Source organism: Citrus sinensis, chromosome 8 (assembly GCF_022201045.2).
Source record: "Citrus sinensis cultivar Valencia sweet orange chromosome 8, DVS_A1.0, whole genome shotgun sequence".
Classification (NCBI taxonomy): domain Eukaryota; kingdom Viridiplantae; phylum Streptophyta; class Magnoliopsida; order Sapindales; family Rutaceae; genus Citrus; species Citrus sinensis.
Window position 1 is genome coordinate 17636335 of NC_068563.1, and position 72089 is coordinate 17708423.

The 72089-nt window shown below is 33.2% G+C and overlaps 2 protein-coding genes, 1 long non-coding RNA gene and 1 other non-coding gene across 9 annotated transcripts; 3 read left to right on the forward strand and 1 right to left on the reverse strand.

Moving 5' to 3' along the window:
• Positions 1 to 15877: 15877 nt before the first annotated feature.
• LOC127899575 (small nucleolar RNA R71) lies at positions 15878 to 15981 on the forward strand. Its single transcript, XR_008051453.1, has one exon. It is a non-coding gene; the product is annotated as a small nucleolar RNA R71 (small nucleolar RNA).
• Positions 15982 to 25844: 9863 nt separating this feature from the next.
• On the forward strand, positions 25845 to 29305 carry LOC102614018 (uncharacterized). The gene is made up of 4 exons (XR_008051184.1): positions 25845 to 26330; positions 27033 to 27105; positions 27551 to 27608; positions 28964 to 29305. It is a non-coding gene; the product is annotated as an uncharacterized LOC102614018 (long non-coding RNA).
• Positions 29306 to 40174: 10869 nt separating this feature from the next.
• LOC102623201 (obtusifoliol 14-alpha demethylase) lies at positions 40175 to 42827 on the forward strand. The gene is made up of 3 exons (XM_006487500.4): positions 40175 to 40331; positions 40515 to 40982; positions 41604 to 42827. Exons 2-3 carry the CDS (start codon positions 40521 to 40523, stop codon positions 42600 to 42602), a joined length of 1461 nt encoding a protein of 486 aa, XP_006487563.2. The 5' UTR covers positions 40175 to 40331; positions 40515 to 40520; the 3' UTR covers positions 42603 to 42827.
• Positions 42828 to 51362: 8535 nt separating this feature from the next.
• LOC102622490 (peptidyl-prolyl cis-trans isomerase FKBP19, chloroplastic) lies at positions 51363 to 56061 on the reverse strand. Of its 6 annotated transcripts, none has more exons than XR_008051151.1 (11): positions 55807 to 56061; positions 55580 to 55714; positions 55133 to 55218; positions 54981 to 55031; positions 54390 to 54470; positions 54260 to 54304; positions 53846 to 53901; positions 53261 to 53336; positions 53037 to 53180; positions 52890 to 52914; positions 51363 to 52384 (listed from the first exon to the last, which is right to left on the reverse strand). XR_008051151.1 is itself a non-coding variant. In XM_006487498.4 (10 exons), the coding sequence occupies exons 1-9, from the start codon at positions 55982 to 55984 to the stop codon at positions 53085 to 53087; spliced, it is 804 nt and encodes a 267-aa protein (XP_006487561.2). In that variant the 5' UTR covers positions 55985 to 56060; the 3' UTR covers positions 52665 to 52914; positions 53037 to 53084. The 6 variants fall into 6 exon arrangements, 2 of the variants coding, with proteins under 2 accessions (XP_006487561.2, XP_024958084.2); XR_371640.4 differs by lacking the exon at positions 51363 to 52384 and adding an exon at positions 52665 to 52767 and having other exon boundaries at positions 55807 to 56060; XM_006487498.4 differs by lacking the exon at positions 51363 to 52384 and having other exon boundaries at positions 52665 to 52914; positions 55807 to 56060.
• Between the last annotated feature and the right edge of the window lie 16028 nt (positions 56062 to 72089).

Consider the following 72089-nt stretch of genomic DNA (forward strand, 5'->3'; position numbering starts at 1 on the left):
AAAACGCAACTTGCTTAGCATTAGTCAATTATGCGATAAATGATATATAGTTATCCTTAATAAATCAAAAAGTGTTAATGAATCAAAAGGTTTTGTTTGTAGGAAATAGATGTGTTAATGTCTATACCATTAATATACATTGTGCATCTACAAATGATAAATGTTTCTCTACATTGCTTGATGATGGTTGGTTATGGCATAGAAGATTAGGTCATGCAAGTATGGATTTGATCTCAAAAATCTCAAAAAATGATTTGGTTAAAGGTCTTCCAAAAATCAGTTTTCAAAAAGATAAAATTTGTAAAGCTTGCTAATTTGGAAAACAAATCAATACTTCTTTTAAAAAAAAATCATATCTCTATTTTAAAATCACTTCAAATTCTTCACATAGATTTATTTGGACCTTCTAGATATGCTAGTTTAAGTGACAAATATTATGCATTTGTGATTGTGGATGATTACTCTAGATACACATGGGTATTGTTCTTAGCTAATAAGGATGATGCCTTTGATGCATTCAAAATTTTCTGTAAAAAGGTTCAAAATGAAAAAAATGTTATTCTATTACTTGTATTAGAAGTGACCGTGGTGGAGAATTTGAAAATCATGCATTTGAGAATTTTTGTAATGATTTTGGCATTGAGCATCAATATTCATCACCTAGGACTCCACAGCAAAATGGAGTTGTTAAAAGAAAGAATAGGTCTATTCAAGAAATGGCTAGGATCACGTTGAGAATGAAAATGCTTGAGCAAAATATTTTTAGGCCGAAGCCATCAACACCGTATGTTATGTTTTAAATTGGGTGTTGATTAGACCTCATCTCAATAAAACTCCCTATGAGCTTTGTTTTGGATACAAAAGATAATCTAGGTAAATTTGATCCAAAATCCTATGTTGGTATTTTTCTTGGTTATTCAAACACAAGCAAGGCTAATAGAGTGTATAATAAAAGAACATTGGTTGTGGAAGAATCTATGCATGTTACATTTGATGAGTCTAACCCTTCCTCTGCGGAGAAAGGAGTTGTTAATGATGATGCAGATGAAGAGTTACAAGAAGAACCATCAAAAGATAAACAAAAGAATGCTCCACAAGAAAATCAAGAGGATGGACAAGAAGAGCAAACAAATATGGAACAACAAGAAGATATTTCTCAAACACGCCCAAAGGAGTGGAGGTATGTTTTTTCTCATCCTAAAGATGTAATTTTAGGAGATCCCTCACGACGTGTTACAACTAGATCATCTCTTAGGAACCCATGTGAGCATGCTGCATTTATTTCTCAAATTGAACCACAATCCTTTGCGGATGTGGAAAATGATGAATCTTGGATTATGGCAATGCAAGAGGAATTGAATCAATTTGAGAGAAACAATGTATGTGAATTAGTTCTTAATCCAGAATATTAATCCATCATAGGCACTAAATGGGTATTTAGAAACAAAATGGATGAATCCGGTGTGGTTCTAAAAAATAAAGCTAGACTAGTGGCTCAAGGTTACAACCAATAAGAGGGAATTGATTTTAATGAAACATTTGCACTTGTAGCTAGACTAAAATCCATTAGAATGCTCTTAGTTTTTTGCATGTCATAAAGATTTTATTTTATATCAAATGGATGTCAAGAGTTCTTTCTTAAACGATTATATTATGGACGAAGTGTATGTAAAACAACCCCCTGGTTTTGAAAATGAATATTTTCCAGATCATGTGTATACGTTATCTAAGGCATTGTATGGACTAAAAAGAGCACCTAGAGCATGGTATGATAGGCTTAAAAATTTCTTGTTAGATAACGATTTTTCGATGGGAAAAGCGAACACAACTCTCTTTGTTAAGCATAAGAACCAAGATATACTTAGTGTTCAAATCTATGTTAATGACATTATCTTTGGTTCTACTAATGGTTGTTAATGATGATGCAGATGGAGAGTTACAAGAAGAATCATCAAAAGATAAATAAGAGAATGCTCCACAAGAAAATCAAGAGGATGGACAAGAAGAGCAAACACATGTGAGCATGCTGCATTTATTTCTCAAATTGAACCAAAATCCTTTGCGGATGCAGAAAATGATGAATCTTGGATTATGGCAATGCAAGAGGAATTGAATCAATTTGAGAGAAACAATGTATGTGAATTAGTTTCTAATCCAGAACATCAATCCATCATAGGCACTAAATGGGTATTTAGAAACAAAATGGATGAATCCAGTGTGGTTGTAAGAAATAAAGCTAGACTAGTGGCTCAATGTTACAACCAAGAAGAGGGAATTAATTTTGATGAAACATTTGCACCTGTTGCTAGACTAGAATTCATTATGCTCTTAGCTTTTTACATGTCATAATGATTTTATTTTATATCAAATGGATGTCAAGAGTTCTTTCTTAAACGGTTGTATTATGGATGAAGTGTATGTGAAACAACCCCCTGATTTTTAAAATGAAAATTTTCCAGATCATGTGTATAAGTTATCTAAGGCATTGTATGGACTAAAAAAAGCACCTAGAGCATGGTATGATAGGCTTAAAAACTTCTTGTTAGATAACAATTTTTTGATAGGAAAAGCGGACACAACTCTCTTTGTTAAGCATAAGAACCAAGATATACTTATTATTCAAATCTATGTTAATGACATTATCTTTGGTTCTACTAATGAATTGTTGTGTAAAGAATTTTCATCTTGTATGAGCAAAGAATTTGAGATGAGTATGATGAGAGAGTTAAAGTACTTCCTTGGACTCCAAATCAAACAAAACGAGGAAGGAATCTTCATAAATCAAGCCAAGTATGTGAGAGATCTACTAAAATGATTTGGCTATGATAATAGAACAGCAAAAAGCACTCCAATGAATACTACCATCAAGCTGGACAAAGATGAGAAAGATAAGGAAATTGATATCAAAACATATCGAGGTATGATCGGATCTTTACTCTACTTGATTGCTAGTAGGCCTGATATTATGTTTAGTGTATGCTTGTGTGCTAGATTTCAATCTTGTCCTAAAGAGTCACACTTGCTTGCCGTTAAACGAATTTTTTGATATTTGATTGGCACTATCAATCTTGGCCTTTGGTATCCTGAGGGAACTTATATTGACTTAAGTTGTTATTCGGATGCCGATTTTTTCAAATATAAGGTTAATAGAAAAAGTACTAGTGGGACGTGTCACTTCTTAGGTCATTCACTTGTCGTTTGGTTTAGAAGAAGCAAAACTCGGTTGCTCTTTCAACCACCGAGGTTGAATATATAGTTGCTGGTAGTTGTTGTGCACAAATCCTTTAGATGAAACAAACTCTTAGAGACTATGGTATTAATCTTGATCAAATACTTATCTTGTGCGACAACACTAGTACTATTAATCTATCCAAGAATCCCATTCAACATTTTAGAACTAAGCATATAGCAATTAGGCATCACTTCCTTAGAGATCATGTTCAAAAAGGAGATGTTGTAATTAAATTTGTTTCTACTGAAAATCAACTTACGGATATCTTTACAAAACCTCTTAGTGAAGAGCATTTTATAAAGATAAGACATGAGCTTAAAATGATGAATGTTGCATCTTGAATTATGATTTGTTGATTAAGTTAATATGTTTGTTCTTGTATGCATTTACGTTTCATTTAATTTTAAATGGCTTATTGAAAAGTTTTAAATCAAAAAATGATTTAAAATTGATCGCTTTTTAAGCCAAAAATAAAATGGTGTATAATACAAGTATAAGAGCTTGCCAAAATTCAATAAGAGGTAAAAAGATTTCCAAGTTTAAACCGGTATACCGCTTCCTCTCAACCGGAAAATCATTTTCTCATTGATTACTCTCAGGTCAAATTTCGAATAATCGGATTTATCAAACCGGAAAGCCAGATGTGTTTTGGAGCTTACTGGACAAAAACCGGTCATCCGGTTATGCAATTCGGAAAGTCAGATTTGCAAAGCTCATTTTCTGCCTCAAAATCGGATAGCCGGTTCTTCAAATCGGTAAGCTGGTTGCCGTTTGGAAACTCTCTAAAAATAATTCGGCCAACCAATTAGCGAAACCGGTAAGCCGGAGGCGTTTTTGTGCTCACTGTCCACTAACCGGCTAACTAGTTAGCCGGATTCACTTTATTCATCTTCTTTCTCTTCTTTGACAAACCGGTTGTTCTCTCTCTCTAAAAATCATTTATTCCTCTCCCTTTCTCCCTCGAAAATCCATCATCTTTCTTCTTTTCCCATCAAATTGAGTTATCAAACTCTTTCTCCATGACTTTGTATGCTTAAAATCATCCTTAAAATTCATTTTCTTCGCTTAACTCTCTAGATCCAAAATCCACCCTAGGTTTTCAAACAAATTTTCCCTCTCTAGATTTATTCATCTTAAGTCGTTTTTGAACCAAATTGCTATGAAAAATCCCTTTCAATCCTCATCATCTTCCTTCTCATTACTTCATTCAACCTCAAATCAAACAAAATCACCATGTCAAGCTCACGGCTGGTTCGTGGAAAATATTTAAATATTTTGGGTCATTCTATAATTTCACATAGTTTGGGTGATATCATAATTTCAGAAAATTTTGGGATTAACAAAGTATTACTTAGAAATTCTGAAATTGGACTTATCTGAAAAGATTCATAACGTTTTGGGCCATAATACAGTTATATAAAGTTTTAGGGCCAAACTATAATTTTAGAAAAATAGTTCACTGTAGCAGTTACTGTAACAAACGGCTAACCGGATTTTGGACAGTAAGCTTGTGGAACATAAATGGCTATCCGGATTTCATAAGCGGCATACCGGATGTTCTAAAATTCAAATTTTTACTGTAACGATAACATAAAAGCGACTAACTGGATTCCATAAACGGTAAGCCGGTTATCAATAAAATGTGCATAACAACTAGGTTTTGAGCTCAAACTATATAAACTCAAATCCAATTCATTTTCAATCTCGTTAGCAAGCAAAATCAAATAGCACACAACATATATTGAGCTCTCATATTCGCAAATCAAAAACATTGAATCATCTTTTGTTCTTCAATTTGTATATCTACTCTTTAAGAGAGTTTTTATTGTAATTTTCATTTCCTCATAAAATTTATGAGTGTTTAAGTGTGAGAGACACTTGAATGAAGAGATTATGAGATAATCTCTTTGTTGTAAAGGTTCATTGACACCTTGGAAGTCAATTGTAAGCTTTTGAAGCCTTGGAAGACTTGGATAGTGAAAACCTCAAGCTTGGATCACTTGGAGGCATGGACGTAGGTTGTGATTGCCGAACCACGTAAAATTTTGTGTGTTTTTTTTTCTATTCCCTTACTCATTTATTATTGTGCTTTTATCAAAATTATTACTTTCGAATTTACTAAGGCATTAAATTGGATAGTTGTGTGGTTTTATTAGGATAAGTTTCAAAATACCAATTCACCCCCCCTCTTGGGTTGCACAACTTATATTTCAAGTATAACTTTGAACAGTGCTCAAATGAATTACACTACAACTGAGAAAGAACTACTTGCTGTAATATTTGCATTGGATAAAGTTTGTTTGTATTTAATTGGTTCATCCACTATTGTTTATTTTGATCATGCTGTTGTGAGATATTTAATGCCAAAACAGGATGTCAGACCAAGGTTGATACGATGGATTTTGCTACTTCAAGAATTTAACTTGACAATCAAGGACAAAAAGGGCGCTAAAAATGTTGTTGCAGGATCATCTTTCAAGACTTACGAATGAGTCCTCAATTGAAACAACACCCATCAATGATTCTTTCCCTGATGAATTGTTATTTTTTATAAACAAAATACCTTGGTATGCTAATATTTTTAATTATCTTGCAACATGTGAAATGTCATGTGACTGGAGTTCCCAGGACAAGAAGAAATTCTTAACAGAAGTGAGAAGTTTTTACTGGGATGATCCATACCTATTCAAGTATTGCTCTGATCAAATTTTTCGAAGATGCATACCAGACGACGAGGTAAGTGTTTTGCAAATTTTAATGTACTCACAAGCGCACGAATCTATTGTAGTATAGACTAATGGTGACGAGTGTCGATCCCACGAGGAGGTGGATTTTAATTATGTGTAGAATTAGTTTTGTAAATGGGTGGTTGGATTTGTGGTGGAAATGATTTGGAATATGCTAAAACTTAAATTAAAATGGCGAGAATAAATTATAAAATTGGAATTGAAATGACAAGAATAAATTGAAGAGAATTCTATTCAGATGACGTACTTGGGTATCTGGATTCGTATCAACATGCATCATTGGCTAAATAATCCGTATTAATGCTAATTAAATCATGAGGGAGGAATCCACACCTCATGAACCACACTCTAATCAATATGGTGCTAAGGACATATCGTGCCAAATAATAATAACCATGTACTAGAGGGCCGGTGAAACCAAGGCGGTACTAGACAAGATTAGTATTATTTATCGACGAGAAGTCAAAACATCCACAAAAACTAAAGGGAAAGAGAAAATAAATTTACCAAATTAAGCCCATGACACATGTTGAGACTTCACCTTCAACCCAAGCTTGAAAGAAAATTAGCCACTCATAATTGAACTAGGGGCAAAATAGAAATTTATTAAAATACGAAGAAAATACAATATGGAGAAGGAATTACAGAAAATGAATCCCAAAAATGGATTCAGAGATATCAAATTAGAGGGGAGAGGCCCCCTTTTTATAGATACATGGAGTAAATCATGGCCATCGAATTAAAAACAGTTTGGACGCTCAGGATTGCGCCACGTTATCAGTCAACAGTACATAAGAATTTCAAACCAACAGGATCGTGACACCTCATCAGTCAATGCCACATCATCGGTCAATGTCACGTAACATCGTTCGTCTATGTGAACAATGTCGTGAACAGTAACGTATACAGTACCGTACACGTGAATAGTACCGTACATGTGAACAGTGCCATTTTTCCTTTTATGCTCCTCTTAAGGTTTTCGACCGTTCTGAGTTTAAAAGTGATGTCCGTTTTGCCATCTGATCTCTCGTTTATTGTGAAATGACTATGATGCCCCTAAAATACATAAAATACTTAATTAAAATAAAACAAACGGAATTAAATCAAAAGAAGGTTAAATTCATAAAAGTAAAGGTGTTAGTAAGACTTGAAATGTAAAATGACGGTTTTCTCCTTTATAAATATGCATTTTCTAACACTCAACACACCCCCCAACCAGCTTATTGTTAGTCCCTAGCAAATGAAGCGAAAATAAAATTTAAATTCAAAATGATTTTTTTTTTTAAATTTAGAAACACTCTTGTTTATTCAATCAGATTAATGATAGTAATCAAATAAAAGTATAAGCATTATCTCTAGTCTAAAGCAACATCACACTCACATCAACCATCCACATGAATTAGCCCAGTAGACTTTATTATATTTACTTTCAAGAATGACATGTCAAACCCCAAAATCTCACTGGAAGTAGTGACACTCTCACAAATAAATTAAACCCACTAAAAATAGTCACTCCAATGAATGGTAATTAAGAGAGAAAATAATAAAGAAGTGATATCACATGCTCTCACCAAGATGAAATAAATATGCCCTCAGTTTAGAAATAATACGATCTCAAGTCAAACAAAAATGCTAGTCAACCCACTTTATTTATCTTTTTTTTTATTATGCATCACTACATCTTTTTAGCCCATATAACTAGCTTCTACTTCAAACTATAGTTCCCTAAAATCAAGGACTTTTATTAGGACGTAACGTAGGCTAGGGACATGGCTAACAAAGAAGAGAAATAAGAAAAACAAAGTGTATGTTTGAGAAAAATACAGAGAATTTTTTTTTTTGGAAGTTGCAAGGTGGATTTCACTTATTATTTTTATTTTTATTCTTTTGAAACAACAACTTTTGTTTTTTTTTCTCTTTTTTTTTGGCATAACTTCACTAAAAAAAATAATTATTTACATTTTTCTCAAACATAAATAGGTGATGGAACTTATAAGACATCGGGTAATACTCCAAATCGGAGTGGGTCAAGATGATAAGTTGACAAAGAAAAGATTTTTTTTTTTAAAGGCTCAAAAGGGTTAACTATGGATATTTAATAAAAGGGATGGCTAGAAAGGTTCAAACGGATCAAAGATGGCCTTTCCATCGTCTTTTAGGGCTCTAAATAATCATCCATATCTCCTAGTTAGATGGGCCTCCCAATGTAACAACACACATTTTTTTATTTTCATTTTTTTTTATTTTACAATTTTTTTAAGGGTTAACTCAAAAGCAATTTAGAGATTGTGTGTAAAATAATAAACTGCTAAGCTGTATAAAGAGTGGGCAAATGAGTTATTCTCTAAGAAAAATAATAGGCTCAAAAACTCACTTGGTACTTATTATGACATGTTCATTCCTTCAAGCAACTCACATTTGTCTCCGACATCAACATGTAGAGTAGCAAACATAACGTAACATCACTTAAGACCAAAGATAATACAAATACTAAAATTTAAAATTAATCATGTCATCCAATGTTAAAACAAATCACACAATTTTTTTTTTCAAACAACATTCTACCCCCAACCTATTCTAAGCATGAAAGGAAAATATGCATACAGAAATGTGAAAATGATGCATAAAAACTAATTAGAAAAGTTACACGTAAAATGATAGAAAACGAAAATGGTTTTTTTTTTTTTAAGAAGATGCGTTTCTAGAGGCACTACACTCTATATTCAGCCATCTTCGACTCAAAAGTTGGAAAATGTATATTTATAAGGAGAAATTAAAAAGAAGAAGAAAAATGAACATCAAAACATAATAAAGAAAAAGAAAATGTCTGAATTTTTTTCTTAATTTTTTTTTTAACGATGAAGATGCGTTTCTAGAGTTACTACACTCTATATTCAGCCATCTTCAATACAAAGAGTTAGCAACAGTTAGTTTCTACAACAAAAAATTAGTAAAAACTTAACCAAGATTTCACAATTGTCGACTATTCCCTCCCCCCAACCAGAACGAAACATTGTCCTCAATGTTTGAAAGGAAAGAAGTAGAGTTTAGAAGACATCACCTGGGTAGTGCAACACAAAAAATAATATTTACAAGCGGAGAGTTAAATCTAATTTGTACTTCTTACTGCGACTACTATTACCATCATTATTTGGATGCTCCAACACAAAGGTCCAAGGGTCTGGCTCCGGTTTATAAGCTTGTAACATATCAAGTAGCTCATTAGCAGTGTGAGCACAAATAAAGAGTTTTTTCTCATTAGAGGGAATAAAATAGTTTTTTATTGCATGGTTAAGAAATGTGATAAAGCCATCATAAAAGTTATTGACATTTAACAAACCGATCGGTTTCTGGTGGATGTGCAGATGGGCCCAAGATGCTAGTGTGATAAGTGCCTCTAGTGATGCAAGATCTCCTAGAAGGAAAATAAAAGCATCAGCATGATTAAGCATTTCAGTTATTCTTTTTTATATACCTGAGACGACTAACTCTTCTCCAGTTGATGAGTCAGACGAACTGCCCAATGGTTTTAAGACTCTTGGAATGATGCCTAACACTTGACTTCCTCTGACAAAAGCTACTTCAGAGACCATTTTTGATAACCCTCGGTTACCTCCTCCATACACCAAGTGTAATTTTCTCTCTGCTATACTTCGATCAAGATCGATAGCTGCCTCAACGAACTCTTTATGTTTGCCATAGGTAAATCCAGAAAGCACACAAATGTTCTTGAATTGTCTATTTGGAGTAGCTGCCATTGTGATACTTCTCAAAAAATAATTTGTGAGCGCTTGACAAAAAAAATCACATTTAAGAGTCTTGGTGACAGTGGGACACAGTTGTATATGAGGTAACATGTCAGTGTCAAATAACGCGTAAAGCACGTGGCTCGCGAGTCAAAAAGAAAATAGTAAAAAGGAAAAAGCAAACAGTAATAAAATTATTAAAGACAATAATGCACACAATAAAACAATAGTGAAATAAAATAAAAGTAAAGTGAAAGGATATTTACAGGTAGTTGCGACTGTGGCTCACATCTTTCTCTAGTTTTACATCCAGAAACGGCTTGAACGCCCTCTATGGGTCGAGGATAGGCTTCCCATCCAGTTTTCTTATAAACTGGCAAACAGGGTCGTTTATAGTCAGATTCCCGAGACTATATCGTGCATGCTCTTTCTGAAATAATGGCTATAACTGGAGAATCGCTCCTTGCACATATCCACTGGGATGCGTTTCAAGAGACAAAAGGATATCATCCAATGACTCCTTATTCAAGCCATCCCTACTGAATTGAATCTTATCTTCCCTGTTATCAGACACCATTCCTAAAGAACATGGGTTTTTATTGCAACTCATTCTGGCACACTTATGACAAGCAACCGAAATTCTTCGAGCTCGTCGTTTTCTTGCATAATTTCCTTTACCACAACCAGGCATGTATGCAATAAATTTTGGAGGTAACTCACTTGCCGATCGTACTTTCGCCTCAATTAACCAATGAATATCAGCTGGTATGTTATTCCTCATGAGCAATCGCATGCGTTCGGACCGAGCTTTATAGATCGTAAAGAGGGCATTCTGAGGAAGTGAAGGGAATCGCTTGTGAAGCTTCGCTAGAATCTCGTTTCTGTCCATACTTTCGCCTCAGAATATCAGTTATTATGAGAAACTGAAGTAACCGACTTGATTGTCACGGAGTACCGTTATCCGCCACTTCACCGGGGTAACAAACTAAAGTACACAAACAGAAAAACAAATTAAAACACACAAAGAAAATTAAAATCGTCCTCTTATTGAATTTACCTCAAGCTCCAACTGGATGTCGTAAACACTTCTCTCAATATCTCTGAGTTGGCTTTCTAGACCCTCAACATAGGATACTAACTCTGGTGGTTGTAGAGCCCAAATGCGATGTGTTTTACAAAATTGAATCTGCCTTTTGAGATGAGTTTTGACACGTTGAAGTGGTTTAAGAATGTTTAGGAGGAACGGTCTAAGTAAGGTACTCATGATTAAAAATGATAAGAGAAAACTTAATAGTTAAACAAACACACTTATGCAAAAATAATTTCAATTAGCAAAAGAATAATATAAAGAAAGAAAAAAAAATCAAATCACCGAAAAGAAAAAAATCAATTCAAATTTGGTGGGTCACTCAAATTTATTTCGATGTCTTCTCCATGTGGTTGGTATTCTAGATATGGCTTTAATCTTTGACCATTAACTTTAAACGTGACACCATTCTTTGGGTCCTTAATTTCAATTGCCCTATATGGAAAAACAGTATGAACAATAAATGGGCCAGACCAACGAGAGCGTAACTTACCTGGGAATAGGTGCAAGCGAGAATTGAATAAAAGCACTTTCTGACCTGGAGTGAACGATTTTCTCATAATTTGCTTATCATGGAAGACTTTCATTCGTTGCTTGTAAATCTTGGCATTTTCGTATACATCATTGCGAATTTCTTCAAGTTCTGCCAGTTGTAATCTTCTTTCTGAGCTGGCTTGCTACATGTCAAAGTTGAATTTCTTGATGGCCCAATACGCACGATGCTCGAGTTCCACAAATAGGTGGCAAGCTTTTCCATACACTAGCCTATAGGGTGACATCCCAATTGGGGTCTTGAAAGCCGTTCTGTATGCCCATAATGCATCATCAAGTCTTAATGACCAATCTTTCTTGTCTGGCCTCAACGTTTTTTCTAATATGTGCTTTATTTCTCGATTGGATATCTCAACTTGGCCACTGGTTTGTGGATGATACGAAGTCGCCACTTTGTGTGTGATTGAATACTTTGTCAAAAGAGCTTTGAATGCTTTGTTACAAAAGTGGGCACCACCATCACTGATTATTGCTCGAGGGAATCCAAAGCGTGAAACAATGTTGCTTTTCAAAAATCCTATCACCACCTTGTGATCATTGGTTCTACATGAAATTGCTTTTACCCATTTCAATACATAGTCAACAGCAACCAATATGTATTGATGGCCAAAAGAAGGGGGAAAGGGTCCCATGAAGTCGATACCCCATACATCAAAAATCTCAACCACTAAAATTGGATTTAGTGGCATCATGTTCCTTCGTGTAATGCTCCCCATTCGTTGACACCTATCACATGAAGAACAAAAAGTGTAAGCATCTCAAAATATAGTTGGCTAATAAAAACCACATTGTAAAACTTTAGTTGCTGTTTTCTTAGCACTGAAATGGCCTCCACAAGCTTGTTCATGGCAGAATGAAATAATATTCTGAATTTCATTTTCTAGGACACATCGTCTAACAATTTGATCAGCACAATACTTGAACAAATATGGGTCATTCCAAAAGAAATTCTTTATCTCTGCAAAGAATTTAGCCTTGTCTTGCTTGGTCCAATGCTCTGGAAGTTGACCTGTAACAAGATAATTAACTATATCAGCATACCATGGTAATACTTCCAGTCTCATTAATTGTTCATCTGGAAATGACTCATTCAATATTAATGGCTCTATAATTGTGTCAAAATGGAGACGAGAGAGGTGGTCCGCCACAACATTTTCTGTTCCTTTCTTATCTTTGAATTCCAAGTCAAATTCCTGCAAAAGTAACACCCAATGAATTAGTCTAGCTTTTGCATCTTTCTTTGTGAGAAGATATTTAAGAGCAGTATGATCTGTGAATATAATTATTTTACAACCAATGAGATAAGATCGAAATTTCTTAATGCAAACACTACTACCAACATTTCTTTTTCAGTAGTTGAATAATTCAATTGTGCATCATTCAATGTCATACTAGCATAGTAAATAACGTGGGGAATTCGATCAACTCTTTGTCCTAATACTGCTCCTACTGCATAATCAGATGCATCACACATGAGCTCAAATGGTAAGCTCCAGTTTGGGGGCTGAATGATGGGTGATGATGTCAACAACTGCTTTAGTTTTTCAAATGCCACAAGACATGAATCATCAAAGATAAAAGGTACATCCTTAGCAAGTAAATTGCATAAGGGTCTAGAAACTTTGCTAAAATCTTTAATGAAACGTCTATAAAAACCAGCATGCCCAAGGAAAGATCTTACTTCTCTGACTATTTTGGGTGGAGGAAAATTAGAAATAAGATCCACCTTGGCTTTGTCAACCTCAATACCTTTGCTCGAAATGATGTAACCGAGAACAATACCTTGTTTTACCATGAAATGGCATTTCTCCCAATTTAAGACCAAGTTCTTCTCGATACATCTCTGCAGAACTAGTGTTAGATGATGTAAACATTGATCAAACGAGTCACCAAAGACAGAAAAAAGATCCATAAAGACTTCAAGAAATTGTTCCACCATATCAGAAAAAATGCTCAACATGCATCGTTGAAATGTAGCAGGTGCATTACATAATCTAAATGGCATTCTCCTATATGCAAATGTACCAAAAGGGCAAGTGAAAGTAGTTTTCTCTTGATCTTTTGGTGCTATAGGAATCTGATTATATCCTGAGTAGCCATCTAGAAAGTAATAAAATTCATGGCCTGCTAATCTATCAAGCATTTGATCAATAAATGGTAAAGGAAAATGGTCTTTACGTGTGACAGAATTCAATTTCCTATAATCAATGCATACACGCCATCCTGTAGTCACTCTAGTGGGTATCAATTCATTATCGGCATTGGTAACTACAGTGACTCCTGACTTTTTGGGGACAACTTGCACAGGACTGACCCATGAATTATCAGAAATGGAGTAAATGATACATGTGTCTAATAGCTTAAGGACTTCTGTTCTAACAACTTCTTTCATGTTAGGATTTAACCAACGTTGCATCTCCCTAGTAGTTTTAGCATTTTCATCAAGGTGAATGTAATGCATGCAGTCTACTGGGTTTATACCTTTAATGTTTGCTATGGTTCATCCTAATGCCCCTTTGTGCTCTTTCAAAACATCCAACAACTTACCTTTTTGTTCGTCATTGAGGGATGCTGAGATGATTACCGGTAGAGTCTTTCTTCTCCCAAAAATGCATATTCCAATGTGTTAGGTAATGGTTTGAGCTCGAGTTTCGGTGGTGATTCTAATGATGTGATGAGTTTCTTCTCTGATGGTGCTAGTTGTTCAACTCTTGACTTCCATTTATTAGTATCCATGGATGGTGCTGAGTCAAGCAGGGCGTTGACCTCATCAACCGATCTGTCAATATCAAAATCCAAACCAAAGTGAGTTAAACATGTTTGTAAAGGATCATCACTAAGGTTTGAAAGAAAAGTGTTATCAACTATTATTTCTATTAAATCCACATCAACAATTCCATCATCTGCATTGTGAGGTTGTTTGGCAATGTTGAAGATGTTCAGCTCAATAGTCATGTTGCCGAAGGACAACTGCATATTTTCGGTCCTGCATTGAATGTGAGCATCCGCAGTTGCCAAGAAAGGTCGGCCTAGAATAATGGGGATGTGCTTCCTCGAAACCTGTATTGGTTGAGTGTCAATTACAATGAAATCAACAGGAAAATCAAACTTGTCTACCTGGATAAGCACGTCCTCCACAATACCACGAGGTATTTTCGTGGACCGATCTGCAAGCTGTAACACCACTGGAGTTGGGTGTAATTCTCTCAATCCAAGTTTCACAAATACTGAATAAGGCAACAAATTTACACTAGCTCCTAAATCCAACAAAGCATTCTCAATTGTGTGGTTCCCTATACTACATGAGATAGTGGGGGAACCTAGGTCTTTGCATTTTAAAGGAATTTTATGTTGGAGTATAGAACTAACGTTTTCTGTTAAAAATGCCTTATTTTGAATATGCATATTTCTCTTTTTAGTACAAAGGTCTTTAAGAAACTTGGCATAAGATGGAACTTGTTTAATAGCATCAAGCAAAGGAATGTTAATACTTACTTGTTTGAAGATTTCAAGAATCTCACCTGTGGATTTTCCCTTCTTTCCTTTAGCTAACCTTTGGGGAAATGGAGCTTTGGGAACATATTCTTGTGGGTTGGTTTCTTCTTTCTCCTCCGGTGATGAGTCCTCAACACTCATAGGTACAGATTGATTTTCTTTTGTCACCGGCATCTCCACTTTGTTGTCGACTTCTTTTCTTTTTCGCAAGGTCATGACGGCTTTGACTTCTCCATACTGCTGTGGTGAACTGGTACTTGCTTCATGCACTCCTTTAGGGTTAGGCACTGGTTGACTTGGAAATTTACCTTTCTCAACGGTCATTGCCAAGGTCTGAACTGAAGAAGCAAGTTGTCCCACCATCTTCTCGAGGCTTGAAACTGATTGGGCTTGTGAATTGAAGCCTGCTCTCAACTCATTTCGTAGTCCATCAATTGTGCGGTTCTGTTGCTCAATCGTGGAGTAAGTAACATTCTTGAAATTCTGGAATGCATCCTCCCATGGTCTGGGCTGAGAGGCTTGAGGAATTTGAGAAATTGGTTGCATTGGTGGAGCTGGAGCTGCTAGTCCATTCTGTTGGAGTCCTTGAGACCATTAAAAATTGGGGTGGTCTCTCCATCCAGGGTTATATGTGTTGGAGTATGGGTTGTAATTTGATGGCTTTCTCATTACACCTATGGCATTGGCTTGATCTGAGTATGAGTCATGGTCATGTGGTTCTGTTGATTTAGCAGTCGATAACGATGCTATTTGTCGAGCAAGACCTTCAACCATCTCTTTGACTTCTTTGATTCCCGAAGTTGACTTGCCAATGTGAACCTCATTCACTCCTTTAATTCTTCTAGTATTCCTGAGTGATCGACTCCGTTGTTGGGAATTATCCGCTTGTCACTGGAAGAATTCCCAAATCTCTGATGCACTTTTTGACATTAGCTCTCCTCCACTTGTTGCCATTAGCCATTCTTGCACATTCGGCAGTAATCTCTCTAAAAAGTATTGGCATTGGTGCCATTTCTCATACCCATGATGTGGACACTTCAAGAGTAGCCCATTGAATCGCTCCCATGTTTCGAAAAACTACTCGTCTTCTCTCTGAGTAAACTCTAAGATTTCCCTGCGAATAACATTGATTTTATGCACTGGGAAATATTTATTCAAAAATTTTGTTACAATTTGTTCCCATGATGAAATGCTATTAGCAGGTAAAGTATTTAACCATGAACGAGCTCTATCTTTTAAAGATTGACAAATGGCATGAAAATCATTCAGATGATTATATGGATCCTCATTTTCTAGGCCATAGAATGTTGGGAGACAATTTAGCACACTAGGTTTTAGGTCAAAACTCCTAGTAGCTAGATTTGGGTATCTTATGCATGATGTGCTCAAATTGGCTAAAGGACTGAAATAATCCTTAAATGGCCTCTCCTGTGGTGCTTGTAAATCCATTCCAAATTTATTTTTAATGTGCCTGTGTGTTGAAGTGTTTTTTTCTAATTCAAGGTCTATAGGTTCAAGATTAGGTAATAATGACCTACGACCATGCATGCAAAACAAATAAAATTAAATTAAAGATGGGAACAAAACAAATAAAAATAAAGAAGAGGGAGAAATTACGATACTAACCTTATTGCTCTATTAAAACCTTTCTATAAAAATACACAAAAACAAATACGTGAAATTAAATTAACTAAAAATAAATTAATAAGATAAACAAAAAAAATCAATTGAAAATTAAATTACAGAATTTTTAAGAAGAGAAAAAGAAAAGAAATACTAACCTTTAAATGTAGATTCACTTTTTTTTTCTTTTTTTTCTTTTTTTTTAATAAAAAAATACAAGAAAACAAATAAAAGAAATTATTCACAAAAATTAATTCTATGAATTAAAATTACTTACCTCCCCGGCAACGGCGCCAAAAACTTGTTGTGCAAATTTTAATGTACTCGCAAGCGCACGAATCAATTGTAGTATAGATTAATGGTGACGAGTGTCGATCCCACGAGGAGGTGGATTTTAATTATGTGTAGAATTAGTTTTATAAATGGGTGGTTGGATTTGTGGTGGAAATGATTTGGAATATGCTAAAACTTAAATTAAAATGGCGAGAATAAATTCTAAAATTGAAATTGAAATGACAAGAATAAATTGAAGAGAATTCTATTGAGATGACGTACTTGGGTATCTGGATCCGTATCAAGATGCATCATGGGCTAAATAATCTGTATTAATGCCAATTAAATCATGAGGGAGGAATCTACACCTCATGAACCACGCTCTAATCAATATGGTGCTAAGGGCTTATCGTGCCAAATAATAATAACCTTGTACTAGAGGGCCGGTGAAACCAAGGCGGTACTAAACAAGATTAGTATTATTTGTCGACGAGAAGTCAAAATATCCACAAAAACTAGAGGGGAAGAGAAAATAAATTTACCAAATTAAGCCCATGACACATGTTGAGACTTCAACTTCAACCCAAGCTTGAAAGAGAATTAGCCACTCATAATTGAACTAGGAGCAAAATAAGAATTTATTAAAATACGAAGAAAATATAATATGGAGAAGGAATTACAAAAAATGAATCCCAAAAATGGATTCAGAGATATCAAATTAGGGGGGAGAGGCCCCCTTTTTATAAATACATGGAGTAAATCATGGCTATCGGATTAAAAACAGTTTGGACGCTCAGGATTGCGCCACGTCATCAGTCAACAGTACATAAGAATTTTAGCCCAACAGGATCGTGACACCTCATCAGTCAATGCCACATCATCGGTCAATGCCACGTCATCGTCCGTCTATGTGAACAATGTCGTGAACAGTAACGTATACAGTACCGTGCACGTGAATAGTACCGTACATGTGAACAGTACCATTTTTCCTTTTATGCCACGTCATTTTTCCTTAGTTCAAAAGTGATGTCCGTTTTGCCATCTGATCTCTCGTTTATTGTGAAATGACTATGATGCCCCTAAAATACATAAAATACTTAATTAAAATAAAACAAACGGAATTAAATCAAAAGAAGGTTAAATTCATAAAAGTAAAGGTGTTAGTAAGACTTGAAATGTAAAATGACGGTTTTCTCCTTTATAAATATACATTTTCTAACACTCAACAGTAAGTAGGGTTATTCAATTTTGTCATTCTGAAGCATGAAGTGGCCATTTTTCTTAAAAAAAGACAGCTGCAAAAATATTGCAGTGTGAATCTTATTGGCCTACATTATTTAAAGATTCATATGCATTCTGTAAAGTATGTAAGAATTGTCAAATGGTAGGGTCTATTTCAAAGCGAAACATGATACCTTTAAACCCCATCCTTGTCATTGAAATATTTGATTGTTGGGGAATTGATTTTATGGGCCCTTTTCCATCATCATTTGGATTTGTATACATTTTGGTTGCTGTTGATTATGTTTCAAAATGGATCGAGGCGATTCCTTGTCGGCACAATGATCACAAGATTGTGATCTGCTTTTTAAAAGAAAATCTTTTGAGCAGATTTGGAATACCTCGAGCCATTATCAGTGATGGAGGTAAGTATTTTTGTAATAAGTCATTTGAGTCCTTAATGAAGAAATATGGAATTACACATAAAGTTGTTACCCCTTATCACCCTCAAACAAGTAGTCAAGTTGAATTAGCAAATAGGGAGATAAAACAAATTTTAGAAAAGACAGTTAATCCAAATCGTAAAAATTTGTCTCTTCGACTTACTGATGCACTTTGGGCATATCGTACTGCTTTTAAAACATCTTTAGAAATGTCGCCCTATCGGCTTGTTTATGGAAAATCTTGCCACTTACCAGTTGAACTTGAAAATAAATCGTTTTGGGCCATTAAAGCTTTTAATTCAAATATTGATGATGTTGGCAATGTGCGTAAATTATAATTAAATGAACTTGAGGAATTAAGGAATGATGCATATGAGAATTCCAGAATTATTAAGGCAAGAACCAAATTTTTTCATTACAAAAGAATTTTTCGGAAAACATTTGAAATTCGTCAAAAAGTGTTGCTTTATAATTCTCGTCTTCATTTATTTCTAGGGAAGTTAAAGTCAAAGTGGAATAGTCCATTTTTTGTAAAAAATGTGTATCTATATGGAGCCGTAGAAATTGAGAATCCAAAGGATGGTGTCATGTTTAAAGTTAATGGTCAAAGATTGAAACCATATCTGAAATACCAACCACTTGAAGCAGATATCGAAATCAATTTGAGTGACCCACCAAATTTTAATTAAGCCTTTTCATTTTAACTTTTTGTGAATTTGATTTACTGTTATTTTATCGTTTGAATTGTTTGATTATTTTTTCCTTTTCCCTATGTCTTTAATGGAGTGCATTGTATTGTTTTTAATTGTGAGTTGTTTGACAATTGTTCTTTAGCTCACCAAATTTTTATACTTGTCATGAGTACCTCCATGAGAAGTATCATTTTCGAACATCTTAAAGAACTTTTACATGTAAAATTTCACTTGAGGAAATTGCTCAGATTTTGTAAATCACATCCCATTTGGGATCTACAACCACCAGAGTTAGTATTCCATGTGAAAGATCTAGAAAGACAACTCAAGGAAATAGAGGATGGTATTTATAATCTGCAATTGAAACTTGAGGTAAATTCAATAAAAGGACTAAGCTGAGTTATATTCCTTGTGTGTTTTTATTTTATTTTGTTCTTCTTCTTCACTTTTGGATTTGATTTTGCAGATTTGATTCGTTTTGTTTTGATTCACTCTCCTGTATAAATGGCAGATAACGATACTCTGTAACTTTTTAAGTCGGTATTCTCAGTTTCCCACCATAGCTTAAACATCAATGTCAAGCATGGAAAAAATACAACGAAAATTGCCTCAATGTTTTCCTTCTCTCCCTCAAAATGCTCTTAAGAAGATTTACAAAGCTCGTTGTAAACGACTGTGTTTGTTAATGATCAATGGGATTCCTGCTGACATTCGCTGGTTAATTGAAGCAAAGGTCCGACTGGCAGGTGAGTTATCTGATCCATTCATTTCCTACATGCTTGGTTTTGGTAAAAGTACATTTGTTAAGAAAAGAAAAGCTAAGCGACTTGGCTCTAAATGCCCTAACTGTGTAAGACTTGTTTGTAGAAAACCACGTTGTAAAACTTTAGGAATGGTTTCTGTAAATCGTGAAGATAAAATCAAATTTGTTAAGGATGGCATGAGTAAAGAATCGTTGGATGATATCTTACGATCTCTTGAGACGCATCCGAGCGGATATGTTCAATGTAAAATTCAAATTTTGTGGAACCTGTTACAAAAGGAAAGTGCACAGTTTAGTCTTGAGAATCTGACTCTAAAAGACCATGTTTGCCAGTTTATAAGAAATTGGATGGGAAGCCTATCCTCGACCCATAAAGGGCGTTCAAGCCATTACTGGACATAAAAGGAAGATGTGAGCCACAATCACAACTACCAGTAAATATCCTTTTATTTTACTGTTCTTTTATCTTTTGCATTATTATTATTATTGTGTGTTTTTTTTATGTCTAATTACTATTCGCTTTTTCTTTTCACTGTTTGCCTTTAAATTATTAAGGTAAAAGCTTCATGCGTCATTTGACAAACACATCACCCCATTTACAGATGTATATCATTATGTCTATCACTAAGATCCTTAAATAGGAGCTCATTTTCAAGCATTCACAAATTGTTTCTTTTTAGAATTGTTCTAATGGCAAGCATAAACTTCAAGTAAACCACTAAAGAACATTTGTGTGTTTTCTAGATTTCGCTATGGAAAGTATAAGGAGTTCGTTCAGGCAGCCATAGATCTTGGTCGTACTATAACAGAGAGGAAACTACATCTTGTATATGAAGGAGGTGACTGAGGGCTATCAAAGCTTGTCTCTAAAGCTGCTTTCGTTCGAGGAAGCCAAGTGCTAGGCATCATTCCAAAAGCCTTAAAACCTTTAGGATGTCTACCAGACCCATAAACTGGAGAAGAGTTAGTTGTCTCAGGTATGCAAGAAAGAATATCTAAAATGTTAAATCATGCTGACGTTTTTATTTTCTTGCCTGGAGATCTTCAACTTTAGAGGCGCTAATTACATTTGCTTTTTGGGCCCATTTGAATATCCATAAAAAACTCATCGATTTGTTAAATGCAGTAACTCTCATAAAAAGTGTAAATTAGATTTAACTCTCCGTTTGTAAATATTTTCTACAGTGGTCAGGTGATATATTCTAAACTCTACTCCTTTCTGTAGACATTGAGGACAATGTCTCCTTCAGGTTGGGGGGAGGGAATAGTTGATAATTATGGAATGTCTCAATCCTGTTAATGTTTTTACTAATTTTTATTGTAAAGACTAACTTTGGATAAAAATTTGAGTCGAAGATGGCAGAATATAGAATATAGTGTCTCTAGAAACGCATCTTGTTAATTTTAGTGTTTTGTTCTTAAAAAAAATTGTTTTCTAACTTTTTATTTTTTGTCTTTTTCTCTTAATCATCTCCTTTAAGTTTCTGCAATCAGTCCCAATTTTTAATATTTCTTTAAAAAAAAAAGAGTTTTCTTTTTCGGTGTGATCTTTTAACATTGGATAACATAATGATTTTCAAATTTTGGTATTTGAATTATCTTTGGCCTTGAGTTATGTTACACTATGCTTTCCCTTTTGCATGTTGAAACGTAAATTGAGAAATTTGATGAGTAAAATTGATTAAGTCATTTGGAGGAATGTACATGATTTGAAAAGTCCAAGTGAGTTTTTGAGCCTATTATCCTTGGAGAGTAACCTTGTTTGCCTATACAGCTTTACAATTTATTGTACAAGATCTCAAATTTTCTTTAAAAAAAGAAAAAAAAAGTTTGCGCAGCCGCATCTAAAAATCTATTGAACTAGTGGATATGAAATATTATTTAGAGCCCTAAAAGATGACAGAAGGTCATCTTTGATCCGTTTGAACCTTTCTAGCAAACCCTATTATAAAGAATCCATAGTTAACCCCTTTGAGCCTTTGAAAAAAAAAAAACTTTTCCTTTGATAACCTATTATCTTATCCCACTCCAATGTGGATTATCACCTTATATTTTATGTTTTCCACCACCCAATTATGTTTGAAAATAGGGATGATTATGTATTCCTAATAATGGTGTTATGAAAAAAAGAAAAGGATATGTATATAAAAAAAAAAGAGAAAACAATTCCAAGAAAAAAAAGCACCTTGTAATCTCTAAAAAGTCTCCTATTTTTCAAACATATATTTTTGTTTTCCATATTACCTTTTTTATTAGTCGTGACCCTAACCTACGTTACGTCCTAATAAAAGTCCTTTTTATTTTTGGGAACTATAGTCTAAAGTAAAAGCTGGTAATATGGACTAAAATATGTGGTGATGCATAAAAATAAAAATAAATTTTGCCAGTAATTCCTTGGACTTGAGATCATTTTATTTATAAGCTGTGGGCATTATTTTTTTTTTATCTTGGTGAGAATGTGTAATATTGTTTTATTATTCTCTCAAATCTACTATTTTTAGAGTGACAATTTGATTTGGGGTATATTTTCTTTTGAGAGAGTCACTCTTAATCGTGAGGTTTTGAGGTTTGATGTGTCATTTTTAAAAGTGACTTGATTAATGTAGCTCTGATAATTGATCATTTTACATGATTTTACATAATTGTTTTGTGCGGGTGTGATTTTCTTTAGGCTGAAAATAATGTTTATACTTTTATTTGATTGTTATCATTAATGTGATGAAAGAAGTAAACACAATTTTTCAAAAAAAAAAAAAAGATTTTCAATTTGAGTTTGAAATTTTACTAAACTTTTATCGCTTAAATTGCTAGGGCCTAGTAATAAGCTCGTTGGGAGGTGTGATTGACACAAAAAAGTGTATATTTAATAAGGTTAAAATTATTAATTTTTCACTTATTGTGTCGATTAATGTGCTCATTATTTCTAAATTATTTTAATACTCCACAAATATATTTTATGTTAAATTAATTCCTATTATGTTAATTTTTAACTTGTAAATATTTTTCAGGAATAAAGATGGAATTGGAGTTGAAAGCGAGAACAAAGAAGAACAACTGGAGCAATTTAGAATTCATCAATCAAGGAGATGTTATTAAAAAAAGAAAAAAAGAAAAACAAAGATTGGCAAGCATGTTGGTGACGCCTCCTGACCATCACACATTTCAATTAATATATATATAATATAAAAATAAAATAAAATATTAATATTAATATTAATAAAAGAAAAAAAAGAAGATGCTTCCCTTGCCTATAAAAGGCAAGAGGATGCAAGTCATTGAGGAGGGAGCCAAGTTCTGAGAGAGAGTGATAGCCAAGGGTGTAGCTGAAGAATTTCTTTCTTTGTTTATTTCTTTTCTTTTCTTGTTTCCGTCTGTATCAATTTTCTTTGTAACATATTTCAAAAGTTTATCAAATAAAAAAAGTGTTGTGTTTTCTTTCAATATGAGTAGCTAATTTTATTAAGCTGAAGTGAAGGGTGAAGCTCAATGTTTCAAACTATTAAATTTATTATTTTCTCAAACGAGTTTTTAAGTTTATTATTATTTTCTAGTTATTTTTATGTCATGTTAATTTATAAATTTCTTTGGATCTGTATGGTATTTTGACATAATATCGACACATTAATATAGTATGGCACATTAGGTATTTTATTCTATATTTATCCACACACATAGAATTAAATGATATAATAATTAACTGGTAAAAGTGAGGCAAAATATAAATGAGAGTATTAAAATTATAGTTTAAATACTGAGAGTAGATCCCGTAACCTTAGCATATTTTTAAATTGTTTTGAAATAATTTATTTTCTCCATAATTAATTTTCTTTGTTTAACAAATTACCAACTAGATTTTAAAATTCCTTGTGGTTCGACCCCAGACTCACCGAGTTATATTATAACTAGACACTCTTATACTTGGGAGTAATACACTTTTGAGTTGTGTCAATGCATCAAGTGAAGTAACAAAATCTCTAAGTTGTAAAGAGTGAAAAATAGGAGTTGTAGTTGGTGAAGAGTGTTGTTGAAGAAATAAAATAGTGTGTTTTTTAAGTGTTTAATTTGTTAATTCTCCAACACAATGAGGTCCTAATTCTTTCCTTAACAACTGCTGCACCTGAAGTGCGTTAACTAGAGTCTCTCCAGTGCAATTATATAATTACTCATTACCTTTTTGTTCTTGATTTTCTAGTTCATTTTTTCTTAGCTAACTGGCTTATGTTATTCTAATATTTACTTAGTAATTTGGTAAAAGGAATTGAAAGGCACATCATCCTTGCCTACAACTTCTTTGATGGAGTAAAGGGGAAGAAGAATTTCAGAACCATCACTGTCCATGGCAAATGTATTAGAAAAGTAGTTTATTAAGAATAATGGAGCTTTCCAATACTCAGAAGGCTTTTTACTCGATTTTACTTTTTCTTTATTTTCTAGCTTTTATCTACACTAGGGATCGAAATTCGTACTATCCTTCTTATTAATGTCATGTCAAATTTAAGTAAATACAGATGCGATCCATTTATTAATCATGCTAACCAACTTAACACATTTAATAAAAAATAAAAAATTAGTTTAAAATAACAAGTCATATCAATCTATTTATTAATCATGCAATTTATACCAAAACGAATTTAAAAAATTGTGCCCTATCCATGTCGTATTATCGTGTTATGATCTATATTGCTACCTCTACTCTAGTTCTATTTGAATACTATTGCAGTGATGTTGGATTTAATTCGTGAGTTTAAGGAACTTTGGTACTTTACCACTTGGTTGGTGTCCAATAAGCTTTAAAATTTTCCCTCAACTGCTGCTGCACTTGAAGTGCATTAATTGGATTCCTTTAATGCAATTATGTAATTATTCATTACTTTTTTATTCTTGATTTTCTGTTCATTTTTTCTTGGCTGGCTGGCTTATTTTATTCTAATATTTACTATGATTTAGCAAAAGGAATCATCCTTGCCTAAAACTTCTTTGATGGAGTAAAGGCGAGGAGGAATTTCAGAACCATCACTGTCATTGGCAAATGTGTTGGAAAAGTACTCTCTTAAGAATATCGAAGCCTTCAAATACTCAGGGTTTTTTTTTTTTTACTGGACTTTACATTTTTATCTATTTTCTAGTTTTTATCTACACTAGAATTCGTAATTCTTAGTATCCTTCTTGTTAATGTCATGTTAAATTTAAGCAAATATGAATACGATCTATTTATTAATCGTGTTAATCCATTTATCATATTTAATAAAAAATTTAAAATTAATCTAAAATATAACAAGTCATATCAATCCAATAATGCAATTTATATCAACAAATATTTAAAAAGATTGTGTCATATCTATGTTGTGTAATCCCGTCATGATCTACATTACCACCTCTAATCTATTTGAATACTGTTGGCATCTCTGTTTTTAATATTTTTTGCAGTGACGTGGATTTAATTCGTGATTTTAAGAAACTTTGGTACTTTACGACTTGGTTGGTGTCCAATGAGGTTATAAATTTTTCCTCAACTGCTACTGCGCCTGAAATTGGAGTCCTCTAGTGCAATTACATAATTATTCATTACTTTTTTGTTCTTGATTTTCTAGTTCATTTTTTCTTGTTAGTTTGTTTATTTTCACTATTAGAAAGATAGCTTTTACTGATACATGTCTTGTGACACTTTTTTAAAAAGTATCAATAATTACATATGTTTGGGCCATTTTCCGTGTTTAACAACCAAGTGTCACTAATTACTGATTATGTGGTGTTTGTAGATTAAACATCAGAGATCGTCGACACTAAGGTATCAGAAACAACAAAAGAAAATCTATTTTTGTTTTAGTTGCGACTCAAACCTAGGACCCAAAACTAAAGTGTTTTATGTTCAACCAACAAACCACCAGGCCAAATTCATAAATTAGTTTGTGTTGAACATGTTGAAATTATCAAATTAAATTAATATAGAAAACAACAATATAAAAGCAAAAGCAAAACACCCGAAATCAACATAAACATAAAATTTCCTAACTCCTAAATCCATGGCCAGCCGCCTCATCTCTCTGGCGATATCCTTCTTCTTCTTCATACCTCTAAAAATTCTCTTCTTCGAGCCCTAAAATTCAAGGGTCCATGCCATAAGAAATCCTAACACCACTGCTCATATTCTAAGACCCATACCATACGAAACCCTAACGATCTACATTATGTAAAACATCCACCATGCCGCTATGCCACAAGCTCACAAGACCCACTTTAGATCTCCACATTTTGTTCACCCTACTCGAGTGCACACCGCCCCTCTCGCTTCGACTTCTCGGGATTTCTTGTTAGATGAAGTTTTGTTTTCTTCCGCTAATTCAATCTTCGACTGCCGTAAATTCACCAAATAAAAGAGATTATGGTTAGATCAGTTCGTGTGAACTCCATCACGATGGACAAATCATGTGCGAGGTCCAGATGCTATCGTTAAAGGTCAAATCGCTATTTTAGCCTCAACTGAGATTTTAATTTTGTTTTTTGAATTGGAAAATTAATGCTTTGAATTGTATTGTGTTAATCTCCTTGGATTCGCTTAACTGAATTATTACGTAAACTAAATGAAAGGTCAGATCATCATTTCTTAGTAAAATCTGTAGTTTTATTTATTAAGTTTTGGGTGGTAGTCTGTCGATGTGTTAACTTTATACTTGGATGAAGGTAAACAGAGTTACAGTGGCTAGGACTCACAGCACATGTAATGAATCATTGTAAATTGATTCTTAAGTTTCCTAAAGGCACTAACAATGGGTAAAGGTTTTTCATGTTTAGATAATTTCGTTCTAATTGGATTAACATACCTTAGCGTAGCTAATTCCTATGTGACTTATTGACACAAATGGACACTTTTAATTTGAAGTGAACTAATTAAGCAAGCTTTTCTTTTTCATTTAGGTTAATACGATCAAGTTGAGGTTATCATCTATTTATGAATATCATTTCTTCCAGATGATTATTTCCTTATTCCTCTAAAATGTTCAGTTGGTTACTACTTCTTTCACAATGAATTATAAAAGATTGCTTTGAAAGCGAAGACTCTGGTAGTGTGATTGTTGTCAATATTAGGAAAATCGATTATGCCTTTGTGAAACTTGTGGAGCTTTGATTACAGCTTCTGTTGTTTCTCTTGTCTTGTAGGAACTATGATCATGCAATCTCATCTTTACAAACTCTTTCCATTTGCTATTGTACCATTGAGGCTTATATAAAGGTATAGAAGCCACTTGACACAGCTTAAAAACTTTTAAAATAGTGGAGAAGATCAACTTTTTGTTTTATAATAACATAATTTTTCATTTGCTCTCATCAGAGGTGAGAAACGTTGCAGATGATGCTTCAATGGCTCCAAGTTTCATTATGACATTATTTCATTTCAGTTATTTATTTTCTTTACATTATGTCATTGCAAGCTGCTGGTCTAATAAATAAAAAATGAGAAATTCCCTTCTTTCTTCAATGCCTTCCCAGCTTTACTACTTTGGCAATGGTACTTTCCATTAGTTTTCTATGAAGCTTGAGTATAGCCTAATACAAAATATTTATTTTTGCTTGGAGTTAATTTTTTACTGGGTTTTTAATTTAATGGATAGACACATTGTGTGTTGTGATGATATTTAATTTTGTTCTTTTTTTATTTTTTCTTTTTAAATTTTCAGGAAACGATGGAGTTCAGATGCCATATTTGGCCAATTCCATGCAAGCTGATAGCCCAGTGTATGCTTTCTTTCTATCCTTCAAACATTAATACACCATTTTAAGTACTTAAAATGAATACAAGATATTTAAAGATGCTGCAGAGTGCAGGGAAATGGCAAAAGCAAATTTTTTTTTTTTTTTAGTGATTATGGACTATGGTGTTTGCTGGAATAATCAAAAGCTTTTTTTTTTTTCAAAGATTAGAGAAGTACTTGCTCGTTTGATCAAATTCAACCAGCCATTTATCAACATCAACACTTAAAAAGAAGGAAAAAAAAATTATCGTGCCCTCTACTTTTGTCTTGGCTTTTTATCAAACATCACAGCATGTCTTGTTTGCGGTGGTCTTGGCTTGCATTTTATGTTCTTTTCTAACTTTATTGGTTGTCTCTTATGGACACGTGTGTAGTAGTGTGTGTGTGTGTGAGTGAGTGAGTGAGTGTATATATGATCATCAATTTCAATAAAACATGCATGATATATGATAATTTTTCAGCTTATTGAATAATTATTTCTTAGTCTTGACTTCCTTTCCCTATTTTTTGTTCCTTTTTCTTCTCAAGAAAACATACACATTATCGTAGATTCCTCTGCCATGTGAAAACTAAGACAGCCCAACATGAGGTTAAAGCGTTAACTTGTGATTTTTATTTATGAATATAGTGATTTTTTGGTAAAAAGGTATTAAGATTAATGATATAAAGCCTTTGTTTGTAAAGTCTTGGTTTGTGAATTCAAAGGGGGTGGAACTATATGAATTAAAGATTGCCTTAGAAACATAGAGAATATGCATAGCTTTAAGAGGTACATCTCTTAATTGCCTTGAACTCTATATTTATTATGAATATTCTGGACTAGTAGCTCCATCAATACAATGGCTGAAATGTTTCATTATTCTAGTAGAGTAATTTGGAATGAGTTGACACTAATTGCATTATGTTGTATTAGATATTAAATTTTATTATGAATTTTTTTAGCTGGAAAATCATTGTCTTTTATATAATGAGAAATAAACACACTTTCTTGATACTAGATGTTATACTGAAAACTTGAATGCTATAATTTGCTATCTCACTCTCTCTTATTCATATATATATAAGAGAATGAATTCATCATCACTTTTTTAAAAAAATTTATATCAATAGTTAAATATATTCTACCTTATTTCTAATCAAATGAGTTACAACATTCTTATTCTCTAATTTTCCTTTAAGATAATTGAGTTGATCTATTCACAGCTTATGAATTTTTTTTTTCGACCAAAATATGTTTATTTCTATTAAATTTTGTCTTTGTATTGCTTGTTAATTTATTTTGCAACTGTTGGAATTTGGCAACCAATTTCTTTTCCTTTTTCTTTTATTTGTTTGCAGATATGATTAATATGTTTAAAGTGTTTCTTCTTCAACTTATATCCCTAACCCATCAAATTCATTGAATGAAGAAGCTGTCCGTGATAATGCATGATCGTAGTACTTATGTTCATGGAGTGAAAAATAATAATCCTTCTAAATTTGGTAAATTTAGCTCTTAAATTCAGCTACGAGTAGAAGGAATTTGATTGGATAATAGCAGTTAAGATTATTCAATTATAAGAATAAAATATCTTGTAATAAGACGTCTTTGTGTATTGAAGTATTTGGATTGTGTAATATATATTGATAATATTTAAATGTTATGAAAGGTTTTGATATATAAATTGATTTTTGTTCTTATTTCTCACAGCCTTTTAATTCTATCAACAAATCAATGGGCAACATGTCATTTTATATAATTATTTTTTTAAATAATAAATAAAGTAGTGATACTATAGTAATAGTAATAACAAATACTAATATAGTATTGTAATATTTTGATACCATGGTGTTATGATTTTAGTGATACTATAGTAATAGTAATCACTGACACCACTTACAAGTGTCACTATTTTTCTTACTCCCAGATTACTGACACAATTAACAAGTGTCAGTGAAAGTAATTTCTGACACTATTCTAAAGTCAATAAAGACCATTTTTCTAGTAATGTTTATTGTAATGTTTACTTATGATTTAGTAAAAGGAATTAATAGGTATATTATCCTTGCCTACAAACTTCTTTGATGGAGTAAAGGGGAGGAGGAATTTCAGAACCATCGCCGTCCATGGCAAATGTATTAGGAAAAGTATCAAATTGTTGCATAAAAGGAAATAAGTTTGCCATTTTATGAGCAAATTAGATGTTATACCATTACACTGGGTTAGTCTTATATTCTTCTTCATTTTTTTTTTTAGCTCCTAAATGTAACTTTTAACTTTGTATTTTTTCTTCTCTTACAAAAATAGAAGGAAAAAAATGTGAGGATTGGCTGGGCTGATGCAGTGATGATCTTTTGAAGCTTTATTGTTGTAATATCCCATATCGCTAGCGAGTGAATTTTAAAACTAGTTCATAAACCTTAAGTTATCCTAACTAACACATTTTGCTTGCAAAATCCAAAAACAAATCTACGATGAGCTGTGTTCCCTAAACAAACAATGTCTATTTTGTTGTTGGTCCCAAACTTTTACAATTAGTATAAGAGCCAACTAGTGACCCAATGTGTGGATGGATATATTATGTTATTGATCGCTATACACTTAGCTGAGCTTTGTTGATTGCTTCTTCAATAGAACCGGCAGAGGTGAAAAAAAATTAATGAAATAAGATTTAAGCACCATCTCAATCTCATCAAGGTCTTCTACCCAATGGTTGTTATCATTTAAAATGCCATTTATAAAATTTCTTCCTTGTTGTGGCTTAGGCATGGAAAAATTTGTGCTTTTATCCGTAATTCTTAGCTGACTTTAGACCTCTAATGCCAATATTTTTTCAAAAAATATTTGTATAACAGCTGCTTCACCTGCTTCATCTCACAAGGATTGATGTTTTCGATAGGGCCTCTTTTGAGATCTTCCAATTTGCCTAGAAGTCTTTTAATTTCTTTCTTCGGTTACCAAAACAATTACAACTCCAGGCTTTCAAATTCACTTGGACGCCAGAATTTTTGACAAGAATGTAGAAGCTGGATCAGTGGAGATGTAAGCATTGTTAGCACTCATATGTCTTGGATTATGTTCCTGCACTCATCGTATTGACTCTAAAACTCTTCATAGTGAAATCTTATTGACCTATGCATACTTCTCCTTCCCGAATGATGCTTTATTCTATAGTTCACATTAATTATTATTGGGCAGTGATCAGATCCTATTGTGTTTATGTGAGTGACAAAAGAGCCTTTGAAGAGATTATTCAATTGGTAAGTGTATACAAGTTGTTCCAGCCTTTCTTCCATCAGGGCCATAAAGTCCATTACAGTCTGCATCAATCAGCACACAATCCTCTATAGTTCCCTTAAAATCATTAACTGCTTCTGCACTCTAGACAATCCTTCTCTTTTTTCCTGTGACTTTAAAATTTCATTAAAATCACCACCATATCACCAAGGGATGAAAAACTAGAATAGAGGCTTCTTCTAAATTGCCATATAAACAAACAAAAAAAATTCCATGTTAAACCATCATCGTTCACAAAAAATGTGTCAATATGGTGTATACTAAAAGGTGAAGCTTGTCTTTCAACAACAAAATAATTGGAAAATTATGACTTCACTTGAACTTTCTATATTTGTTGCTTTATCATTTTAGTTTCACATAAGAAAATTATTTCTGGCTTCTGTGAATGGAGAACATTATACAAAGCATTGAATGTTCGAGTATTCCCCAGGCTCTAGATGTTCCAACAAAGCGGCTTCATTTTTCTCAGTGACACGCTGTCGTTGAGACAAGTTTGTGAGATTCCTCAACAAAGGAGCCATAAAAAAAATCTAAACAAGAAAAAGTATTACCAACGAAACATTCTACTATTGAAGTTTCAGAGAATGGGTCCGTGAGTTTACACATTTTTTAACTGAACTGATCTGCTTTTATTGTGTTTATAAGACGTTTGCGGCTTGCAGCATTATGTAAAGAACAAACATTTGAAAGCCCTTAAATTCTCGCCATTTTTTCCGCCTTTTTTTACTGCAAGCTGCTGTGTCTAAATTAGGCTAGTAATTTAGCAGGGGCTCTCCTGGCTAAGTTGGTTGATCTGATAGCCTATGTGAAAAGGAGATATTCTCTATAGTAGATGGCCGGGCTGCTCCCCTCCCGATGAGTAAACAAGCGTCCACCAGAAAGCAATAAGAAAGACACCAATAAGGCCCACAAATCGCTTAGAACGGGTTATGAAGGCGCAATAATGTTTGCATTTGAAATGATGACATCTGGTGCTGCCAACTCAATGAAGAGCGAGGCTACGTTTGTTATTCTCGTGGATTGCCCTATTTCTTTACCCCAATTAATACTAATGGTTTTTACTTTGTTTCCGCCGTTCCTTCACCTTTGCTTTCAAGCTATTTATTTACCCCAATTTGTCGCTGTCCTTCATTAAATGTAGTCTCTGAAATACCTCTCACTTGCGTTGCTTGTTGTGCATCAATCGGCATGTTATCATCATTTCTTCCAGAGACATCTTCCATATTTCTAGAACAAAATTTTTCATCAGTTGAGGATTTTTAAGTGTTGCCTTTTGCTCAAAAGTTGGAATAAAGATAGGCCTTGAATTTTTCTTTTTGCTTCTTACTTGTTTTAATTTTTTCGCTGGTGTGATGATCCTCAACCATGGCCCGTATTTATCATTATGTGTTGGATGGGGGATATTTTGAGTAACAAGGACAAACGCATTCTCTCTACACATGACCAATTCTGCCACTGAGAAAACAGAAAATTAGTACTCTTTCAAAAGATAGTAGTATTTGGATACTTTATCATGATCTTCTAATCACACTTTTAGGCCTCTTTTTAAAGGCTTAATAATGTCTAATTTCACCCAGTTGCGCATGAACCTCTTCAAACATAAGTCTGACATTCCCATATTTATTTCTTCAACATCACCTCATCATTTGCCCTAGAAATAACCACATCTTTATTTATACAGTACACAAGCTAATTATGGATCTCAACCCAGATGGATGCATGCGTGAAATCCTGCTGAGTTAAATACGCAATACCTAATGGTTCTATTAAAATAATGAGAGAATGATCAAAGCTCTAGGGGCCAGTACAATACACCTTTCTACAATCAACCTCTGATGAAAATTCAAAAATGAACTTATTACTGCCCAAACTCTCAACTCTACGACTACCGATTGGTGTCAACTCACCTGTAGTATAGAGTGAAGTGCTTCTTTATATACCGTCTTAGTAGATAAGACTTTTCTAAGCAAGCATTTTTCTACTTCTCTCTTTCATTTCTCTTTGAGATCTCCACTGATGGTTATAATCTCACCATCTTCGTTTGTTAGAGTGTGGGAGAACAGAGTTTTGTAATTTCATCTTTTGCCATTATATTATTGTGTGGTGAAAGATAATGTAACACTTGAAATTTTGTTTAATTTTTGTTTTTGAAAAAAAAATTATGAGAGGAGAAGAATTCTTGCGTGTAGACACTTTCTTTCCTTATTAATAAGGATTGTTACACTTAATTAGGGCTCATGAGATCATTTTGGAAAATATTTAATTTTTTTCCAAAGTTAATATGTTTCTTATGGCTCCCTATAAATTCATACTTATTGTTACCTCTTTTATAATCTTAAACTTACAGCGGCATTTTTTTTCTCTCAACTGCTCATCACTCTTTTGTCATACCCTAAAATTTGAACTCTTTATGAGGAGAGAGTCTTAACGGTTGGTAAGTCTTACGTTTCCTATACTCTACTAGATTACCTATAGTTGTGTTCTACTAAGAGTCTTATCTTGTATGATTTTAGATTGTTATAGACAAAGCATGATTTAGGATGTGTTTAAGTTGTGTTTAGTGTGTTAATTTATTGTTGAGTCATGTTAGTTAATCTTTAATGCAATAAACACACTGAACAATTTTGGACAGTATGAACATCTCAAAATAAAACATAATTGTATGAATGATCCTTTGGAAGAACCGTATCTTTTTGCAAACTAGACATATAGACTTATCAAATGAATTTTATTTAGTAAGATTTGACATTGTTTTCGATTTTATATGGATTTTTGAAACCGACACTATTGCATTGGAAAACTGTGATTTTGGCAAATCAACCAAATTTACAAAATTATTTGTAGTGCTAAACAAACTCAAAAAATTCTGAAACTTTAAATAGAGACTAATATATGTGTCTAGTATTTCCAGTTTTAGTTTCATAATTTTTTATTAATATATAATTTTATAAAAATATTGGAACCCAAACTATTTTGTTAAGGCACTGTGAGACAATTTTTAACTTGTTAAGAAACAAATAATTTTGAAAATATGCTTGGTTTCATATGGGAGATACCCATGGATGTTCAGAATAGTTCTGTATAATATTATGTCGTTCTAATTATTATATTAAGAGTTAAAAGTCAGATAATCAGACTTGTACAGGCATGAATTAGAAAATCAGATTCTTGGAATAAATTTTTAATAGTTATATCTTGCATTTGTTTAAAGTATTTGAGGTGCTTGAGCCTGTTAGAAGTTTAGAGATATGTTAAAATCATTGCTTTTATCGAGGTAAGTAACTTCATTCCTAATATACTAGATATATTTGATTATTTTGATATTATTATAAGTACGTGCGTTATTATAGTTCTTAAAAAATTAATTGATTTTCATAACAAAATTAGTTTATGTAAATGTTTTCAAATCTAAATTTTTTTTGTGATTTTAAAAAATATTATAAATGCCTTTAAATGTATAATTTATTTTAATAAATGATTATCTGTTATGAAATTATCCATAAAATGCTTGCAAACCTAAATACTTGTTATGATCTTTTACGAATCCGATATGAATATTTTGTTCACATATTCGATTAAGATTATCTACGAAAATTTATATGGGGGCCACCTCTTGAGGTTGTATGAGGGCCACCTCTCGAAGGCTAAAGTGACACGAAGTGCCACATGAAATTTGCTACACATGAAAAATGAATTTAAATATTTTGACTCATTGTCCGTAATCATTCTGATTTTGATTCTAATCGTATTATACAACACATATGTTCTGTACCAGTACTGAGTTTTTGTTCTAAGTGTGCACATGATATTATGATTATGATTCTACTTATGGCCTTGTCATTGGGAGTATAAGTGACATTATGTGACATGAGCCAACTTTGCTTTTTGTATATATGCTATATTATTTGCTCCCATGATTAATTATGCTTTTGATATTCTGCATTACTATGAATTTATGTCATCTTGTTGTAATATGTCATTTTATGAAATTTATAATATCCAATAAACCTAGTGTGTTGTAAATGGTTTTACTTACCGAGTTGATAGATTGCCCTAAGTTATTACTTTTTGTAAATTGAGTAGCTTCTTGAGAATTGTTCTTATCTTTGAAGTTAGATATTCATTTACTTTTACTAGTTGAATAAGAGAATGATGAACTTATGTTTCCCTTAAGTTTGTCTTTTTATGACTTTATATTTAGAGAGTTTGAGACTTTGGTTATATTTCTATCTTTAGGAGAAAATATTTAGTATTAGGTTTGTAGATTTGTCAATTTGATTATTAAAATCTGAGGTATTTCAGTTTGAGGTTTTTGGTGTAAGAATTACAATTTATAAGTATGTGCTTCGCACGTTAGATTTAGGGTGTTACAGATAAGGAGAGAGATACTTTAATGAGTAGATGTGAGAAAGAAGACTAAGTTAACGAAATTGTTGGCAAGTGACGGTGAAAAGAGAAAATCCAACTATGAAAGGAAGAACCTAAAAGAGGACAAGAGAGAACCCAAGCGGTGGTTGGATATTGCTTCTACGAGAGAAGAGTTCAATTTTTTAGCTCATATTAACCATTAATAAAATGAAAAAAAAGTATCCTTTTGCACCAAACCCATCCCAAAAAATAATAATAATAAATAAACACTAACTTTTAACTTCTCGTTGCTCTTTACATTATTAATTGATTTTGTCCTTAATTCTTGGATAAAATTTTTATTTGATGAATGTGGGTTGAGTGATACTTGAATAATAGTTTTGTTAGATGAATGCGAGATGGGAGAAATGCAAAATGTTTTGTTGGAGTGTGAAGTTGTGGTTTGGCCATTGCTTCTAGTTTTGAGTTTCATTTGTTCTAAATTTTGGAGACATTATGGTACAAAAAAAAATTGTAAATAGTTGATATTATAAAAGAAAGAAAAGTGAAGTCTTTCTTTGAAGTAAAAGTTAGAAAGTGATTTAGATGGCTAAAATTCCCTAAACTTTTTGGATGTGCCACTACTTGTACGTATCTCAAATAGGGAATCTCAAACAATAGGGCAGTCGTATTTTGTCGGGCTATTTTTAGGGACCTCCTTTAAGATTTAGAGTATTGACAATCTGATAGAAAATATTCACATAATTACAAGGACCTCCTCTGATGTTAATACAAAAATATGTATGAGGTTAATATAAGGGGCAAACACGTAAAAGTAAATTTAAAATTTAACAAAAGTAAAATTCAAACAAAACTTGCTTGGATGTACGAGAATTAGAGACATAAACTCACTATTCCACTATTACCCAATTACTATCGTTACCCAACAGACAAATGAAAATGAATTTTTTCAAAAAATGCACTCGACTTCGAAAACACAGCTTACACAACAAAACCCAATTTCATTTTCATTGTTGGAGAAGAAGCAATCACTCATCTATTTTCATCTAATGCATGAGATGACATCATGTGTTGGTCCAAAGCTTCCACAAAGTGAGTATCACCGACGGCCAGTGTCTGTCGCAATTAGAATTAGATCACAAAAGAGGTTAGTCTTCGAAATACAGCTTGCTTCCTTGAATCAGTGGCTTACGACTTTTGTTGATTAAAAATAACAATGGGTATGTTTCAATTAATGAATATATTGCTGGATGTTGTTTTTATTTGGGGTTGTTGGTGTTGAGTTGAAAAAATAGTTGGGTAATGACTGATAATAGCTATTGCGTAATGACCTAAGAGCTTCGTAAGTAGTACAGAAGTGTATAAATAATGAGTTTTGACTTCCTTTGTAATGTGATTGCTCAGTTTGGGGCCAACTGCAGCTTCTTTTGAGGCTCAAGTCTTGTTTCCTTTTCAAACACGAGTTCCAATGATCTGATTTGTTCATCACTAAACCTCTTCTTGTTCTTGCACTTTTTCTTTCTTGTTGTCGTTGTTGTTGGTGTTGAGTTGAAAAAATAGTTGGGTAATGACTGATAATAGCTATTGCGTAATGACCTAAGAGCTTCATAAGTAGTACAGAAGTGTATAAATGATGAGTTTTGGCTTCCTTTGTAATGTGATTGCTCAGTTTGGGGCCAACTGCAGCTTCTTTTGAGGCTCAAGTCTTGTTTCGTTTTCAAACATGAGTTCCAATGATCTGATCTGTTCATCACTAAACCTCTTCTTGTTCTTGCACTTTTTCTTTCTTGTTGTCGTTGTTGTTGTGATCTCGTTCATGTAGTTGTATGGCTCAGCGGTCGGAGAATATTTACCCCTATCTAACATCTTTAGTTGGAATTTGGGCTGGTGACTAGATAATTTTGTATATTCTAATTTCAAAACAAATTCATTCAAATAGGGGGTTGTGTTCTGGGGGATGTTTAAGCTGTGTCAAGTGCTCTGTGTCATGTATTAATTTTATTTGCTTATTGTCTGCACAAGTGCACATCACGGTTTTGTTTCCAAGACTGACATGGGTTGGGTTTATCACTTCTCCATTTATATCCAACCTGGCCCATTCTTCACAATTTTTTTATTAATTAATTATGCATATAATTTTTTTATCCATTGAGTATTTTGGTGTGAATTCTATTATCCATCAATTTATCATGTAAATAAAAATATATTTTAGTGGTAAGGGTATTTTTAAAATTTCAATAGTCAAATAACGATTCACTTAACAGAATATTAACATCGGGAAAGGTCTTTATAATTACGTGAATATTTTCTATCAAACTGTTAATAATCTAAACTTTAAGGGAGGTCCCTAAAAATTATCCTCTTTTTTTTTGTCCTTCTGTGTTAGGCTGCTACTTGCGGGCCCAATTTACCACGTGCGCAAGGTGCTTCCTCAATCCGAATGCCACGTGACCAACAAAAACCACGCCCACACCGCAGCAGACAAGCATACCCACTGTTTTTTTTCCATTCCAGATCATCAAACCAGCAAATTCTCGACTTTTGCTCATTAAAAAAAAAAAAAAAAACCAATTTTATGGAGTAAATACGAATAGGTCCTTAAACCCTTGTACAATTTAATGAGTGCCTTATTTTTCTATTTATATAAATAAGTCCTTAGTTAATCTCTTAATAAAATAATTCAGTATCATTATTCATGTGTTTGATTAGCTAAAAAGAGGGACTTCAAGTCACTAGGATTTCAGTTTACTCTTAAATCATGTAATGTTTATTGTTATTCTTTAATTAAAATATCTTTAAATAGATGTGATTCGATTGTATATTTAGTTTGAATGTTTTTTAAAATCTCGTATACTTTTTTATTTTTTTGAAAAAATATTTAATTAGCTATTTTCTTTACATAAAACTTAATAAAAGCATTAACCTAATAGTCCTTCTATATACCCATGCTTTCTCTGTACTCAAATTTTGAAATTTTTATTTTATATACTTATTTATAAACAATGAAAAGTAGATGAATTGAATAAGACTAGATAAAGTCTTCAGATAAAATTTTATGAACCGTTAATTAAAAATATGAAGCAAATAAAACTAAAGCCTAAAAATCAAAATTTATCAGCCTGCTAAAGCTTAATCAACAAAGATATATTTGGCCATTCTAGCTTAGGGAGAGTTTGGTATAAATAAATAAGTTAGAGACTCTGAAGTTTTTCAGAAAATACAAGAACCTATATGATAATTTAGAAACGACAGTCAAATCACACTCGCATGGCTGCAAATCTCAAAACGACAACGACAGACATGCACATGTCACATGTATACACCTTAGTTAATTTCTTAAGGGAAACCATCCCTTATCCCCCTGGTATTTGCTCTATTACCCATTTTACCACCATATTTTTCAAAAAAGTATTATTACCCCTACCATGCTATTGTTACAACTATTCCGTTAAAAGTTATTATTTTCTATTCTTTCTTCCTTTAAAAACCAAAAAAAAATTATCGGTTAACTGTTTTCAGTTTATTCTCTTATGAAAAATACTATAAAAATTTTTAATTTATTGAATTTCTCACCATAAATTTGTAATTTATATCAATTGTCCATCAAAAGATTATCTACGGTTCATAATTGATGATGTCCTAAGAATAATATTTAACATGCTAAATATTAAGAAATTATCAATTGTCTACCTTAAGTTTTACCCTATTATAAAAAATATTACAAAATTTAAATTTCTTCAATTTTCCTTTCTAAATTTGCAATTTGTATTAACCGCTCACCGAAATGTTAATTGCCATTTATAATTGATGACATCACAAGGGTAGTTTAGACGTTTAATATACTAAAAAATAAAATAATAATTTGAAATAAAAAATTATTTTTATAACCAATATTCAATTAAATATACTTAATTCTCTAAGTTCTTTCTTTATTAAAAATCTAATTTATCTTCCCAAATTTACATAATCAAACTAAATCTAAAAAGTACCTAAAAACCTAATTCGTTACCACCCAATCAATCCAATTCTTAATTTCAATTCCATAAACACCCAATCAAACCTAATTTCAATGTTATAACCACCATTGTCATTGATCATCGCTACCACTACTATTTCTACCAACTTCAGGCATAGTTGCAATCACAACAAGACTCCTTAATGGCTGGTCTTCTTAACCCTATTCATATTTTTGTTAAATATTGCATATGATTGAAGGATTTAGTAATGAAGTATGTTGATGAAGAAGGATTTGATACAAATTCTGTGTTGATTTTATGAATACTAAAAATTTATAGAGAGAGAAGATAAGGAAGAAGATAGTGAGATGTATTTTATTTTATTTTTTGGTTTTATAAGATTGATGGAAGATTTCATACAAATTGTGGTTATGGATAAAAATCATTGGTGGATTTTATTTTAAAAAAAAAAGAGTTGTTGGGTTATGATATTTTATTTTTAATTTTATTTTATTATTTATAGTGCCAAGTCAAAAATGCCCTTACGAGGATAAAATGATCATTTCACTTAAAATCTAAACATTCTAACTATGTCAATGTTTTGGTGGATGATTGATATAAATTGTAAACTTAAGATGGAAAATTGAATAAATTTAAAATTTTGTAATACTTTTTAAGAGGATAATCTTAAGATGGATAAATGATCGTACTCCTTGAATTTAGGGATAAAATAGTCATTTTACTTAAATTTTATTAAATATTTTAACAATGTTAATGTTTTGATAGATGGTTGATACAAATTACAAACTTAAAATAAAAATTAAATTAAAATTGTTATAATATTTTTTAATTAATAGATAAACTTAAGGTGAATAACTGATAATTTTCCAAAACAAAAGATTGGCATCCTAACCCATCACATATAACGGCAGGGGGTATGGAGACATTTCTAACAAATTAATTGGTAGCCTGTGTAATATCCTAAATATTAGGGGTAAAATGAAGCTTTCTCTTACTTCTATATAACACTGACGACACTCCTACTTGAACCGTGTGTGTCCTCGCAATCTCGGCCATCATTCTCGCATTCACAATCGCTAATCAGGTATTAACCGAAAATCTATTCCTTTAACTTTCAATTACTCGACTTAATCTCTTTAATTTATCCAATTCTCTTATTCATCAGCTTTAAAATTTCTGAGACTCTTTTGATCTGAACTAAACTGTTATAATATAAAATTTGAGTAACGGGTTTTGTGTTTTTTCTGATTTGGATTTTGTTTTTCAGTTGAATATGGATGCAACCAACAAATTTTACAATCTGGGTTTGCTCATTGTGGCCACAATTGTGGTGGCCAAGCTTATTTCTTCCCTTGTAATGCCTAGATCTAGTAAGCGTTTGCCTCCAATTGTTAAGGGTTACCCTCTGATTGGTGGCCTTGTCAAGTTCTTGAAAGGACCGATTGTGATGATCCGTGAGGAGTATTCAAAACTCGGGAGTGTCTTCACTGTCAACTTGTGTAATCGAAAGATTACTTTCTTGATTGGTCCTGAGGTGTCAGCACACTTCTTTAAGGCCCCTGAGTCTGACTTGAGTCAGCAGGAAGTGTATCAGTTCAATGTGCCCACTTTTGGGCCTGGAGTCGTGTTTGATGTTGATTACTCGATTAGGCAGGAGCAGTTCCGGTTCTTCACTGAGGCACTTCGTGTGACCAAGTTGAAGGGATATGTGGATCAGATGGTTGTGGAAGCCGAGGTAAGCAGTTTCAACAAAGTTGTTGACTTATTGGACTTTTGATGGAATTATTTTCTTGACATACATTTTGGTTGATTTATATGTATATGTATGTCAACTTAAAAGATTCTACTTTCTGAGTGTAAATGTTCTGCCATATATTTTCTCAAAATAATTATTAAGTTTAGAGAAATGGAAGTTTCAACTAACATGTTAAATTGCTGAATGTTGAACACCACTTTAATAAGCAGTATTATAGTTTGATCGATCCAGGGAAGTAAAGGATAATATTGTATGGAAATACTGAAGTTGATAAGTTGTGTGGACTTGATTTAGTTGCGGTAATTTTCTTGTTCATCAAAATAAAATACCTTTCTGTTTCCCTCTCATCAAAATAATAATAATCTTAATTTTACTTTTATCTACTCTCTGAGATCAGGCCTGGCTAAAAGGCTGACTTTGGCCTTAAGTCAGCCTTTTGCACTTGATTGGTATCTTTGCGCTGATTTTTCTTGTTTGATATGATGCATGCTATTATTTAGATTTGAGATAATTTGGATAATGAAGTTCTTTATTGCCTAACTATCTATATCCTAGTTTAATAGCTCCTAATATTTGTATATTCATCTTGGAACTTGGCAGGATTACTTCTCAAAATGGGGAGACAGTGGCGAGGTGGATCTGAAGTTTGAGCTGGAACATCTGATCATTTTGACTGCCAGTAGATGTCTCCTTGGTCGGGAAGTTCGTGATAAGCTTTTTGATGACGTGTCTTCCCTGTTCCATGACCTTGACAATGGGATGCTCCCTATCAGTGTTCTTTTCCCATACCTGCCCATCCCAGCTCACAGCCGTCGTGACCAGGCTCGCAAGAAGCTTGCAGACATCTTTGCTAACATCATCACTTCCCGTAAATGTGCTGCAAAGTCAGAGAATGACATGTTGCAGTCCTTCATTGACTCAAAGTACAAAGATGGCCGGCCCACAACTGAGTCTGAGGTCACTGGTTTACTCATTGCCGCTCTTTTTGCTGGGCAGCACACCAGCTCAATCACCTCCACTTGGACTGGGGCCTATCTCCTCAAATACAAGGAGTGTCTATCTGCTGTGCAGGAGGAACAAAAAAGCCTGATGAAAAAACACGGGAAAAGGGTTGATCATGATATCTTAGCTGAGATGGATGTCCTCTATCGATGCATTAAGGAAGCCCTGAGACTACACCCTCCACTGATCATGCTTTTGCGAAGCTCACACAGTGATTTTACTGTGCAGACCCGTGAAGGTAAAGAATACGACATACCAAAGGGACACATAGTTGGAACATCACCAGCATTTGCAAACCGGCTTCCTCATATTTACAAGAATCCAGACAGTTACGATCCTGATAGGTTTGCTCCTGGAAGAGAAGAAGATAAGGCTGCTGGGGCATTCTCATATATTTCGTTTGGTGGGGGTAGGCATGGATGTCTTGGTGAGCCTTTTGCATATCTGCAGATAAAGGCAATATGGAGCCATTTGTTAAGAAATTTTGAATTTGAGCTGATATCTCCTTTCCCTGAGATTGATTGGAATGCAATGGTTGTTGGTGTCAAAGGAAAGGTGATGGTGCGTTACAAGCGCAGGGAACTTTCTGTTGACTAGATGGAACTACTTAGAGCAAGTATGTTGTCTGGGATGTTATAGACTAAGTTTTGTTTGAACTGCTGCTGCCATAGTCTTATTATGTGTTATCGGAGAGGTTCTTGGCTTTTTTCTTCTCTCTCTCTCTCTCTCTTTTTTTTTTTAAATTTATTTAACGGCGTTGTAACCTTTGCTTTCCTGATTCCCGTACTTGTGACAAATTATGTAGATTAGCTTTTGCGTCAAGCGTAAATTTCTTTGGCATCATGAAACAATTGAAACCGGATTACATTGTTAGTGCGAATTTTTGGTCATTTTCAAACTAGTGACATTATAATTGCCAAAAGTACACATATAATGCGACCTCTCGGCTTTCATATTGTGTTTATCCTGGAATGGGAATCAAAATGAAGGGATTAGAATGAATAAATTATTTATATGTTAAATTCAAGATGGGAATGGAATGAGTTGCGTGGGATCTATACAAATTTTGTGTTTATTAAATTGGAATGGGAAACAGAATGAATAAATTGTTTACATGTTAAATTGAAGTTGGCAATGGGAATGAGTTGCATGGGATCTATACAAATTTTGAATTGATTATGGGGTTTGTGATTTTGGGAGGGGGGTTGGGAATCAAAACCCTATTTTTCGGAACGACAAAATTGTCCCTACTATATTTTCAATATTCCCAAAACACACTCTTTGCAATTAAAAAAATGTAAATGAAAAAACAAAAGAAAAATGAAAACCAGTCGATCTCTGTCTCCATTTGCAATAGCTGATCTCTCTCTAGAGAACCAAAGGAAAATGATTGGCTTGAGCAGCTTGCCACTGATCATCTTTGTCGGTTGTCACGCTGCAGCCCATCATCGTTGTTGTTGTCTTTCTCGCGCTTGTTGTCAGCTGCCTCCCATCGTCGTCAATTGCCTTGTGTCTTCAGTTGACTCTGTCACGCAACACTCCTTGAGAACTCGCATCTTAATAATTTTGAGGGTGCGTTTGGAATTGAGATTGAGCAGCTACACACTAAAATATTTTGTAAATAATAATTAATATAAGTTGAAAGTTATGTTGGTATGATTTTTCACTTATATGGTAGAAAATTTATTATATCTTTAATAATTTTATCAAAATTATTATTTAAAATTTATATTTACTACATATTATTAACTTTTATTTCATAACTATAGCTTTTTTTTCGCAGTAGCTGTAACTTAAAAACTACAGAACCTCCATCTCAAACAAGACCCGATTCCGATTTGCACCTCTGATTTTGATTTATTATTTATTGATGCATTTATTTTATTATTATTATTATTATTAAAATTTTCTAATGTTATTATTATTTTCCTTCTTCTTTATTGTTACTATTTTTGTTATTTATCGTCATTATTAATATTAATATTAATATTATTATTTATTTATTTATTCATAATGTTATTTTTAAATTTATCATTATTATTATTGTTGTTGTTGTTATTAGTTATTGATATCACTATTATCATTAATTGTCACAATTATTTATTTATTTATAATGTTATCACTAATTTTTTTAATTATTATTATTATTAATACCAAAGGACAATAATTAATTAAGGGCATTTGAGTAAATAACAATAGTTTGTTCCGATTCTTAATCTTACATCTCAAGTAAATAATTTATTCTGATTTATATTCTTGATTCTGATTCCAATTCATTCCAATTTTAGCATATTCTAATTACTGATCAGTAAAGACACCATAAAATAAAACCAATCGTGACAACTAATAATTTTCTTTTTAATTGTTACAGTCTACATATATATATATATATATATATATAATTGTCGCTAGATTCTAGTAATTTTTAGATTAGTTATAATTGTCAGTTGTCACTACTACTTAAAGCATGACTATCAATACAGATTTGAAAATGAAGATAAAAGTTAAGGCAATTATATATGTGTATATAAAACTATTGAGACTTTCTCAGTAGCCTACTCTTGTTAATAAGATTGGGGAGTCTATTCCACAATTTTTTTTCATCCCGAACAGAAAGCATGCCTTTCAATAGATAAATTTGAAAACAAATGCAAATGTCTATTGGAACTTCATCCAACTATATAACAATTTCCATCATTTGCAGTGCAAACTTAGCTATTGAGTGAGCTATGCCATTGTATAATCTAGGAGTATGCTGAGCTTTGAAGTTATAAAAATTCTTCTTGTTTTCCAAAATTTTAGAGATCACCCAGAAAATTTCATACATACTATTTTTCCTATTGTTAACTAAGCTTACTACCTCCTAGGAATCGGATTCTAAGACCATAGAAGTTCCACCAACTTTTAAAGCAACTTGCAAAACCCATTCCACGGCTACAGCTTTAGCCATTGCCACATTGCCAAAGTACTTTGTTGTTTTAACAATAGTAGCTAAGCAATTTCTATCAACATCTCTAACCACAACCCCCAAACCTACCACTTGCTTTTCGGCACTCACAGTAGCATCCATATTAACTTTTAGTCGGGGGGGGGGGGCACAATTGTTTTAGTTTCCCAACTATTCTGCTTGCAGTGTATAGCCATTTGCATTCCAAATTACCCATAGTAAAGCTGTAATTTACCCCCCCATCAATATTTTTTTGCTGTTGAGGTAAGAATTGCAGCAACCTGGCTATGTCTTGAATGCGCTCCCTTTGGAACACATCTGCTAGCTGAGAATTTTCCAAGACTTTCCTTGCAATTTTGTAACTTAACAAAGCATGAGAAATGGATTCCAACTTACAGCAACAAGTTTGGCATATTGGCTCTTGCAGTATTCTTTTCTTCTATAAGTTTTATGTAGTGGGAAAAAGTCATGAGAAGCTCTCCATAAAACAAATTTCATCTTATCGGGTAATGCAAGCTTTTAAATAAAACTCCATTGATTTGGATTCTGAGTGGACCAACTTGGATAATAAGGAAGCTTTTTCTTCATAGCCACCTGATATCCACTCTTCACTGAGTATTGCCCTCTTTTGTCGTAGTGCCATATCAACTGATCCTCTTTTGGTCTTCTTAGGAGTGGAATTTGTGTGATAACTTCTACATCTTCTAATCTAAAGCGGTCATGAATCAATGCTTCCTTCTAGTGTTGCTCATCATTAATTAATTCTACAACTGCACGGTCAATCCTCATTGTTGGAGTTAAAATTGGCTTATAGGTTGAAGGCCTAGGCATCCAATTGCTCTTATACACTTGCATATTTTACCCATTCCCAATCCTCCACCTAGACTTTTTTTGGATCACTTGCCTTCCCTATAAAAGTACTTCTCCAAAAAAAAGAAGGTTTTGATCCCATACCTACATCCATAAACCTAAGTGTTTCAAATATCTAGCTTTCGTAACTCTAGCTACCAGAAGTTTGGAAAATGTATGATTCGCCATTTTTTGCAACCAGAGCTTGATTGAAGCTTGAGGAATCTCTTAATCCAATTCCACCTCTAACTTTGGCTTCACTCGTCGTTTTCCTATCCCACCCAATGAATACTCTTTTTCTCTTGTTTTGTTCCCCACCAAAACCTAGCCATTACTTTTGAATATCCTTACACAATCCAATAAGAATTTTAAACACACTCATTGCGTATGCTTGGATAGCTTGTGCTATTGCTTTAATAAGCACCTCTTTACCCTCACTTGAAAAAAACTTATATTGCTAGCTTGAGATTTTATTCAAAGCTTTGAGCTTTACTCCATTAAAAAAACTATTAATATTTTTTCTTCCTATCATTGATGACAAGCCTAGGTATTTTTCAAGTCAAGAAATCACCTTTCACTGATGGATATCTTTTATAGTTATAACTTGATCATTTTTTGTACTGCCATTAAAGAACATGGATGATTTTTTGAAGTTGAAAATCTGCCCAGATGTTGTACCATAACATTCAAATTGGCCTTTAAGTGTTTATAGTCCTCCATTACTACGCTGGTGAAGAGTAGGCTGTCATCTGTAAATAGCATAAGGGAAACAATTGCATCTTTACTAAAATGAAGCCCATAAATGAGCCTTTAATGCTTTTCCTGTAAAAGAAGATTGGAAAAAGCCTCTACGCATATTACAAAGAGGTAAGAAGATAACAGACAACGCCTATAATTATTCCATTGATAACAACAGAAAATGAAGTTGTGGTAATACAATTCATAACTAAGTCCACCCATTTGCTAGAAAAGCCTAGTTTTAACATTGTGTGCTTCAAAACATTTCTACTCCAATCTATCATAAACTTTACTGATGTTTAATTTTAGTGTCACTAGTGCTTTTTCCCCTTGCTATGTTTAATTTTATGCAAAAATTCATAACTAACAATGAGACCGTTACTAATCAATCTAATAGGGATTAGTGCACTTTGAATTGAGGACATAACTTAGTGAAGAATATGTTCTAACCTATTTACAATTATTTTGGTTACAATCCTATAAATGACATTACACACGCTTATTGGTTTAAAATCTATCAACTTCTGTGGTTTATGAATTTTTTGGATCAAAATAACGCGAGTGTAATTGAGTGGACCAATTGTACCTCTGTCATTCAGGATATGGACGCAAGTAGAAATGACACCAGGCTTTATTGAGTCCCAGTACTTTTAGAGAAAAGCTGCTGGTAGTCCATTAGGTCTAGGGGCTTTGGTTGGGCACATTTGGGAAAGGGATGTTGATATTTCCTCTTCAATGAAAGGCATGTCTAGTTGGCCATTCATCTCTAAATTCACCTTTGGCACCAAACTTGCAAGTGCTGTCCCAATTTGCACATCTTTGGGGCTGGATTTGCAAAAACATTTTCAAAGTATTCATAAAACTCCATTTAAATCTCCTCTTTATCTTCAGTCCAATCATCCTGCTGGTTCATGACTCTCCATATCTAATCCTTTCGTTTCCTTGAAGAGGCTTTTAAATGAAAAAAAATGGTATTCTCATCCCCTTTGCTTAGCAAATCAGCTCGAGATCTTTGCTTCCAGTACACTTCCTTATCTAACAACAATCTTTCAATCTAGTTTTCAGTGCTTTTAATTTCATTTATTTCTTCGTGTTGCTGGAAATTGTACTTTATATTAGAGAAATTATTCTTTAAAAGTCTCAACTTTCTTTTTCGTGGTCAAAATCTTTCTTACTCCACATCTGCAGTTATGCCACTAAGGTTTTAGCTGCCTTTTTAAAGGTTTTAACAAGATCCTCCTAGTCCAATTACCACATTTCATCCATTCCTTCTTTATTATGGATCTACAACAACATAAGGGTTCCAAATATCCTTATAGTGAATTCTTGGGCAAGATTTCCTTTTTATCTCACACCAATTTTTTCCTGTCTTGCATTTCTAACATAATAGGGACATCATGTATTCAAATTTGAAACAATTACTCATAAGGGCTATTCTTCCAATCTTTAATCCCTAGGAATCTATCAAATCTTTCTTCAACAAAATGAAGTCAAAATCTTTTATTAGAACAGGTAAAAAGGATAATCTTTACATCCTAAGTCCACTAGATTATAGTAATTTTCAATCTCTCTAAATTCAGTCACCACACTTAGATTTCTATCTTTGCCACCTAGTTTTTCATTCAATTTCAGAATTTCATTGAAAATCTCCAAAACACAGTCATGGAAGAGAAAACAGACTTGCAAGTTTCCTTAGCAGCATCCAAGTATGCCATTTTTGCATAACTTCTAAACGACCATATATTCTGGTAAATCTCCAATTCTTCATATTCGTTCCTTGAATCACGACATCTATATTATGATTACTGTAAGAAACAATATTTACATCTACTTTACTATTCTATAACATTGCTAACCACCCCCATACTATTTCTGTTTATGTTAAAGCAATTATCAAATCCTATATTTTTACTTATATTTGTCATCTACACAGACTTCATCTTTATTTCACAAACAAAAAGAATCTAAGGCTTGTGTTCTTAGAGAATATCTTTTAAAGTTAGGGACATTTGGGTATTCTCCAAACCTAAGACTCTCCAACTTATGATTTTCATTGCTGCTCCACAGATGTCTCATTCACTGCTAAATTTGTCACCTTTGCTACCTCCATAACTATTATATCTCAGCTTAATTTGAACTTAGTTACGAGGGAATTACATACTACTAAATTTGGTACACATTAGCCATCTTTGGTTTCTTGCTTTTTGGACTTGGCTGTTTTTGTGTCACAACTGGCTCGCTTAGAAGTATTTGGTATCACTTTTGTGCTTGCCATTTTGATTAAGTTTCGGGCTTGATTCTTCTATCTCTTCCATTTATCTACCACTTCTTCATCAGAGCTCATTTGGACTATATTGGGCTAGTCTAATCCGTGGCCTATTGAAAACATTCTTCCCTCCACATTTTCACTTTCATTCATGATTATCGCCATTTGACTTAAGTTTTTAGATGCCTCTTCATTTTCAGTTACACAAAGTAGGTTTTTGCTATCAACTTAATCCCATATCGATTCTTTCCCTTGGATCCTTAATGTTTCCTCCATTGCCTCCTCTACATGTCTTAACACCATTTGTGGACTGCTTGCTTCTTCTTGGTATTGGGTTGACCCTAACTCATTTTCTATAATTGGGTTTGATGGTTTTTTATTGGGGAACTTTGTACTCATTGAATTTGTTGACTTTCTTTGTTCCCTATTTTCTCTTTCCTTGCTCTTTTGAAATTTCATACGATCAACTAGAGGTATTGCCTTTAACCATGCCTTACATGCCAAATCTTTTGTGATTTGGCCTTTATATTTTGCACATTCCCTGTATTGATGCCTAATATATCCACAACAAAAGCAATAATCTAACATCATTTTATAGACCATATCCACTGGAATTTCTTTCTTGTCTTTTTGTTGTATTCTTAATATCTTCTTCAAACGCTTGTAATGTCTATTAAGATTCTGACTCGCACATATTTTCCAAAACAATCCTTTGCTGCGTTCGTAGCTACATCTTTCATTTTTCTAATCTTGGATCCCAATTCACGAATTGTACTTATATCCATACATTTCAAAGGCACATTATGCAATTGTACCCAAAATGGGACATGTGAAAATAGTTACTCTGCGACTTTGCCTATACCACTTGGTTCTTGTAGTACTATAAAGGCTCGATCAAAGTGCCAGGGTCCTCTGGTTAACATTCTTCACTTATCTTCTTCTGAAGAGAAATTGAACATGAAAACTTTATTTCGCAGGTTTTTTACTTTTACTACCCCCACTGGACGCCATGCTTATTGTAGAGTTGTTCTAACATCCTCATGACTAATGCCTCTCACAGTAAGAATTTTATCTACCTGTCTCAACCTTTGCTCTTTTTTCCTTTATACTCTCCCCAAACATTACTTTGTCTTCTTTCTCTTCTTTTAGCATTATAGCATCGTACTTTCTTATTAATTTATCTGCTTCCGCGGTGTTAACAAGACACTATTTTCCTTAATTAGCCTTAAAACACTTACCAACCTCACCACTATTCTGTGTTTTAAGTTTCCCCTCTGTTTACACTTTCTTTCACCTTTTCTTTTTAATACGCACACCTACCCTTTAGACCCAACTTAAAGACTGAAATCTTTTTAATAAATTGAAAAATAAAGAGAAAAAGAACTGGAAGAAAATACACTCAACTAGTGAGCATCACTCTGGATCATAAAGATCCAATTTAGCTTCCATTCAATATTCCTTCAGAGACGAAACACTCTTGAAGGAGGAAAAAACCCTGCCAAATTATTCCTCTTTGAATATATAAAGAGTGGCTCAAATAGTTATTCCACAATTTTTTTAAAAAATCAGGAAAAAGTATTCTATGGGATTTGAACTAATATCCTCAATATTGTTAAGAGCACTAACTAGTATGAAAAGTAATTAAATTTAAAATAAGATTTCTTAATATTAGTGTTGAGAACACCTGCATAAAAAATGATTGAACTTAAAATGAAAAGTTTTAAATCTAAATATTTTGTGTTAGGTAGCAGTAGTTATTAAGAAAAGCCATTAACAAAAAAACTCAATTGAATTTGAAATGCAAATTTTTTAACATTGGATCAAGATTCTTTGAGGAGAACTTAGATGAGAGGAGAACTCTAATCCTTTAATACTGGTATCGAGAGCACGCGTGAAAAGTCTATGATATTGAAATGAAGAGTTTTAATATTAAGACCTTACTAAGTTACAATTAATGTAATTTACCACTTACTTTAAACATACATAAATGAATAACACGATAATAAAAATAACCTATTTTTATATTATTTTAAATGAACTATAAGTTATATTAATTATAAGATAGTAAGACCCTATTAATATTATTAATGGGAGCAACAGCCCTTGCGAAAAGGCATTGAATTTAAAATGAGAAGTTGATATTAGCAGTGAGAGCATAGTGGAAATTCATTGAAGTTTGTAATATTAGTGTCGATAGTACAACCAGCGTGGAAAGTAATTTAATTTCAAATGGGAAATTTTTAATATTAATGTTAAGAGCACCAGGAGGCCCGGAAAGTCATTAAATTTTGGAATGGGAAGTTTCAAAATATTAGGACCCATATAAATGTGATGCAAAGTCGGAGAAAGCCGAGGCAATTTTTTCTGTGGTTTTGTAAGGAAAATGTTACATCACTTACACAAAATTTGACTTGGGATCATATTTTCTAAATTTATGCTGTCAATTTGTTATTGGGCAGCGGCAAAATTAAGATATAAGTAACTTACATCAACTTCTAAATAGTTTTTAATGATCTCTTAGAATAATTGACTATTAAGAAAATTACGGATGGATTGATATTGCAGTGTTAACTTCATCATGTATCTCAATCATTCTTGGTTCTCTAACTGTTGATCAAACAGTAATAACTTATTTTGTATGGTCATTTTTACACATGATTGCTATTTCATCTTAATGATGCAGTTGATGCCTTACCCACCCACAGCCATCATAACCTGCCATGGACACGGCTTCTCTGCTCAAGTTCTTGAATGGCAGATGCGATCATGCCCTTTTGTTTTACATCAGACTCAGAATCGCTGAACAACTAAATCGAAACTTTCTCCTTTATACTATGTGCCTTCATTTGCTGCCATACCGGCCTTTCTTTCTCTCTTAGAAGCTTACCGTCATATCGCAAGTGTTGGCGAAAGCGGCCATCCCATCAACGTTGTTGCCATTGCATTCATCTTGGCCATTAGAATCCCATTTTCTTCGAAGCTCAGAAAACCTTGTGAGATTCACAGTTTCTTCTATGAAAATTGCAGATGAAGATGGTAAGCAAGGAATCAAGGATATGGCCCAGGTTGCTTACTTGAGTTTTGTAGAAAATGGGATAGTCGAGGCCAAGGCCAAAGCAGTGGCAACAATGATGATGGCACCCTTCTCCAACTCTTCGCAATGTGATGGTAAGCTTGCAGCCAGTAAGTTCTAAAATAAAGAGATAAAGATATGCCTGTAAGAGGGCAAAAGAAAGCGCATGAGGATAAAGGAGAAAATTTTGATTTAGTTTTAGTAAACAGTTTAGTGTTTCCGAAGTTGCTGTAAAACAAAAGGCCATGATCACATTCAAGATCTTGAACAGTTGCGTCCATGGCGGGTTATGGCTTCTGGTTCGAAAAACGCAATATCTCCATGAAATGTTGATTGCCTTGCTGCTGCTATCATAAGGTCTCCACTGGAATCCCAGACAACCACACTTACACCTGATGCTTTTCTTGCTGCATCTATATTCATCTTCAACCCTTCCATCAGGTGATAGGAGTCCATGAATTTCCACTTCTTGCACTAGTATGAGAATCCATAGCAATAACCCCGGCCTGCATTTTTTTGTATGATTCAATTGCCTCAGCTTTTGTAAATGTTTTCTGATGCTACTAGCAGTGGCCTAAATTGCTTGCTGCAAACCCAGTGTTTGTGACCAACGCTAATTTGTATTGCTTGAATATGCTTTTTTCCAAACAAAGAAGACATGATATAAAATTTACATGAAAGAGCCAATCTTTTCTTAGTAGCAGCTAAGATCCAATGCGAAGCACTTGAAGTTCAAAAAAAGATATCTTATCAACGAAAAGACTGAGGAAAAGACAAACTAGAATATTCTGTTGAAATGTTTGATTGATCAGTCATTTACCATGAGTAATAAAATAAGAACCAATCTTTAACCACACATCTTCAGTTACATTAACCTGAGTACTAACATCTGGTCGGATGAGTGCATGCATCAAAATTTTTGCACCAAAGAATAGAGAAAGAAAAAACTAAATCAGAACAGCTCTTGGAGTTAAAATATTCCAAATGATAGTGTTTTACAAAATGACTCACTTGTACATAATTATCACCATGTTCCCTGGATTGAATTAACGAAGTGTTAGTACAAGGAGAATCACACACTTCAGCCAAGTAAGGAGACACAAACAGAAAAGAAAATAAAAAAGAAAGGCAAAAAACACAGGCTTGTGCACAACCAACCTTTTATGTTCAGATGGGGCTAATGAAGCATAATAAGGTCACAAATGATCAGTTTGGTATAATTTTGAGGAGCTCAATATCAAACAGCAGAGTCTTGTCTATCAGTCCTTGGTTCCTCAGCACAAAATCCAAGGCTCGCTGGCCCTGTGAACACAATAATATTGCTCCTCACATAAATGATACATAACCATAAATACAAAAGTGAAGTAAGACCTGATTCATACCGAAAATGTAGTTGGCCTTGGGCCACTTTTGTTGTAGTCATTCTCAGGATATCCAATTTCAGGGGGCACTATGATCCTGCATCACTGTGAAGTAAAATGCGAAATTTGCAGAGTATCGGCCACTATAATCCTATTATGTGTATGTATATACATTTTTATCAATATAAGGAGAAAGCATAAAATATCATGCAAAAGAAAACCTTCAGAACATGCGCCAAAGAATAGAAATGCTGTATAAAAGTAATGAGACAAGCTATGACTAGAAAATGGTAATAACATTCAAAAAAAATTGTCAAGCATCCACTTTCAAGGCTTTCTACAGGGTTTAGTCCACATGACACATTTTTGACTCACTTCTATTAACTAGTAAGTGAAATTGATTACATAGAGAAGCATGGCATGTGCAAATGCATTTAAACTAAAGGTTAGATGCACTTCATTTATATGTGATCCGCATAAATGCACATTAATGTTAAGTTGACATGCTTGGATGTCTATCTTTGCCAGTAGATAACTGCTTGAGAATTTGCATATATCACTTGATAATGACAAAGGCTAGATGCTTAAGAGAAGCTCATGCAGCACCTTCTAACACCACCCAGAGCCATGCCTGAGACAGCTTCCTCAAAAGCTGGAATTACCTGAAATTCAAAAACCAGGCAGGACGATTAGAAGACTCTATATCAAGTATTCATAACTATCCAATTATGGCACCTATCTGTCTGGTTTATCCATTCAGAATCTCAAGCCCTGCAGTTGCAGTATGCAACTTGTAGCTCACATTATCTTAGGACATTAATTTCCTAAAATGAAAAGGATAGCATTTAGAAGCATTAAATTTTTATAATCTACCTGATCGAAAACAGGCGTGATTTTGAACCAGGAAGAAAGTCACAAACAGCTAAAAGTTGAACAACAAAGGTCTAAAAGAGGATTCTCCATCCATCCTATCTGGGGTACTAGAAAGATAAATCTTTAAAAAGCAGAATATTTTCTTACATCTTGAGATCCGAGTCGAAATTTAAAATAGTCCTTGTCATCACCCTGCAAATTGCAAAAACACAGAAAAATTATTTTTGGCTAGTATTGTAGAATAATATCCAGAATAAAAATAAGAAGCTCTCTCTACCTCAAAGGAACCGCCCTTTGTCTTGTTTCGAGCCTCAAATATGCGACCATAGTATCCTATGGTGTAACCATCCCAGTCAACCTAAAATGCGTCCGCAGTTCATAAATCGCTTGCATAACACCAACTTAGGATAAGATAATTGCAGATTGAAGCGGTCATGATTATCCAAAAAGAACTGGACTTTAAAGTTTTCATCATTCAGTTATTTTGAAACCTGAACTTGTTCAAACTAACAAATCCATAGAGCAAACTTTAGTTTGTTTTATAATAATTCTCTCTCTCTACTATTCTATAAAGTGCACAAAGAGGCAGGTTGGCTATCCAAAAATCTGATTTAGCTTGTTCAATGCACCAGACTCTTTCTGGTTATTTCTTCTGAGAATCTAATTAAGTGAAAATATTTAATTACCAAAGTTTCACTTGAATTGGGAAGAATACAGGAACCCATCCATAAAAATAAAGAAAGAAATTTTTTTCTCCAAAATTATCCTTATGTCAACTCTGTACCTTCTTCAACAAACAACATTGGGCTGTTTATAATATATTTTCAACAACTTGCAAAGCATTTTTACAGACAGATCATCTCCTTACCACAACTGTCTCTCCCATCTTTGGTTTAGGACCACTTCCTTGTCGCAAGTCCTGCACTCTTGAATTTCGAAATTAAACCAACTAACTAAACCCTGAGTGCTAATGCTATAAATATGCAAGGAGGTTTTAAGATGTAGTTTCTAATGGTTGACCTTATACTGAAGACCAGATTCCGTTTCTATGTAGTCTGGATACCGCATTTTCGTCTTGCCATAATCCTTCCCTCGAAGTGCTGGCACTAAATGTCCAAGCAATTATGTCAACAAATGTCCTCAACTAATTGGCACCAAGCCACAATGGTAGCACAAATAAGAAAATGAAACAAGAGGATGCCATAGTCAATTCCCTTGAATCAATAAATCAATGACATACACAATGCTGACAGTGAATGATGAAAAAAAAAAAAATTAAGGTTCAAGAATATAGAAAATCTAATCCGATTAAGATTTAAGACTTGCGCCACTGATTATATTATCACATTTACTACTGTCTTAAAAAACCTTGACGTTAATTGAACCAATAGAAATTTGAGCATCTAAAATTCCAGAGCAGTTGTGCATTTCTGAAAGTAATAAATAAAAGGGATAATAAAAAGTTACTATCAGCAAATTCAGCTGCTAAAACTACTCCATCCTTTGAAGCATTGAACAAGGCCACAGCTAATAATCCAATGGATGATATTAGCACTCTCCTTCGCTCAACGACTTGTCGGTTACTTGTATGACTAATTTCACCTAAAAAAAAAAAAAGTATCTGCATTCAAAGGACATAAATTTTTCAAGAAAGTTAAAAAAAAAGGAAAAAAAAAAGAGTATTTGGAGCTAACCGTAGGAAGATGAACCGTTGAATTGATGTGGGTGGTGGAGAGATTGAGGAGCTAATTGTCTGTGAAACAACAAAGGGGTATTATTTTTGGAATGAAAACGATGACGTACCGAAGAGGAAGGTTTAATAGCAGAGGAAGATGAAGAAGATCCAAGAGCTGAAATTGAAATGGAAGCCATTTGATTAATTAATTAACTTATCCAAGAAAAACTGTTTCGCGGAAAGATAACGGCCTCAGATTTTGTAGAGACCTCTGGCACTTCGATTATAATTTATAATATACCGCTACGTAACCGTTGGTGATAGGGATGGCAAAATTCGGACTCGGATATGGATGTAGGTGCATCCGGAGTCGGATTAAACTTTTGACATTCGAATTCGTAAATAAATATGCGGATTTGGATGCAGATAATATCTGTATAGATTGTGAGCGGATATTTCAGATATTCGGATCCGTATAATAATAATTTTAAATTTAATAATTTACATAATAATATTAAATAAAATTCAATTATAATCTAAGAATCAACAATTTAACATCAATTCAATATAAATAACATACAATAATACCACAAATTCACAAATAATAATTTCACAATATAAATCAAACATAAAAAAAATCTAAGGTAAACCGATTTATTACAATATTTTCTAATTATTATTATTAGTTTTTTAACATATTTTTTAAAGTTAATGAAGATTATAGAGTTAATTATGCTTATACATTTAAATAAATAATTTAATTTATATATTTTTCAACTGAAATTTAATTAAATAAATAATTTAATTAAAAAATCTAAGGTAAACCAATTCATTACAATATTCTGTAATTATTATTATTATTATTAGTTTTTTTAACATATTTTTTAAAGTTAATGAAAAGAGTTAATTATGCTTATACATTTAAATAAATAATTTAATTTATATATTTTTCAATTGAAAATTAATTAAATAAATAGTTTAATTATAAAAAATACGGATCCGAATATCTGATTTTTCGGATGCACTTGCATCCGGATCCGCACGGATTGTGATTTTTAAGATTCTTATATGCATTTTTTAACATGCGGATCCGGATTTTTCTGGATCCGGATCTTCTGGATCTTTACAGATCCGGAGTTTATTGCCAACCCTAGTTGGTGGGGTCCATCCATAACTCAAAACTAATTATCGATCTTGGACATGTCTGAAAGCATTAAGATGCTCTCTACTAGGGGTGGGCAGATAACTCGACCCGATCCGATCTAAAAATTTGGGTTCTGATTGGATTCGAATGAAGGTTTTAACCCGATTGGGTTATATTTTGTCCATTCCGAAAACCCGATTCGATCCGAAAATTCGAGAAAAATCAAAGCCAAAACAAGCATAAATCTTTGATCCGATTCGATCCGATCGGAATATTTTCGGTCGGATCTGATCGGATCACATGTTCGGGTTGAGTTCGGATTATATTTTTCCCAACTCAATTCACCCGAAATTTAATCGGGTTGGTTTGAACCCGATTCAAACCCAAATTTGCCCATCCCTACTCTCTACATCTAAGCTCTCTTGAGTTTTTAACCATCTTATATTACATGTTATGTAGTAATGATACACACACACACACACACACGCGCGCACACCATATTTAACTTCTTTATTTTTTAAATTTATTAGCTATCAATCAACTCGTAAATTTATGTTTGGGAAAGTTTAGATCAAGAGAAAATTTTCATTCGTAAATAGTGCAAAATTTGACGTGTGGCATGTCGTATTAATCTAAGCTAACTCAAATTTTGACTGTTTACCAATTGTGACATACCTCTTCTAATTGTGTTTATATGGTGTGATATTGTTCTCATCCATTTAATGTAATTTTAATATTATTTATTAAAAAGTATATTTTTTTTTACTTTTTTTTTAATATGTTTTTTAGTTTCAAATTATTTTGTTTTAAATATAACTAAATGATTTCTAAAGCGTTAAAATATAACACAAGCTTATTGAATAAAAAATAAGTCAATCTAATATTGAATCACTAATGGTTTGTTTACTAAACTAGAACTGGCTGGAATCAAAATAAATTGGAATTAAAATAAGCTAGAATCAGAACGAAAAATTAGAATAAGAATCAATTGTTTACTTAAGCTATAGGAATCAAAATTAGAATGGATTGCACTCTCATTTATATGTTTACTTGATCTAGGAGTCAGCATAAACTACATTAAATTACTAAAATGTCCTTGGTTTATTATTGTAATTATGATTATTTATTATAATATTTGTCATATTATTCAAAAACAATAAAAAAAAAGACAATAATAATTGTCTGAAGTCCGAAATTTTATTAATTTCAGACCCTTCTTAAAATTTATCTATTTATTTTTTGTAATTTCTGTATGATTTTAAGACATTTATCTCTAAATAGAAAATATCAGAATAATAAATAAATATTATATTTAGAAATTATCTGTATAAAATATATTTATTTCCTAAACTATAAAACTTAGTCCCTTTTTTGTTTTGATTTATAAGGACCTTTTGTTTTTAATTTGTAAGGACATAGATGTCAAATAGTTATGTTTAAGATATTTTTCATTTATAAAAATAAACAAGATACCATTTGTATTCAAATCTTAAAAGAAACAAACATATCATTCAAATATTCATATTCGGAATCATTAAAATTTCAAAAAAAAAATCAAAATCATTCAAATTTTAGGAAAAAAATAAAAAAGAGATGCTACCTAATCTAAACTTAACTTATCACGATTGTTAATAGATGATTAAAACCCGACCTACTCTGTGAAATTCACAAAAAAGCCCAAAAAATTATTTTTTTAAATTAATAATCCTAACTTTTCTAGTATATCTAGCGAAACATCTAGTTTTCAGACCTAAATACTCTCAACCCTATCAACAAAAGCCAAACAAATCACATTATCAACAAAGTATCACCAAAACTCACCGCCCTCTATTCACCAAATTTATGAAACAAATATAATTATATAGATAAAATCATCAATTCGAAAACAAGAATTCAAGGTTGGTATTTGTTTGTGCATAATGTGTGTGTGTGTGTGTGTGTTTTTTTTTTTTTTTTTTTTTTTTGGACTCTTTGAAATTTATGTGGGTGCTTTAAGTAAATATGGGTAAGGAGATGAACCCAAAAAATGTACTACAAGTACCTATTGCAGATGAGGTTGAGCAACAGGCTTATGTACGACAAACACCTGTCTCATAAACTCATGCACGACAAGCATATGTTGCATATAACCTAGCTGAACATTTCTTGTATAATGGGTGCTTGTAGCACATTTTGATAGTTTTTTAACTATTTAATAATTTTTTTATCATTTCTTAATTTTCAGGCTTAATGGAGTCAGCTATTGTTCAAATGTGTTTTGACAAATCATAGGAGAAATTGGCAGATGGTCATTTTGAATATATAAATAGCAAAAATAGAGCTTTTTCTTGTTCTGAAAGATTGTATGTGTGATAAATTTCTTGCAAGAATGTATGAGCTTTTGTAAATAAATCTGAATGATTTTAGCATCACCATTAAACACAAGTTTATGGTCGAGATGTTCTACCCAACCTATATGTTCCTTACCTATGGATGTACTTGATAATGAAATGGTAAGGGTTCTATTAATGGGTGCTTCCCTATTTTTAGTACCATATCCTTTAAAGCACCGAATCAAGAGTTTGTGATACGGGAAACTCAAATTTCATATAGAACAAACGTCCTTGTCCCTGATAGTGAACTAGGGATGTTACCAATAACAACATCATTATAGCAACATTACTCTCCAATCTGCTATGATAATGATCCCGTTGATGAAAACAGCATTACACTGGCGACTATTGAAACAGAGATGTTACCATTGACTTCATCATAGCAACGAGGTTACTCTATTTTCTTATATAATGATAGTGAACTAGGGATGTTACCAATACCAACAACATTACATCAGCATTACTCTCCAATCTGCTATAATAATGATCCCGTTGATAAAAACAACATTACACTAGTGACTATTGAAAAAGAGATGTTACCATTGACGTCATTATTGCAACAAGGTTACTCTCTTTTCTTATATAATGATGATCCCATGGATGAGATGAATAGTACACCAACTAAAGTTAATTAAATAAAGATTCACAACAGTTACCTCGTCCTTTGGCCATGCCATATTCTTATTGACTTTCTCCCTAAAAGTATTCAAAAAAATTCTTCACATGTCAGATGTCATGATTCACAGTGATGTTATTAGCAAACCACAACTCGAACTCATTAGATAATTTTAGATCCTCCATTCCTCTAAGAGGATTTATATCTTTGCAAAATGGCCAAATATATCTTTCTTGAACAATCTTAATTGTCATCTTATTAACTTGCTTTTGATAGCTTCCATCACATTTTAAAATTCTGAAGTATTTGTAATATGCTCGGGAAAATATTCGAATGCCAGAATCGTCATTGTGCCTAGTTCCTTCGTTGGACAGAGTAGATTATGCTTTGCCCATGGCTTCTTGGCCATTGTCTCTGGGGTAAAATGCAAAATTTATTCATTAATCACATTGATTAAATTCAAAATAGGAATAAACATGCATAGATTGTTGTGTTTTGATGTGATAACATGTTATTTTCCATTTGGGACAAGGGCCCTTTGGTGCAACATGGTAAACTTCGCACCAATGCACCATCAACCTACAATGCCTTAATCTATCAAAAAATTTATGGAAATAGCCACAAAACTTTGGGATTTTTCAAATATGACCCAACAAAATTATTTATATCTTAATTAGCCAAATATATATTTTTAGACCAAGTTACCCTGCTCATTTGCAAAATTAAAACTCTCTCTTCCTTAGGAAATTGAAGCTAGTTTTTCTCTCTTAAATCATCAATGTCAATTGCGACAGTAATGAAAGACGATGAACGGCCCCGATGCCACCAAACTCAAATCCACTCGAGCCGAATCCCTAGGTAAGCTAATTCATTATTTTTTAATGATTTGAATGAATATGAATGGGATTATAGATGATTAAAGGTTGTCAAAGGAATTTAATAAAAAAAAAATTGGTTAAAATGGTGATTTACCACTATTGCACATTAGGTGTTTTATGAAATGCCTCTTAGATAGTTTGTGCTTAGTTTTTGTATCAAAAGGTGTGATGGGGTGTTTGTTGAGTTGTGTTGTATGTTTTTGTTACATGAAGTGTGACTGGCACCTTGTCACACCAAATTTTAGCTCTTTTTTTTTTTAATGTTTTTAACTTGTTAATGTTATTAACTTGTTATAGGTGTAATATAACAATTTAATAGTGTAATTTGTATCAGATACATAGCAAAATCCAAAATAACAAAGCATAATCTACCTAGGATGAGGAAAGAAGTGGACATGATGAAGGTAGCTTACGACAATCATTTCCACAGGGGTATCAGGCGTATGTGTAAGTTAGATGTAGTTGTAAAAATTTAACAAAATAGTAGTCACAACTATTCAAGTAAGACATATTTGGGCATTTCACGGTGTTGGGTAGCTTTCAATTTAGTGCCGCAATTATGCACAACGGGTTGCTTAAGCAAGTGGCACATGGAAAATGCAACAATAGAGATCAATTTTGGTTTCAAATTAGTGAGCATTTGAAATGCTTATTAGTGAGAGAGCGGTGCATAGTTATGGGAGTTTCTTATGGTGACATACTGTTGGGTGATTTCTATTGCTATGGGTGTCAATGTGTAAGTGTACACAACAAGTAATATACTGATAAGTATTCAGATCGTCTCCACAGGGATTGATGTTATTAGATTTGTTACAGTAATCCTAATAGTGCAGTTTTGTTCTAATTGAAATAAGACAATGTATGAAACTAATGAACTGATTTAACTGAAAATGCAATAAATAAAATGCAATAAAGAAAATTCTCACATTAAACACAAGGATGTAACCAATGGGAAATGAGTAGTTGAGTGAATAAATTTACTTAATGGTATTGATTATTTTTTTTAATTACAGTACCGTTCCTACAACATCTACTATAACACTGGTTAGAATTCCTCATGCATCCTCAGCTGTTGCCTGTTGGATATCTTATATCTAATGCAACATAACAGTGATCAATTGTTATGCCAACATTAAATATAACATTAAACGTTCTAGGTTCCATTTACCGTAGAAGGTGAATCCTTATGTCTAGTTTTTTCACTAATTTTGGATGGCCACATTCAAATTGAGATTAACTCAACTTGGGAAACCCAATCTAAAACCAATTATTGTCTTAATTTGATCCATTAAGACAGACCTTTTTGAGGTTCTTTCTTAGCTAGTATCCACTAAATGAATGGTCAGCAAAAAATAGAATTGAAATAAATACAATTAAGACAAAATGCGGCAGCGAATACAGAGCAACACACATATATTGGTCAAACATCCATTAAGATCGTTTATCACTCAACTACAATCAAATTCAGTTCATCAGTAAATAGAATTGTTATAGCCATCCAATACATTCCCATAATTAAATAGAAAATAAGAAAATAAGAAGAAGAACTAAAGTTCGCTTGATCATATGGATATCTTCTCTGTTTCCTCCTTGAATTCTCTATTACAGTCTTCAATCTCTTTCTTGATTTCTGTTTTCTAATTGGTTCTATTCGATATTCTCCTTGGGCAACAATTTTCCCTTTTTTGTTTCATGCATGCTCCTTTTATAACTTTGAATTAGGGCAACCGAAAGTCTGTGGCGCATATCCTCCATTTTTGGAAACTTTAGATCGCAATCTTTTAGTTGTTACGCACGAAATTCAGTCTGTCATTGCTCCAAGATTGCTACAGCAATGGCTACAATATCCACATTGTTCCAAACTTGTTTCAATTCCTCTGTAGCCAAGTTCTTTCATTGTCTCTGCAAGTTTGTTACAGTAGCATTCCTTCCTTAAAACTCGAGCTTTCGGTCATCTACAATTGTGCATATAATCTAAGCACAAATTATTCTAAAACAATTCAATTTATTAAAACTAAACTAAAATGGATGCTCAAGAAAATTGTAACTAAAATGCAATAAAAGCACATCATTTACTATCTAAGTATTACTGATTTAAGTTTAAAAATGTCATAATAACTCTCATTTTATAGAGTTATCACACCCTCAAACTTAAACCAATACTTGTGCTCAAGTAATGACAACAACACTAACACTTCAATCACACAATCATGCAACAACAACTCAGCTCTATTATCAAGCTTGTTAGAATTCTTCAACTCTCAGATCACATTCTTAACCATACAAAATTGCCACAGAAGTTTAGTCCTAGACTTAGGCCTTACAATGTCCAAAGTATGTGTGTGTTTACTTTGATCAAGTTCTATAGGTGCTGCAGCATCACACATATATTATATATAACTCAGAGGTAAAACATAAGTACATTCATATATGGGGAAGCAGAAGTCACAAATAAGTTCAAACTGTGCTATAGCAAAATATTCTTTTTTTTTCTTTATTAGTTAAATTCTCTTCAATGTGTCATTGATTTTTCATGTGAATGTCTATCACTTTTAATGTGATAAGTGTATATTTTCCATATATTTTGCTATTAATTTCTCTATCTTTTTCTTGTTTTGGTCTTAAATATTTTAGTTATTTTAGTTAATTTTTAATTTAGTAAATTATATTTTATTGTGTTAATTTTTATCTTAGTTTTATTTATTTTGTTATTTTAGGTATATTCTGGAATTAAAGAGAAATCAAATCGGAGCATTCAGGAAAGAAATTTGATTGAAGATTGAGAGACAAAAGTACACAAGAGACCAAGAATTGGAAAGAATTAGAAAATAAATTTAATTAAAGCTTGTATGGGCCAAAGCAAAAATTAATGTTGCACATGGAGCTAAAATTAGAAAATGGAAGCCAATTAACAAGCCAAGAACAAGCCAAGCCATCACTTGAAAGCAAAATTGGAAAACAAAGATTGCAAACCAAAAGTGGCCATGTGAAAGGAAAGAGAATAAAGCCTTTTGGCTTTAGGAAATCATTATTGGCTTATTAATTGACGCATGAGGTGGCGGTTTTGAGCTTGGAATTTAATTCTCTCCAGGCAAGGATTTAAACAAAGCCAAAGCATTATAAATAGGAAGAATTCGGGCAGCCAAGAGGAGAGGAGAGAAGGCAGCAAAAAGGAGTGCAGACGCAATTCGAGGAAGAGAATTTGACATTGCAGCCGCGAGAAGAAAAAAATCAGCAGCCGGAATTCAATTGAAGAAAAAGGCAGCCACTTGAATTAATCTCCATGACTGGTTTTATCAATTTTTTTATTCCCAATTTAATTATGTTAGGCTAAATTTTTATTTGGTTGAGGGTGAATTCAAAACCCTAAACATGCTATGCAATTAAATTTAAATTCTATCATTCAATTTATTTAATTGAGATTGTTTATGTTCTTCTATAATTAATGTTCATGGTTTATTCTTGTTTTGTTTGAGTGGCCAATTAGATAGGACTTGAATAAATTTTATTGCTAGATTAAAATTCTTGATCCGTAATTGTCTTGATATTTTAATCATTAGTAGCAGGTTGGAATCAGTGATTTCAATTGAAGAACATAACCTAGGTTAAATAATCCGAGCTTGTGTGTTTATTGCCTAGATCAACCTAATATCTTTCTTTGTTTAATGCTTCCATTATCTTAAATTTAAAGAGCTTGTTTTAAATTATTTAATGGTTAGAGATTAGGTGAAGAACTTGTTTTGCCTAACGACACACTAAGGAAAGATTGAGACTAACAGAGCTTATTGTTGTCTACGGTTGATAGTTTCAATATAAATTGATGATAGAATTAATATATTATGTGCATGTTTGGTGGTGGCGAATGATCCTTTAACCAAAGTTTTCATCATTATTATTTCTTTCTCCTTTAATTAGAGTTTTTATTAAATTCTTGTTCGTAATTTTAATTTCTTTATTTCTTACTATTTAGTTAAAAATTCATAAATCCCCCTTTTATTTTTAATTGGCATTTTCTTTAGTTAGATTAATTTATATTATTATTACTATTACTACTATTATTATTATTACTATTATTTTATTTTAAATCTTGCTTTGGAGTTAATAATAAATATAACTAGCATAGTCTCTGTGAGATCGATCCTTACTCGCTCTGTACTAATTATTTATATTAGTGGTAAGGTTTTAAATTTGGTGCACCTTAACGACACTACCATAATGATGACACCCAATTACTCACTAATGAACATATCAAAGTTTCTACAGCAATAACATGTAAAATGTTATAACATAGTCTTATCTATAGACGCCTTTAACTCAAGGCTGAATACGAGGCTTATAAACAGACTTGTCTACTCAATATCCTAGACAAAGGACATTTTTCTCTCTCTTTTCTTTTTTTTTTAATTTTTCAGTTGCTACAGCAATGCTCATAGCTCTTGTTACTTTTCTACTCAAGTTTGCATATGAGGTACATACTTAACCTTGGTTACTCAGTAACTTGAGCCATTGGAGTATAATTTATTTCATAACAAGCACAATTTATGATAAATCTAAAAAAAAAATTCCCCCCCAAACTTGAGATATTTTTTAACCTTTTTTGTCTTCTTGGCTCTGCTGCAGCATACTCATAAATTTCAACCAAAACTACAGTTACAATTACTGGATGACACTCAATTTATCTTCACTAGGTTTTCCAATCCATACACAAATACTAGATAACAGAGCTACAGATAACACACAACACAAACACATGCACTCACAAACACATTCCACTATAGCACAACCCCCAACCTTGAGAGGTGTTGTGTCCTCACAGGCACACAAAATAAAACCAAGACAAATATGCATTCACTAACAATAAGAAATGCAAAATAAACAATCTGAACTAAATAACTAGAAGAAAAGAAAATAAAAGTTTCAGAAGTTGAAAAATTAAATTGGGTTGGCAGGGGATACTCCCCTATTGTTGGATGTTTTGCTGTAGTCGGGGTTGAAAAAGGTTCACTTCTATATAGTTGCACTTCGCAAGCGTTCCTTAAGTGAACCTAGAGATATGACAGTTGGTTGTTTCTTTTTCTGGCTCCGAGTTAGACTGATTGGTGGGTTTCCAATAGGTTCAATAGCTTTTGTCTGAGTTTGCTTTGTTCTCTTGTGTTCTAGCTCTTATGGTGGTATAACACAACCCCTAATTTTGTTGGGGCTTGTTGTGTAGCAGCTTCAGTAGGTTTTACTGCAGCCGGCTCCTCAGCAGTGATACAGGCAATGAGGTCTCTTAAGCTGCTTCTTGCTTCCTCTGTTTTAGCAACTCTACTAATAGCTTACTCTACAGCTGCATCCACATCCTCCTCCTACTCTGATTCTGACTCCTCTTTACCCCAAAATTTTCTCTTTTCCTTTGCGTAGGGGAGTCATATTTGGAGGTTCTTACTCCCTTTCCTCTTTTCCTATCGGCTCTTCCTCTTTCTCCTCCTCTTCTTTCTCTGCTTCATGTTCTTCATCTTCAGACTCTTCTTTTTTCTAATGTTCTTGTTGTTATTCTTCCTCAGACTCTCTTTCAGCATCTCCATCTCCACTCTCTTCGGCTGTAGTAGTTTCCTCAGCCTCTCCAAAATTAAATTGCTGCAGCAATAAGTTTGGAAAGTCTATATCTTTACTCTTCATGTACAAGACAAATTGGCGCTTTTGTGCTTCAAGATGCTATAAGTAGGTCCAAAATATCTTATTTTCTTCCATCTAGGCTTAGACACATGCTTGCACTGCTTCACTAAGAGCTTGAAGCATATTCTCGATCCCTGTTGCTTGCTTTGTCCTTGTTGTAGCAGGACGTTTTGGGCTTGCTGTTGTGCAAATTTTATTGAACTCGCAAGTGCACGAATCTATTGTAGAATAGATCAATGGTGACGAGTGTCGATCACACGAGGAGGTGGATTTTAATTGTGTGTAGAATTAATTTTTTTAAATGGGTGGTTGGATTTGTGGTGAAAGTTGATTTGGAATATCCTAAAATTGGAATTAAAATGGCGAGAATAAATTGAAGAGAAATCTATTGAAATGACATACTTGGATCGAGAATATGCTTCAATAGATTTGTCCTTGTTGTAGCAGGACGTTTTGGGCTTGCTGTTGTGTAAATTTTATTGAACTCGCAAGTGCACGAATCTATTGTAGAAAAGATCAATGGTGACGAGTGTTGATCCCACGAGGAGGTGGATTTTAATTGTGTGTAGAATTAATTTTTCTAAATGGGTGGTTGGATTTGTAGTGAAAGTTGATTTGGAATATCCTAAAATTGGAATTAAAATGGCGAGAATAAATTGAAGAGAAATCTATTGAAATGACGTACTTGGGTATCTGGATTCGCATTAACATGCACCATGAGCTAAATATTCCTTATTAGTGCCAATTAAATCATGAGGGGGGAATCCACACCTCATGAACCACACTCTAATCAATATGGTGCTAAGGGTTTATCGTGCCAAATAATAATAACCTTGTACTAGAGAGCCGGTGAAACCAAGGCGGTATCTAGACAAGATTATTATTATTTGTCGACGAGAAGTCAAAACATCCACAAAAACTAGAGGGGAAGAGAAAGTAAATTTACCAAATAAAGCCCATGACACATGTTGAAACTTCACCTTCAACCCAAGCTTGAAAGAAAATTAGTTACTCATAATTGAACTAGGGGTAAAATGAGAATTTATTAAAATACGTAGAAAATATAAGATAGAGAATGAATTACAGAAAATGGAGTCCAAAAATGGATTCAGAGCTATCAAATTAGGGGGGGAGGCCCCCTTTTATAGAGACATTGAGTAAATCACGGCCATCAGATTAAAAACAGTTTGGACGCTCAGGATTGCACCACATCATCAGTCAACAGTATGCGGTTTGACCACGCGGTTTGAATAGTAACACAGTTTGACCCGGCTTGAACAGTAACGCGGTTTGGTTGAAAATAATCCTGTGTAATGCATGTACCGTACGTGAGATTTTTGGTCCATTGATATGCTGTCACGTCACCATCAACAGTACATAAGAATTTTAGTCCAACAGGATCGTGACACCTCATCAGTCAATGCCGCATCATCGGTCAATGCCACATCATTGATCCATCTATGTGAACAGTGTCGTGAATAGTAACGTAGACAGTACCGTATATGTGAATAGTACCGTACATGTGAACAGTGCCATTTTTTCCTTTTATGCTCCTCCTAATGTTTTCGACCGTCCTGAGTTCAAAAGTGATGTCCATTGTGAAATAACCATGATGCCCCTAAAATATATAAAATATTTAATTAAAATAAAACACACATAATTAAATTACAAGAATTTTAAATACATAAAAGTAAGGGTTGCTAGTAAGACTTGAAATGTAAAATGATGATTTTCTCCTTTATAAATATGCATTTTCTAACACTCAACACACCCCGCAACCAGCTTATTGCTAGTCCCTAGCAAATAAAGCGAAAACAAAATTCAAACACAATATATATATACATATATATATATATTAAACAATCTTGTTTATTCAATCAGACTAATGATAGCAATCAAATAAAAGTATAAGCATTATCTCTAATCTAAAGAAACATCACACCCACATCAACCATCCACATGAATCAGCCCAGTAGACTTTGTCATAGCTACTTTCAAGAATGACATGTTAAACCCCAAAATCTCACTAGAAATAGTGACACTCTCACAAAGAAATTAAACCCAATAAAAATAGTCGCTCCAATGAATGGTAATTGAGAGAAAATAATAAAGAAGTGATATCACATGCTCTCACCAAGATGAAAGAAATATGCCCTCAGCTTAGAATTAATACGATCTCAAGTCAAATAAAAATGCTAGTCAACCTAATTTATTTAATTATTTATTCTTTTTTTATGCACCACTACATTTTTTTTAGCCTATATAACTAGCTTCTACTTCAGACTATAGTTCCCTAAAATCAAGAAGGACTTTTATTAGGACGTAACGTAGACTAGGGACATGGCTAACGAAAGATGGGAAATAAGGAAAACAAAGTGTATGTTTTAGAAAAAATGCAGAGATTTTTATTTATTTATAATTTTTTTTTTGGAAGTTGCAAGGTGGATTTCACCTATTATTGTTATTTTTTTTTCTTTTTTTTTTGAAACAACAAATTTTTTTTTTTGGTTGGCACAACTTAATTGAACAAAATAATTATTTACATTTTTCTCAAACATAAATAGGTGATGGAACGTGTAAGATATTGGGTAATACTCCAAATCAGAGTGGGTCAAGATGATAAGTTTGACAAAGAAAATGTTTTTTTTTTTAAGGCTCAAAAGGGTTAACTATGGATATTTCATAAAAGGGATGGCTAGAAAGGCTCAAACGGATCAAAGATGGCATTTCCATCGTCTTTTAGGGCTCTAAATAATCTTCTATATCTACTAGTTAGATGGGCCTCCAAATGTAGCAACACATATTTTTTTTTTTACAATTTTTTTAAGGGTTAACTAAAAAAAAATCTAGAGATCGTGTATAAAATAATAAACTGCTAAGCTGTATAAAGAATGGGCAAAAGGGTTACTCTCCAAGAAAAATAATAGGCTTAAAAACTCACTTGGTACTTATTATGACATGTTCATTCCTTCAAGCAACTCATATTTGTCTCTGACATCAACATGTAGAGTAGCAAACATAGCGTAACATCACTTAAGACAAAAAATAATACAAATACTAAAATTTGAAATTCATCATGTCATCTAATGTTAAAACAAATCACACAATTTTTTTTAACTTAAAAAGATGCGTTTCTAGAGGCACTACACTCCATATTCAGCCATCTTCAACTCAAAAAAATTGAAAATGTATATTTATAAAGGAGAAATTAAAAAGAAGAAGAAAAAATGAACATCAAAACATAATAAAGAAAAAGAAAATGTCTGAATTTTTTTTAAACGATGAAGATGCGTTTCTAGAGTCACTACACTCCATATTCAGCCATCTTCAACACAAAAAGTTAGCAACAGTTACTTTCTACAACAAAAAATTAGTAAAAACTTAACCAAGATTCCACAATTGTCGACTATTCCCTTCCCCCAACCAGAACGAAACATTGTCGTCAATATTTGAAAGGAAAGAAGTAGAGTTTAGAAGACATCACCTGGGTGGTGCAACACAGATGAAAATATTTACAAGCGGAGAGTTAAATCTAATTTGTACTTCTTACTACCGCTATTGTTACCATCATTATTTGGATGCTCTAACACAAAGGTCCAGGGATCTGGCTCCAATCTATAAGCTTGTAACAAATCAAGTAGCTCATTAGTAGTGTGAGCACAAATAAAAAGCTTTTTCGCTGTGGAAGGAATGAAATAGTTTTTTATTGCATGGTTATGAAATGCGATGAAGCCATCATAAAAGTTATTGACATTTAACAAAACGATGAGTTTCTGGTGAATGTACAGATGGGTCCAAGATGCTAATGTGATAAGTGCCTCTAGAGTTGCAAGATCTCCTGGTAGGAAAATAAAAGCATCAGCATGATTAAGCATTTCGGTTATTCTTTCTTGTATACCTGAGACAACTAACTCTTCTCCAGTCGGTGAGTCAGACAAACTGCCCAAAGGTTTTAGGGCTATTGGGATGATGCCTAACACTTGACTTCTTCTAATAAAAGCAGCTTCTGAGACCAATTTTGATAACCCTCGGTTACCTCCTCCATACACCAAGTGTAATTTTCTCTCTGCTATGCGTCGACCAAGATCTATGGCTGCCTCAACAAACTCTTTATGTTTGCCATAGTTAAATCCAGAAAGTACACAAATGTTCTTGAATTGTCTATTAGGAGTAGCTGCCATTGGGAAACTTCTCAAAAATAATTTGTGAGTGCTTGACAAAAAAAAATCATATTTAAGAATCTTGGTAACAGTGGGTCACAACTGTGTATGAGGTAGCATGTCAGTGTCAAATAACGCGTAAAACACATGGCTCGAGTGTCAGAAAGCAAACAGTAAAATAAATGATAAAATAAAATTATTGAAGACAATAATACAAATGATAAAACAACAGTGAAATAAAATAACAGTGAAGTAAAAGGATATTTACAGATAGTTGCGACTGTGGCTCACATCTTCCTCTGGTTTTACGTCCAGAAACGGGTTGAACACCCTCTATGGGTCGAGGATAGGCTTTCCATCCAATTTTCTTATAAACTGGCAAACAGGGTCGTTTATAGTCAGATTCCTGAAACTATATCGTGCATGCTCTTTCTGGAATATTTGCCATAACTGGAGAATCGCTCCTTGCACATATCCACTGGGATGCGTTTCAAGAGACAAAAGGATATCATCCAATGACTCCTTATTCAAGTCATCCCTAATGAATTGAATCTTATCTTCCCTATTATCAGACATCATTCCTAAAGAACATGATTTTTTATCGCAACTCATTCTGGCACACCTATGACAAGCAATAGAAATTCTTCGAGCTTGTCGATTTCTTGCATAATTTCCTTTACCGCAACCAGGCATGTATGCAATAAATTTTGGAGGTAACTCACCTGTCAATCGTACTTTCACCTCGATTAACCAACGGTTGTCAGCAGGTATGTTATTCCTCATGAGCAATCGCATGCGTTCGGATCGAGCTTTATAGATTGTAAGGAGGGCATTCTGAGGAAGTGAAGGGAATCGCTTGTGAAGCTTCGCTAGAATCTCATTTCTGTCCATACCTTCGCCTCAGAATATCAGTTATCATGGGAAACTAAAGTAATCGACTTAATTGTCATGGAGTACCGTTATCCGCCACTTCACCAGGGTAACAAACTAAAGCACACGAACAAAAAAACAAATTAAAACACACAAAGAAAATCAAAATCGTCCTCTTATTGAATTTACCTTCAGCTCCAACTGGATGTTGTAAACACTTCTCTCAATGTCTCTGAGTTGGCTTTCTAAATTCTCAACATAGGCTACTAACTTTGGTGGTTGTAGAGCCCAAATGCGATGTGTTTTACAAAATTGAATTTGCCTTTTGAGATGAGATTTTACACGTTGAAGTGGTTTAAGAATGTTTAGGAGGAACAGTTTAAGTATGGTGCTCATGATTAACAATGATAAGAGAAAACTTAATGGTTAAACAAACACACTTATGCAAAAATAATTTCAATTAGCAAAAGAATAATAAAAAGAAAGAAAAAAAAATCAAATCACTGAAAAGAAAGAAAAACTCAATTCAAATCTGGTGGGTCACTCAAATTTATTTCGGTGTCCTCTCAATGTGGTTGGTACTTTAGATATAGCTTTAATCGTT

Excerpts from the sequence above, each read along its gene's own strand:
- LOC102623201 (XM_006487500.4), top strand. The coding sequence starts at position 40,521 with ATGGATGCAACCAACAAATTTTACAATCTGGGTTTGCTCATTGTGGCC. Across the intron at positions 40,983-41,603 it reads AGATGGTTGTGGAAGCCGAG|GATTACTTCTCAAAATGGGG; the intron begins GTAAGCAGTTTC and ends GGAACTTGGCAG.
- LOC102622490 (XM_006487498.4), bottom strand. The coding sequence starts at position 55,984 with ATGGCTTCCATTTCAATTTCAGCTCTTGGATCTTCTTCATCTTCCTCT. Across the intron at positions 53,337-53,845 it reads GCTCTGGGTGGTGTTAGAAG|GATCATAGTGCCCCCTGAAA; the intron begins GTGCTGCATGAG and ends ACAGTGATGCAG. Across the intron at positions 53,181-53,260 it reads CAAGGCCAACTACATTTTCG|GGCCAGCGAGCCTTGGATTT; the intron begins GTATGAATCAGG and ends TTGTGTTCACAG.